The sequence below is a fragment of the Crotalus tigris genome, unplaced genomic scaffold (assembly GCF_016545835.1).
Source record: "Crotalus tigris isolate CLP2741 ecotype Arizona unplaced genomic scaffold, ASM1654583v1 scf7180000017833.3397121, whole genome shotgun sequence".
Taxonomy (NCBI): domain Eukaryota; kingdom Metazoa; phylum Chordata; class Lepidosauria; order Squamata; family Viperidae; genus Crotalus; species Crotalus tigris.
The window spans coordinates 1,220,837-1,292,925 of NW_024096661.1; the positions used below are offsets into that span (position 1 = coordinate 1,220,837).

General features: G+C 38.0%; 1 protein-coding gene across 1 annotated transcript; it reads left to right on the forward strand.

The window, feature by feature from the left end:
* Nucleotides 1-25,469: 25,469 nt before the first annotated feature.
* SPACA1 (sperm acrosome associated 1) lies at nucleotides 25,470-51,665 on the forward strand. Its single transcript, XM_039343054.1, has 7 exons — nucleotides 25,470-26,045; nucleotides 26,589-26,645; nucleotides 32,895-32,996; nucleotides 34,665-34,771; nucleotides 35,979-36,114; nucleotides 49,713-49,833; nucleotides 51,156-51,665. Exons 1-7 carry the CDS (start codon nucleotides 25,889-25,891, stop codon nucleotides 51,364-51,366), a joined length of 891 nt encoding a protein of 296 aa, XP_039198988.1. The 5' UTR covers nucleotides 25,470-25,888; the 3' UTR covers nucleotides 51,367-51,665.
* Nucleotides 51,666-72,089: the final 20,424 nt, after the last annotated feature.

Sequence of the window (72,089 nt, forward strand, 5' to 3'; positions counted from 1 at the left end):
ATGACCAGCATTATTTTGCTTTCTGGTAAAGTGGCTACTTTGTAATAGCTACTCCCACTGTCTTGACAATTTTACACATGCACACATAGAGTTTTCTTTTTGAGTGCCCAGAATATGCCACCCAAATTTCAAGAAGTCCTAGATTTTTTTATTGCACACAAAACTGAGTAGTGCTGAATAACATCTACAACACTAGTAATTCTCAAAACTTTAGAAAGAAACTATGTCTTGTCTACATGGGCCTCCCCATATGTTAATCTAACATTCTAGGCCCAGTGCTCTTCAACATCTTCATCAACGATTTGGACGAGGGGATAGATGGGGAACTCATCAAATTTGCGGATGACACCAAGCTGGCAGGAATAGCCAACATTCCAGAAGACAGGCTTAAGATACAGGAAGACTTGAACACTGGGCGCTATCTAACAAAATGAAATTCAATGATGAAAAAAGTAAGGTTCTACATTTAGGCAAGAAAAACCAAATATACAGGAATAGTATAAGGGGTACCTTGCTCAATAGTAGTAACTGTGAGAGGGATCTCGGAGTCCTAGTGGACAATAAATATGAGCAAGCAGTGTGCTACAGCTGCCAAAAAAAACCAAAACAGTGCTGGGCTACATTAACAGAGGGATAGAATCAAGATCACGTGAAGTAATAATGCCACTTTACAATGTCTTGATAAGGCCACATTTGGAATACTGCATCCAGTTTTGCTCACCACGATGTAAAAAAGATGCTGGGACTCTAGAAAGAGTACAGAGAAGAGCAACAAAGATGATTAGGGGACTGGAGACTAAAACATATAAGGAACAGTTGCTGGAATTGGATATGTCTAGTTTAATGAAGAGAAGGACGAGGGGGACGGGACATGATAGCAGTGTTCCAATATCTCAGGGGCTGCCACAAAGAAGAGGGAGTCAAGCTATTCTCCAAAGCGCCTGAAGGCAGGACAAGAAGCAACGGATGGAAACTAAGCAAGGAGAGAAGCAATCTAGAACTAAGGAGAAACTTCCTGACAGTTAGAACAATTAACCAATGGAACAACCTGCCTCCAGAAGCAGTGAATGCTCCAACACTGGAAGTTTTTAAGAAGAGACTGGACAGCCATCTATCCAAAATGGTGTAGGGTTTCCTGCCTGAGCAGGGCGTTGGACTCGATGACCTCTTCCAACATTATTATTATTATTATTATTATTATTATTATTATTATTATTATTATTATTATTATTACTATTACTATTACTATTATTATTAAAAGGGCATTTGATTTGGTATTATCTGCATGTTTATGAACCTAGTGGTCACAGAGAAATATACCTTAATCCAGTATTGTTCAGATTTGGGCAATATGACTTGGCCAAAAGCTGAGTATACATAATGCTGTACTCACTGTTCCTGTTTCAAGCTGGCTAATCCGCAGACACTATTCTATGCTCCTTGAAATAACATTTCTTCACACACACAAATAGACTTGCATTGCGTACAAGTCTCTATCAAATATGCTGTCCCTTTATGTTTGTCCATTGAAGGTTTGCAAAGCAGTTTTCTCAAAGGGTTGTTTGATAAGTTGTTGCAAGGAAAGATGTATTTTTTAAAACTAGTGCCTCAAAAGGTTTTCTCTTGGCCAGTTCTATATTGTGAAGGTAGCATTCTAACTAACAATACTGCACTGCAGCATGCCTGAAAAGTTGGTCTTGCCATCCCAATCTGATTGGGTAATCTGTTAGGGGCATAATTAAAAATAAGAGCTAAAAATATTTGTTAACACTGATTTCACATAATGACACAGAGATAATTACTGCTCTTTAATCAGGGCAGGATTCTCACCTTAATGTTTAATTAGAATCAATTTAGTTAATGCTACAGCCATGCCAGTCATTAAAACTTAGAGCCAAACTGTGGGGGTTTAGTCCAAAGCACCAAAAATCAATCCGAGCACATTAAGGTGAGAATCTTTATTTTATGGCTTTATTTTTATTTTTCTTGTCTGGCCAACGGGCACTCACTGTCTTATTTTCTGGAACAGGTACCATTTCTCAGGTTTTCTTCATCTTTCAGCTCTTACCTCATATTGATTTTCCAACCAAATTTGCAACTTGGTGATATGGAAGAGCAAACTGCTAGAGAAAATTGCAGGCACCTATGCTCCTTCCTTTATCTCCCGTTTGAGCCTTTCCCCCAAGGGTCAGCAAGCAAAGTTGCCAATAAAGAAGCAAACTTGACACCAGAGTAGCCTGGCCTGGCCTATTTTTGGAGCTCTGCAGCCACCAGTGAATGGAGAAGCCAAAAGAAATAAAATGTTATTTTCCTTCAGAGAAAATGGACAGTCAATAGAAAAAAAAAAAAAAGAAGTATAAAAGCCCAGCAAGGAACAGCACAATTTGAAAAGGTGCAAGAGCCCTACATGCTGGCCATTAAAAAAAAAAAGCAAGAACATAGAAGAATAAATTAGAAGAAATCCCAGAGATAGAAAATAAGACAGAACAGGCTCTGTGAGAAGAAGAAAAATGTAATAGTATAGAAATAAGGGAGTACAGGATAAAGGAAGCCCTCACAGACTTTTAAGTTTTACATATCACAGTTGTAAAATATTTTATTTTACAAAAAAAGTCTCCCCATCCCTTATAGGGTGACATTTGGGTCCAATGCTTTTGTCTCTCAAGTCTGGGTCAGCCTAATTTGGCATGGGTTAAAAAAGAATCTGTGACAGATGGATACTGAAATGAGATTGGCTGTCCTGCTGTCCTATATGGACTAAGATAATAGACTTATTCTTGTAATTTTTTTTTATATGTGAAAAGCTTTATGCTAAATGATACAATGTTGTGAAAAAAATTATGTATATTTTTTAAGCTATTTAAATGTGGTCTTTGCTTATGTCTCATCAAATAATTACACCAAGATAATTATGAGGAAAAGACTTTGTTTATAACGGCATCAACATTGGCATAGAGGTGCAGGCAGTAAACCTCTATAAACATAATAGTTTAGCCAGAAGACATTTGCCTCCCACTTGGAAGGTTGAGAGTTCAATCCTAGGTAGTGGCAGATGTTCTCCTAGAGCACAAAGGAAAAATATCTGCTGTGAACTCTGTGTGGCATCAGGAAGGGCATCTGGCCAGTAAACACTCAGCTCCATCCAGTCCCCCAACTCTACCCCAAATTAAGGGATTACAGGATCATAAAAAAGGAATTTATATCATAAATTAGTGACTAAACTTAACTTTCTAACAAACTTTGGTGAAACTATAAAGGCATGGTCTATTTTCCACTAGTTATGCAATTGTGCAGATCCCTCAGCATTGTGATAATTTGTCAGATGCTTCGGGAGGCCTGTAGTACCATATTCAAAAGCTATCACAAAATTTATCAGATTCTGCATCCTTTATATATTTTTTAATATGACAGCAGAGAAAAAATATTCAATATATAGGTTGAATGGGTAATGCATTAACTGTGTTTAGATCATCAAATTAACATTTAATTGAATGGAAATTAAATGGAAATTAGCTTTTGTTTTGCTCTGCCCCCTTTCTTCCTGGATTACACAATCTTCAGGCTGCAGAGTCAACATACTAAATGAAATTCAAGTGTGGCCTTTAGGTGGAAAAATACCTGGTTTAATCAAGCTTCCTTTAAATGCAACTGAAGCAATCCTAAAAGCAAGCAAACATGGAGTCACCACAGAATACATCGCACAGTAAGGCTTATAAATTATTGATACAGATTAGTGAAACTCCAATTCAAATAATCAACTGATCACCCACCTGACTCAGTGACTTTGGGCCAATCATTGTCTCAACCCAATCTCTCTTTTAAGGTTACTGGAGACTTGAGTTCTCAAAAAATAAGATATAAATGTTTTTAAAAATACACAGGTGGAAAAATGAAATATCTATATCTTCTAACCAAAATCTAGGAAATATACTTAAATATTCAGAATTTCAAGCTTCTAAAACACAGAACTGTTGAAAGGATGGTGGCTTAGTACATTTTGGAAATATCTGAAGAATCTTGTTCAGTATTTATTAGTGTTTAGATTTTCCAGAAATCCATTTTTTAAGTGTTTAATTAAAAGTGTTTGACTTTATAGATGTTTGCTTTCAAAGGATGGAGCTTTGCTAACATGCCTCTTTTAGGATTGTTGGAAGTTGAAGTGTTGTGTGTGTCCATATGAAGGTTCCAAAGAGAAGGAATTTAATCTGAGCAAAGATTAGAACAGCTTCTGTAACAGAAAGGAAATGTATTTACAGGTCATCATGTAAAGCCTAGTACCTAGCTAGCTATGTCATGTCCAGAGAGTTAAGGGATGAGTAATGTTCAGATTTGCAACTTCATAGACAAACAGCAGGCAAAGGGACAATGAAGGAACACCTAGTAAACCCTTAATTTTCTACCTGCATCCTTATGGTCTATATATCCTGTAGATTCTGACATAATGAAGACATAGTGTTACTGAATTTCAGCCTCCAATATGACCAATGTTTTAATGCTGGATTAATACTATTTTATGTGCTTCTAGGAATTATGATTATCCCTTTCACAGGAAGAATCTACAGTATAAATAGATACAATAGATTTGACCTAGGTATGTTTAGCTTCCAGAAGAGAAGATTAAGAAGGGACATGACAACTGTTTTCAAATATTTGAAGGGCTGTCAGAGTTCATTTGCTCCAGACGGTAAGACTAGAACAAAGGGGTGTTCCACTTCCAGGATCTAGAACAATTAATTAGTGCAGTGTTTCCCAAACTTGACAATTTTAAGGCATGAGGACTTCAACTCCCAGAATTCCACATGCCTTAAAACTGTCAAGTTTGGGAAACACTGAATTAGTGGAACAACTTGCCTCCAGAAGTTGTGAATGCTCCAGCACTGCAAGTTTTTAAGAAGAGATCAGACAACCATTTGTCTGAAATGGTATAGGGTTTCCTGCTTGAGCAGAGGGTTGGACTAGAAGACCTCCAAAGTCCCTTCTGACTCTGTTATTCTGTATAGATAGAGATTAGTCATTAGGAAGTACTTCTTTTTTTTACATTACTTGTGGATTTATTTATTTAAGCCTCACAAAATGCACTTGTACAGGCAAACATCTTCACAAGATATCTTCCATAACAGATAGCATTGGCACATACATATTTATCAGATAGCAAACATATTTATCAAAATTAAATCATCCTTTAAATAATAAAACGCATTACCATAATGGCTTGCCACTATGATAAAAACAACTTTGGCAATCAAGATAACTCTGTCAGATCTGAATATCAATCTAAAGCGACAGTTCATAGTTGCTTTATGCCAATATTCACCATTCTATCTTTTTTTTTTACAAATTTTATTTATAATACAGTTAAAAACAAACAAACATTGGATTTAACGTGACATTCCAGTATATACATTCTTATCAGATTAGTCCACTTTTTACAATCAATTCTTCATCTCTACATATACATCTAAGTTTTATATACAATACTTGTTCTAAAATAACATATATTTCTATCTTAACATTCACCTTTAATCCCGACTGTCCTCTTCAAATTCCTCCAGCGGTAAAATTTATCTCAGGTTTCACAATAAACTGATCCACATTTGTCTTTTAATATCATTGTGAGCCTGTCCATTTCCGCACATGCTAATATTTTATGTATTAACTCTTATTAGGAAGTACTTCTTGACTATAAGAACTCTCAATCAATGCAATCCCTTGCTGCAGGGAGAGGTCTTCCTCTTCACTGGAGGTTTTCAAACAGAGCCTGCATGGGAGGTGTAGTAAATCCTACAGTGTGTAGGGGACTGGACTTGATGGCATCTTAAACCCATTCCAATTCTATGTTTCTGGGAATGATCAAATAAAAAGTCTTCAGTATTTACTAGCCAAAAAAAAAAAAGGATTGCATTTTCTTTTGATAGTTCTGAACCAGAAGGATGTTTCTTTTAGTGAAAATATTTAGGTGGTACGTGGGATAATGCATACCAGAAATAATTTTATCATAGTGGTTTTTTTTTAATGGAACTTATACTACAGTATTGGGCAACTCTCTACCTCATTTTTCTGCTGGATTAATTCTATCACTGGGAAAAGAGTTTAGTTCGGATACCATGGACAATGTCTCTCAAAAACAGTTCTCTTTCAAATCTCTATACTGCTGTAAACTACTGTACTCCTTAAAGGGTAGTTAAAATATTGTTAATTCATTTATGTGGCTTGAACTTTAGTGACAAAACTACAGTTCAGTTATTTATATTTCAGAGGAGAAATGATTTATTTTGGTAGGGCATGTGTGCTATTCAATATTACTTTAAAAAACATGAGGATAGAGGATGAGCAAATGTGCAGAAAGGTTTTAACTACTATTACTATCAAAACATTTCTATCAAGAGGCATTCAACATGCAGAGAAAGGTTAATTCCATTTAAAAAGAGGGCAATTCCTTCCATGAGTCACAAAGAAAGTCGGTTTGTGACACTTTTAAAGCATGTCAAATGGTTCATTTAAATATTTTAATCGGAAGAGTAGAGAGTGATTTGAAGATTATGCACTCCAGGCTTTAACATTTCCTTGCCTGAGGAGGCAATGAACCAAAGAGAGAAGCACTGCATTAAAAAAGGGGGTGGGGAGGGGGAAGGCGCTTCATGATAAAAAAAATCTTAGAAGTGCTAGTCATTCTGGACAAGTCCAGTGCTTAGAGACCACCTCCCCTACATGTAGTGGCAGATTTATTTATTTTTAATTGTATAGTTCCCTTGAGCCAGGAATTCAGCTTGAAAATATTAGGCTTCCATTAAAAGTAACAGGAACTGCCTAAAGAATTCTTTTATTTTTGTAATAATCTCTCTGCTGGTAGTAATTACCCCTGCCCAGATGTGCACCCACACCTTACAGTATTTTACCTGCTATTTCACCCATTTCAATGGTACCATTTGTATCTCAAGCCTTAAAAATGGAACAATATAGCTGGATGATGGATGCACTTGGGATGTTGCAAGTTTGATGGCATGATCTCGGAGTGCTGGGGGATTAGACCCGTGGCTGTATCCCTACTACAGGGTGGATAGAACACTGTCTTCAGTGGTTGAGCTGCTAGGATCACACCATATGATGCAGACTCAAAGCCCTGAAGCTGAAACAATCCCCCAAAGGAGTGATGCTTCTTTTTAAAATTAAGAAAAATCTTGTCTCATTTCCTCTTCAGCCCTCTGTCTTCTCTAGAGGCCCTAAGGATGGGAAAAGAGAGAGAGAGAAAAAATCATAAGCAAGAGAACATGTGAAAGAATGCACATGTAACTGGAGGGTGCAGATGGTGCGAGGAACTAGCAGGGAGTTCCACAAAAATGTGTTTCCCTCTGAAAGCCTCTTGGCTGTGCATCCTCAACTCTGGCAGCCCCAAGGGCCACAAGCGCTGGTTGGTAGAATCAAATACAATATCAAATTTGAAAAGCCCTGAAAGAGATCAGTGTGAAAAAAATGCATAAGGATGTGAAAAGACTCATTTGTAGACCTCCCCGTTAAAAAAGGGAGTCCAGTGATTCACTGCATTCCTCCAATTTAAGGAACAAGTAAATAGATCTTGGCAAGAGTTGTAGCATAAAAGGGAGGGAGGGAATGATCTCCTCAGCCTGAGGAGATTCTGAAATGAACGTGTGCTTTGATTTCAAGCACACAATGGGGGAGGGGGGAAGTATACTCATTCCAAGCATCAGAAAGGTGTAGAACATGCTCCCACCAGGACTAAATTTAAAAAGATGTGCTTGGCAGAGAGGAGCATATGCCTAGCATATGGACACAGCTGACAGAAGGGCTTCTGTACTCTGTTCAAGATGAATACTCACATCTCAGCTGAACCATGGCAAATTTCAAAAATCTACGTCACTTCCTTGCCACCGAGCCTGCATTTAGTCATCTGTTGTCAGAACATGGTAGCAAGCTAGCTTTCTGTTGCTGCAGACTGAGACACTTAGATTCAGAGCCATCCATCTTAAACACATCTCACAGCAAGCAGAACTTATCTGCTCTTTTCCACTTCAAAGACATAAGTAAAATGGTAAATAATATGATATCCTTTAAACTCTGCAGATGAAAAGCACTACCTGATAAACTCTTCCCAGCATGTGTCATTTCATTTAGGCTATATTCTCTCTCTCTCTCTCTCTCTCTCTCTCTCTCTCTCTCTGTGTGTGTGTGTGTGTCTGTGTCTGTGTGTGTGCACGCGCATTAAGGAACATACAAGCTTTTGCTCAGCACTTGTTTGTACTGATATAATGCAGCAGCATTTGATACTACTAAATAAAACACTTGCTGGAGAAGGATAAAAATTAAATACAACCATGTGGTAAATACTGTAATGCAGTTAGTTCTGTTCTATAAAGACGAAATAGAATTTTTGTGAATATTCTTTCATTCTGTATCAAAAAACCAGAGTCATCTGCCACATACCTTGTAAGGACTGTAACAACCACCCCATAGGACAGGCAGACAGACAGAAGGAAGTCATCTGAATCCACACTGCTATTCAACATTTCCTTGTGGTAGCCTTCTTATGACATAGAAGCACCAAGAAAAAGATGTGCCATAGGAACTAGACCAATATTTTTGTTAGTATATTTAGAATTTTAACACCATAGAACAAATGTCTTCTAGGGAAAGATTTTCTGATTTATAAAATGGTTGCCACAATGGGCATAGCTAACTATAAGACCTACTTAGGCCCAAGGTATGGGCAGGATTTGAATTCGAGTCAGGGTAGTAATATACATATTGAGATTCAAGGCCCAAGTTCAGGTCTGCTCCTCCTAATGAGAAGGTGCTACCTCTTCAGGGCCAAAAGCCCTTGGAGGTTGGGGAATCACAAAGCACCTGTTAGGAGGAGTTGCCACTGGACCTGCCAGGGTTGAGCATGCACAGGCAAGAAGCTCTCAGGGAAGAATATTTTGGAGTGCCAGCCACCACCCCCAACATGTGCATCCTCTTAAATATGCTCTCACTTGTCCATCTTATAATACAAGATGCTTATAGCAAGCATGATTTTTAGCCCTCTCCTCCTCAGGTGTGCACCCCTGCCGTAGCCTTATGGCCTAAAAAGGTCAAAGTTGGCTTGAGACATGACATTTTTCACAGCAAAAATTTTAGCTAACAATATGTCTATGAAGAATAAGAAGCATTGCATACTACACATACTGTACACACACCTGTTACTTTATCTGACTAATAAAAAGCCTGGCAATAAGAAATTACACTTCCCTTGGAGAGTAGTTTTGCGAGTCACAGTTTTTTGAATTCCGGTGGCTTAGGAAAAAAAAATCCGATATTCTCACCAGTTATGCTAATTCTATAGGAAACACAAGCTTCTGTTCTGTGCTGGGGTGCATCACGGTTTCCTTTTTAGTGGCTGTTTTTGGAGATTTAGCTAATTGGAGGTGCCTGTCTTTGTGATATTTAAACACCTGCTGCATGTTGTAATCCATATAATATTATGCAAAGCAGGGAAGGGGAAAGCAAGAAGTTGGGGATTTAATTACATTTGGTCTTATTTTTTTCTTTTACAGTCTGTTTAAAGATCAGCTGATCTTCAGAAACTAAGAGATATTATGGGAAACTATATAGAAGATACCAATTGTTTCTATATGCAGACAGATCAGGTCACTGATCCTCCCCAGTCTTCTATAGGCAAGGGAGCTCCTTGAAAATTTCACCCGTTTTTCAGAAAACAATGCAGGAATGAGGTTGCTTCTTCCTACCATATTAAGCCTCTTAAGATGTTCCCTGATCACATTCAACTTATCTTTCATTCTGGATAGGTGGGCATAGAACAAAGCACTGGCTTATTGAAGGAAACCAATTTATTTTCTAAAAAAGCTGTTGGGTCTACAAGGTCTAGATTGCACTTTGCTTTACAACAGGTCAGTGACATCCATGGAGGGTGAAAAAGGTTCAGATGGTGGTTGTGACATGTAAGCAAAGCTCAATCACTTCAAACATGTGTCTACAGCTGTGACTTTCATCTTTTTTGTTTTACCCCCTCCAGACACGTCAGGGTTCAGCCACAAAATAATATCTTTCTCTACTACAATCTATCAGAAGACAGCAAGTCCAAGGATACAGATTGAAACTCAGTTCTCACAATGTCAAAAGCACACGGCTTGAAACGACTAGCTGAGTGTTACCAAAACAAGGGACAACCGGAGACTGCTCCTCCCTCCCCAAAGAGAGTTGTTTCAAATCCTTTATATTCTGTGGATGGGAGAAAAAAAATGTGAGAACTTGAACCTGGATTTTGTAGTGAATAGGGCTTACAAATTACAATTCTTTGTTCTTTAGCTTTTCTGCAGCTCTGTCCCTCTGAATTCCTGCTTCTAATTTAGCACTGTTGAAAGAAACTGGATACTGCTCTTTTGATTGCCCGCATTGTGAGAGAACATGGTACAGTACAACTAATATACATGAAAGGTTTTCCTCATCTTCCAATATAGATTTAGACAACCTGGCTGTGCACAACTCTCCAACATCCCTTATTTCAGCCCTTCAAATCTTGATGATGTGCCATTAACATTCAGTAGCAAAATGGCCATATTGCCACAGTACTATTTAACCCATTTGGGAGGTGGACAAATGTTAAATAGCATCCTGCTGCTACTTGGAACATCCTCCAGAAAACAAAACAAGCAGACACAAAATTCAGCCATAACCCTTCTGGTACTACGGTATTATATCACTAGTGCTCTACTAAAAAATTGGAAAACTGAGATGGGTTCCGTACATGTCAAATACAATAATAATAATAAAGTTGGAAGGGACCTTGGAGGTCATCGAGTCCAACCCCCTGCTCAGACAGGAACCCTACACCATTTCAGACAAATGGCTGTCCAGTCTCTTGTTAAAAACTTCCAGTGTTGGAGCATTCACCGCTCCTGGAGGCAGGTTGTTCCATTGGTTAATTGTTCTAACTGTCAGGAAGTTTCTCCTAAGTTGCTTCTCTCCTTGATCAGTTTCCATCCGTTGCTTCTCATCCTACTCTACCATTTCAGAATATTTAGTGCTGAAACTCAGGAAGCAGGAAAATAGGTGATAAAATACTGTTACCAAGAGCTTATCATTTTCCCCAGCAGGCATGACAATTAGCCCTTCTAAAGGGAGATTCAACTCCTAAGAGGCAATTCTACTTCAAAAACCTAACTGTGGTCATGTTTACACTGGGGACTTGACAAAATGTTTCTGGTGAATGAAAGGATGCATCACTGCAAGCAGTCGGATAATACAGTATGATTTAAAAGTATTGTTCCTAAAGAAAAATGTGGAAACTATTGCTGCTTGCCAGTCTAGTGGGCTGCCTAAATCCAGTGGAGAAAAGGGATGGCGAGAGGTTTAGAGTTTTTCATTGGATAGAAGAAAGAATGGCAAATTTCATATGGACTCTCTCCCCTCTTGCCCCCCAAAACCCCACCCAATGAATAAAGCTCTGTGCAACTGTATATTTTTCAGAGAGAATTACTGTTTTCATCCACCCAGCAACAATGGCTGAGGTGATGAGAATTATAATTTAATATGCAGAGGACAGTAGGTTGGGAAAAGCTGTATTCAAGCAGTATGGGAATAATCACTTTATCAGTGATAAATTACCAGTGATAATTTCCAGGCATCTCTGTTAAGTCTGCGAGTCGAATACCCCATCTAAAAACGAGTAGCCATTTCTAATCTGACAAATGAGACAATCCCGCTGCAATTTTCCCAAACTCTGAAAAAAAAAACCATTTTTCTCTTTGATAATGTTACAAAATCGCTGAGAGGTTCTCTTGCATTTCAGCAGACTGTGGAGATGATCTGGGGATTTTCTCTACTTCCTGCCTCTAAGTGTACTTAGCTGAATCATTACGTTTATGTGAAACCAATCTTCTCTTCCTCCTGCCTCTCCCAAGAGATCTAAAGTCTTGTTCAATATGCTTCTAAGGTTTGGGTCTTTGTTTACAACCAATTTTTTTCCTCTGATATCTGCACAGAACAGCTTCTCTTATGCAGGCTGAGCATCATGTCACTAACTTGTAGGCATGTACCATCAGGATGGCTGCAGCTCAAAAAGGCTTCTATATGCAAATTTCTTACTGTTATTGCCATGTCTCTGCAGCACCCAGACATCCATTTATCTGTTGCCAATTAATGATCCTTTTGCCTTTTCTACAGTAGTGTCTCAAAAGAGAGTTTTCTTGCAACCAGGCAAACAAATGTAGATAAAACGTGATGAGTATGAGGAAAATTCACAACTCAGATCCATGGCAGGCTCAAAAGATATTTAACTGTGGAAATTAGGTTTAACAGTGTTCTCTGCAGGAATATAGATTATCTATGATTATAGTGTAATGGGCACTGACATATAGCTGAAAAAAATGAAAGACAGCTTGTAGATATTCCAAGTTTACTTAAAAATGCATTGTACAGGTAGTCTTTGTTTCATGATTGTCTTTGAGAGCAATTGTTTGCAATTACAACAGCGATAAAAAAGTAACTTGTGGCCAATCCTCATATTTATGACCTTTGCAGCTCATATTTATATATAGCAATGGAAAACTGAAGTAAGATCATCAGCAGTCACGCTTTCACTTTGTGACTGTTTTGCTTAATAACTGAGTTGCTGATCCCAATTGTGCTCACTAACTGAGGACTGCCTGCAGAGATTTTGGAAACAGAAGACCTGCTGGTCTCAAACTGTTGGTTATAAATTAAGAGGTACTATATTAACATAAAAATGGAAAGGAGTGTTACAGCTAAAGATATTAAAACTTTGCAGAGAGCCAGATACAGAACACATGTGGATATACATGTTACATGTGAAGAACTACTTCTTGTTCTTTCTATTCCAAAATAACTGTTTAATGCACACAACTAATTAAAAAAAATACAAGGATAGGAGGAGATATCATTTAGTGAAATGACTAGAGTGGTATAGGATGTTCAGTTGCTAAGTACTGAAAATTTAGGAATATATAGAAACAAACAGAAGATATATGAGGAGGCTTCTGCTAAAGCAGTGGTTCTCAACCTGTGGGTCGGGACACCATTTGGGGTCGAACGATCATTTCACGGGGGTCGCCAAACAACACAATCTGCCACTTTTTTCCCCTTTTCCTTAGCTGTGCTACTCCCTTTTATTCTATTGGCTTTTGAAAGCATTAAAAAGGTTGAGAACCAATGTCGCAGCATTAAAAAGATTGAGAACCACCGTGCTAAAGGGTTACATAGATAACTCCACATTAATGCAATGCAAACAGGCTTCTAAAAGATACACTGAAAAAGAAGATTGAGAAATAAAAACAAGATTATTTCGAAAACCAGGGGAAATTATGGTTTTAAGAAGGTAAGAATTTATGAAATCATAACATCTAAAACTTTGGATTAAAATCATCCTATTTTAAAGGCTATCACAATGAAAAATCAGTTTCCAAAATTTCACCTACTACTGAATTTTCACACTGTATTTTGTGGAGTTGATCAGCCTTCATTAAATATTTCACCCTACTTTACTTACTTGTGGAACGGAGCCCTCGTTTTTGCAAGAGAGGATTTCCATAAACAAAAAAATATAAATTGCTTTCAAAACACAAAAAAATACCATCTCCATTTTACTGCCAACAATTCTTTGGATAAAAATAAGACAGCAAGAACTGCAGCTGTTCTTAAATGAGCTGGAGTTAAAGGTGAGCAAGGAGGCAGTCAGTTTTGCTGACAGCATCAGATTACTTAGGATAGATCTAAATCGGGGATAGCAGGTATGCCTTGCATCCTGAAGCAAAAATATCCTAACCATACATATATTGATTGGATCTGAACTAGCAGTGACTGAAAAAGAAAAGGAAACTGGAGTTGAGATCTGGAAGTATATTAATTCAATCTGAGGGTTCCTCTTTCATATTGGAGATCTTAAGGAATCAAAAAATTAAGCCACTGCTATAACAATGCCTTTGTACAAATGTATAGTGTTACCAGCTTGGAATACCAGATGACTAGATGTTAGAATTGTCGCTCAAAGAACAGTAGCATACAATTTCACAGTCTAAATTATGGAGGAAAAGCGGCTGAGTTTTTCAGAGGTATGGCTAGAAGGATAGGTATGGATAAAGCTTGAGTATTATAATCCAAGGAAAAGCTCCACATTTTAGAGTGATAGTATAAGCAATAGATATTGTCTGGAAAGGCAAAGATTAGTAGCCTATAGAGCAGTGTTTCTCAACCTCGACAATTTTAAGGCATGTGGACTTCAACTCCCAGAATTCCACAGCCAGCAATGCTGGCTGTGGAATTCTGGGAGTTGAAGTCCACATGCCTTAAAATTGTCGAGGTTGAGAAATACTGCTATAGAGCTAAAGAGAGACATCTCCTGTGTCAATTATCAGATACTGTACTAGTGCTAGTACAATTAAGAGAATAGTCCCAAAAAGTTAACCTATATTGTACTATATGGGAAACCTATGTACAACTATTTATTGTTTGTTCAAAGAAAGGAAAAAAATGTGAAGAATACCCACCACAGTTAGGGTGCATCACAAGCTTTCATCACATCTTAAAAGGGATACTAGAAAGCTGGAAAAAGGCACGGGAATGGAAAAAATATCCACAAAATTGAACTGGGATGTTTCATTACAAAGACTGAAAATAAGATAAAAGGAGATAAAATATATACAACTGGACAAAAAAAAGTTAGAGATACTTCTTCCTCCTTGTAACCCTTGTCTACTAAAGTGTTTTAATAGTGAAATTTAGGGAAAATACCTTTTCACCCAGCAAATATTTTCATACACATAGACAACAACACTGAATCCTTCTTTACAATGATTTTACAGTATATACTGTACTTCCAATAATCAGATGAGGTGAACAGCAAACTATTTTTGATGTTTCACTCTTCTGAAAGCTCACATTTTTTAAATCTTCATGAAACCAAGTCATTTTGTCTTCTCCTGCTTGTTCTATGGAACAAAGTCATATTTCAACAAATTCTGTATTTGTGGGCATTTTCATTTTTACTAGAGGGGATGCCTGATATAGTCCCTGCTTTCCAACTATTTTTATTCAGCCCAGTCTGGGGAAAAGCTGCTAAATGCAGTATTGATAGCATGATGCTCTCACTAGGTTTGCTGCAATATATAACAAACCCCACATGCTAGACTGATCTAGCACTGTGGAGAAAAGAAGGCATTTTAGGCTTCTCCGTCTGTATGCTAAAAGTTCAAAAATTAGTCTTTACTTACAAATAATCACTCTGAAAAGTTATTTTGTAAATAGAATATATTCCTACAAATACATGGGAGAATGGATCAGGAACTAGGAATTTTTGTAGTTTCTTTGTGAAGAAAAGTGAGGCCATTTGTTAATGAAAATCCTCAGAGAACAGGCAATAAACTCAGTGACTGGTAAGTCTGAAATGAGAACACGAACATTAATTGATGAACATTTATTAGCAACTGATTGGTTTAAATTAACCCATGACTGGCTGAAAATGCCCTCTGCAAGTTTCAGAAGCCAAATACAATGCCAAACGCATTTTTAAAACAAACCTGAAGATGGTAAGAAGAATACATATTTAAAATGCTTTGGTAGTCACTTGCGCACTGAATGGATGGCAATGTGGCAGAACAAAAAATCATGATGTCTGTGTATTATCTCCTGTTGGCATGGAACATAAGCAATGAGAAGTGCCAATTCAAACTTCCAGGCATCCCTAAATGAGAAATCCTGAAATGGAAAAGCCTTGGGCTGGCAAATGGGAAAACATAATTGTGATTTTTAGAAGCTTATGCATCATTGGTTTAATAGCAACTGAATGCAAACACAAAGACACACACACACATATAATTTTTTTCACCAGGGGAGAAAATGTATACAGTTTTCCCCCTAATCATCAATTTTCAAATGTTTTAATTTTCCAACTTTTTAACCATTGTTTCATCATTTTAAAAAACTCTCAAAACATTGAAATTCTTCAATTTCTGTCAGGTTTCTACATCTCCTCGATCATCATAGTTTCAGAATGGAGCCATTCTTACCTGAAAATATTGACTGAAAAAAGCAACCTTATAATACAGTAGAAATAATCAACTGATAATGAGAAACTGTTCACCGTTATCTGTACATTTCATTGACGCAATTTAAGAAAATGGAGGAGTCATTGCTAACCAAAGCTGCACCTAGATCAAACTCTTACAGTACATACTTATGCTTCTGACTTATGACCGGTTGTTTAATAACCATTCAGAATTATAACAGCCTGAGAAAGTGCCCTAATAAAACTCCCAAAGTCACATGACCGCATTTTGAGTGCTTGGCAACCAGCTGATATTTATGACTAATTGCATTTCCCACAATTCGTAGCTGGCTGACCAGCCGTACTCACCGTGTGGTCCTCAATGGAACTTCATCTACATGGAGGGAAGTGTGTAGTGGGGTGCCCCAGGGCTCTGTTCTAGGCCCAGTGCTCTTCAACATCTTCATCAACGATTTGGACGAGGGGATAGATGGGGAACTCATCAAATTTGCAGACCACACAAAGCTGGCAGGAACAGCCAACACTCCAGAAGACAGGCTTAGGATACAGAAGTATCTTGACAGACTTGAACACTGGGCGCTATCTAACAAAATGAAATTCAATGGTGAAAAAAGTAAGGTTCTACATTTAGGCAAGAAAAACCAAATGAACAGGTATAGTATAGTGGGTACCTTACTCAATAGTAGTAACTGTGAGAGGGATCATGGAGTCCTAGTTGACAATCACTTAAATATGAGCAAGCAGTGTGCTGCAGCTGACAAAAAAGCCAACTCAGTACTGGGCTGCATTAACAGAGGGATAGAATCAAGATCACATGAAGTATTAATACCACTTTACAATGCCTTGGTAAGGCCACACTTGGAATACTGCATCTAGTTTTGATCACCACGATGTAAAAAATATACTAAGATAAGATAACCTTTATTGTCATTTTTATACTGTGGACACGATGGCACACATCAAAAATGAAATTTAGTTGTCCGCTCTCAAAGTGAAACACATACATGACATACACCTAAACATACTATGAACAACATATGTATATGTATATGTACTCTAGAAATACAGAGAAGAGCAACAAAGATGATTAGGGGACTAGAGGCTAAAACATATGAGGAACGGTTGCTGGAACTGGGTATGTCTAGTTTAATGAAGAGAAGGACAAGGGGGATATGATAGCAGTGTTCCAATATCTCAGGGGCTGCCACAGAGAAGAGGGAGTCAAGCTATTCTCCAAAGCGCCTGAGGGCAGGACAAGAAGCAACGGATGGAAACTACGCAAGGAGAGAAGCAACCTAGAACTAAGGAGAAACTTCCTGACAGTTAGAACAATTAACCAATGGAACAACCTGCCTCCAGAAGCGGTAAATAAGCCAACACTGGAAGTTTTTAAGAAGAGACTGGACAGCCATCTGTCCAAAATGGTATAGGGTTTCCTGCCTGAGCAGGGGGTTGGACTCGATGACTTCCAAGGTCCCTTCCATCTTTTATTATTATTATTATTATTATTATTATTATTATTATTATTATTATTATTATTATTATTATTATTATTATTATTTTATGTGACCATGATTTGCTATGATTTTTGCCAGTTTCCAGCATTTTTTGCTAGCTTCTGACTAAACTGTTATTCAGAAGAATGGATTCAGACTTACAATCATGTGATTTGTTTAATAACCAACCATAAAAATGGTCTCAAAATTGAATCCAGGTACATCGGTGCCTCTTATGACTGTCACAACTTATGACCAAAATTCTGGTGTCAGTTGCAGTTGTAAGTCAAGGACTACCTGTATGCAGAAGTACGACTTCCATATTTAATCAGGCTTAACAGAATTACACAGGACTTTCTATTAGATAAATGAATATAATATGAAGGGGCTGAAAATGACTGGCCTATTCTTTCCTCTTCTCCTTTAATTCCTCCCCTTTTTCTATTCAAGAATTATAGAGAGCAAATAAATTAGAAACAGTGGAGATAACCAGTGTAAATGAATATTATAATTTTCTCTACTCTTTTAATTTGATATAAAGCACTACTCTGATAATTGCATAAAGTAATAAGGGCAGTATTTCTTTTGATACATCTAAATAGGTATTCCAAGATCTAATTAATTTTAGGAAGCACTTATAATTTAAACAATCAAACTAATTTGCTAGAAAAACAAAAGATTCAATTAAAAACAACCATTAATAGTACATTTAGAGGCCTTATTTCATTTTTAAAAATTCAGCTGATTCTTTCTCCATCTCATCATGCTAACAATTGCATAATGTAAAGCATTATTTATTAGATGTGTGGGTTGAGTACAGATTTTACAAAGAGTTCAGAGAATTCTTAAACATTAATTGCTCTTATCATTTTCTAAACACACAGGCATCTTTGCCTGCATAAATTATCATTTTTTTCTTAATCGCCAGGTAGGCTTTTTTTCCCTGTGTATCTACTAGTTTTGCTACATAAATTGGTAATTATATTTTGTTACATGGAAAACATGTAACCTTTCATAATAAGGTATCTCGGGTATATTTAAATTTTTACAGAAAATTTCCACATAGCTTAAATTACATTTGCATACATACTGAAGTGCAATGTTGTGCATCTACCAATTGGGTAGTTCAACTATTAACTCTGCTGTAAAGTACTTTAACAAGGGTCTCTTATACATTTAATTTTGTGTTACAACAAGAACTATTTGACCCTCAGGGTTGTATGTTCACCTTTCATAACAATTCTTGACAATCCACATATGATATACATACACAGATACATAATATCCAGTACATTCAGAAAATATTCAGACTCCTTTCACTTTTGTCAATTTTGTTATGCTGCAGCCTGATTCTACAGTTGTTGACATTCTTTTTCTCTCTCTCTTTAATCTATACTTGGTACTCCACAATGACAAAGTGAAAACAGAATTTTAGAAATGTCTGTAAATTTATTAAAAAGAAAAAAAATGAAATATCACACTGGCATAAGTATTCAGACCCTTCACTCAGTATTTTGTTGAAGCACCTTTGGCAGCAATTACAGCCTTGAGTCTTTTTGAGTCAAAAAGATAAAAAAACAGATCTGTGAACATCTGGAAACAAATAAAGTTATAACTAGTAGCCAACATGGGTTTGTTAAAAACAGATCATGCCAACCCAATCTTATTTCATTCTTTTGACAAAGTGACTAAATTAGTAGACCAGCAAAATGCTACGGACATACTATAGACTTCAGCAAGGCATTTGACAAAGTAGACCACAATCTACTTCTTGGTAATGTGGGATAGATAACATCACCACCAGATGGATTTGTAACTGGCTGACAAGCCGTACTCAACGAGCAGTCCTCAATGATACTACATCTACTTGGAGGGAATTAAACAGTGGGGTACCACAATGTTCTGTCTTGGGCCCAGTACACTTCAATATCTTCATAAATGACTTAGGTGAGGGAATAGAAGAGGAACTCATCAAATTTGCAGATGACACTAAGTTGGCAGGAATAGCCAACAACCCAGAAGACAAGCTCAGGATCCCAAAAGATCTTGACAGACTTGAACAATGGGCCCTATCCAACAAAATGGAATTTAATGTGGAGAAAAGCAAGGTTTTACATCTAGGCAGGAAAAAACAAAGGTACAAGTACAGATTAGGCAAAACCTGGGTTAAAAACAGTAACTGTGAGAGGGACCTTGGAGTCCTAGTGGATGATCATTTAAACATGAGTCAGCTGTGTGCGGCAGCAGCCAAAAAAGCTAGCACAATCCTTGGTTGAATAAACAGAGGCATAGAATCAAAATCAAGTGAAGTATTAGCACCGCTTTATAAAGCCTTAGTAAAATCACACCTGGAATACTACATCCAGTTTTGGTCACACTACAAAAAAGATGTTGAGACTTTGGAAAAAGTGCAAAGAAGACAACTAAGATGATTAAAGGCCTGGAGACTAAAACACATGAAGAACAGTTGCAGGATTTGGGTTTGTCTAGTCTAGAGAAAAGAAGGACTAGGGGGGACATGATTGCAGTATTCCAGTATTTGAGAGACTGCCACAAAGAAGAGGGGGTCAATTTATTTTCCAAAGCACCAGAGAGCAGGACAAGAAACAATGGATGGAAACTAATCAAGGATAGGAACAACCTGGAATTAGGGAGAAACTTCCCAACAGTGAGAACAATTAACCAGTGGAACAGCTTGCCTTCAGACGTTGTGGGTGTTCCATCATTGGAGGTTTTTAAGAAGAAATTGGACAGTCATGTCTAAAATGGTATAGGATCTCCTGCTTGAACATGGGGCTGGACTAGAAGACCTCCAAGGTCCCTTCCAGCTCTATTCTGATTCTGGGTACCATATGACAAGCTTTGCACACCTGGATTGGGGCATTTTCTGCCATTCTTCCTTGCAAATCCTCTCAAACTCAGGTTGGATGGTGACCATTGATGGACAGCCATTTTCAGGTCCCTCCAGAGATGTTCAATAGGATTCAAGTTAGGGCTCTGCCTGGGCCGCTCTAGGACATTCACAGAGTTGTCCCTAAGCCACTCCTGTGTTGTCCTGGCTGTGTACTTAGGATCATAGTCATGTTGGAAAGTGAACCTTCGGCGCAGTCTGAGGTCCTAAGTACTGTACAGGTTTTCACTGAGGATATCCCTATACTTTGCTCCATTCAGCTTTCTCTCAATCCTGACCAGTCTCCCAGTCCCTGCTGCTGAAAAAAATCTTCACAGCATGATACTGCCACCACCACGCTTCATTGTTAGGATGGTATTGGGCAGGTGATGAATGGTGTTTAGAATTGAGGCCAAACAGTTGAATCTTGTTCCTCACAGTCTGAGAGTCCTTCAGGTGCTTTTTAAAAAAACTCCAAACAGGCTTTAATGTGTTTTACAGTGAGGAGTCCCGGTTGTGCCAAACTTTTTCCATTTGAGAATTATGGAAGCCCCTGTGCTCTTAGGAACCTTCAGTGCAGCAGAAATGTTATTGTAGCCTTCCCCAGATCAGTGCCCTGCAATAATCCTATGAGCTTTGCAGGCAACTCCTTTGACCTCATGGCTTTTGCTCTGCTACAATATGCCTTGCTGTGAGGCCTTCTATAGAGAGATGTGTCCAATCAATTAAATTTAACCACAGGTGGATTCCAATAAAGGTGTAGAAACATGTCAGCAAGAGAAATGGGAGGCACTGGAGCTAAATTTTAAGTGTTGTTGCATGGGGTCTGAATACTTATGCCAATGTAATATTTCAGGTTTTTTCTTTTAAATAAATTTACAGACATTTTTAAAATTCTGTTTTCACTTTGTCATTATGAGGAACTGAGAGTAGATTAATGAAAAAATAATAATTTCATCAACTGTAGAATCAGGCTGCAGCATAACAAAATTGACAAAAGTGAATGGGGTCTGAATACTTTCTGAATGCATTGTATATAGTTGCCTTCATTCCATTAGCTTTAAATTGCCAGAATATGATTTTTTAAATAAAAAAATAGCTTTTAACTGCTGACAATACTTTTACAAATTAATTTTTTTATTACAAATAATTCTTTTACAACAAAACGCCAGTTTGGTCTAGAACAGGGGCGTCAAACTGCCGGCCCGCAGGCTGGATGCATCATAGCTAAACTGCTATGCTGGCAATGGTAAAAAAGTCGTGATGTGTCGCGACACGTTACGTGACGTTGCGAGTTTGACACCCCTGGTTTAAGGGTTAAGGCACCAGGATAGAAAGCAGGAGTACATGAGTTCAAGTCATGCTTTAGCCATGAAAGCCAACCCACTTCACAAGGTTGTTATCTGTAGGGAAAATAGAAGGAGGGAGGTGTGTTGGATATGTACATCACTTTTGAGTATTTTTAAAAATAATAAAGACAGGATACAAATAAAAAAAATTCTTTTAAATACCAATATAAGTTAAAGGGAGCACAGACAAAGCTGAATGTACATGTATGATCATTAGCAATTGTATGCACTGTATAGCATGCAATAAACATCCTATTGCTGCAAAAATTTTCTTTAATGCGAACTTATGAAATAGCACATTTGATGGACTGAAAACACACCAATATGGTTTTCTTTCCTTTTATAAATGGTATAGTCTTTTGATTAAAACATTATACAAAGTTCAGATGTGAGAAGCACTTGGTCCTCCAGATATGACTGAAGTGCAGCCATTAATCACCTCAGACAACATCTCCCAATAACAATTTTGCAACAAGTTAAAGGGCCAAAAGTTGTCCATTATGAATTACAATGATTTAAAACAAGAGAGGTCAGTCTGGTGCCTTCCAGATATTTTGAATGACAACTTCCTCTGACACCTGGAGAATGAACTTGACTTTGCTTACCATCTGGTATTACATCTCACAAGGAAAGAAGAAAGTACTTTAAATTTCTAGGCAGCTTCAATCCTTTCAGGCACAGTTAACCATAATAGAAACTTGTGAATTGGCTCTATCATTGTCTATGGGGTTTTTTCCCCCTTCCCATGATGCTATTTAAATACCATGAATAACCTAACAATATCTGATTTGAACTATCACCTAATGAACAAGACCAACATTTTAGAAATGGAAGCTGATTTTCATCTCTACCAGCCCTAGAAAGTTTTGCCTCAGATATTTCAGTTCAGCTTCATTTTTAACAAATACAGGGAATATTATTTACATTCTATGTACATTTATTGTATATAATCTCATTTAGGTTATGTAAAGTTAAAGACTATTTTTTACCATTCAAGATTTTTAAAAAAGCATCTTAAGTTCAGTCTCACCACATGATGATCTTGAACCAGCTCATTGCATATATTCTATAATAGAATACCACTTTTATTTTATCTAACTACTATAGAAGTGCAGGAAAAGACAGGGTCTCTAGCATCCAGAAGCTACCTTGCTGGTTAGATTAGTTATACCAGAAAAAAATTAAAGCCTTTTAACATAGTATTTGGATTATGTGGCAAAATAGGAAGCTCAGACAGGACTTGCTTTTTCAACAAGATCAGTAACAAACATCCTTATGTTTATCAGTTTTCATCCTGATAATTTTTCACTTAGGAAACAGCTGCCTTCCTACATACACATTTAGGCAAACTATTGATCAAGTACTGACAGATCTCTTCCTCCACTTTTTTTCTGGATGGTAATCTGTTTCCTCATTTCCCTTACCTGGTGAAGGGAAATAAAAGAACTGTGAAACTTAGTGCTTAGGAAAATATTGAGGTTTATTGAGGAGAAAATATTGAGGATAAAAAAATTATCCAATTCAATGCTTTGAAAAGCTGATAGATAATTATAGTTTTGTGGGATCTATTTTGCTTTTTACTAGAATACCAAAGTTAATTAACTAGGCTAGATGGAAATAATGGCTCAAGTGGGCAGACTTATGGTAAGAATTAAAGGGATGCTCTGAGTATATATTCAACTATGATTGGTATCAAACCAAACACCCAAGTTCTTTCATTTTAAAAAAATAGATGTTTCCCCCACAGTACTTTTTCAGCATCCTAACTTAGGAGAAAATGTGTTTTAGTTGTTGCTACAGTATTTTAGGTCAGTTGGGAACTTGAACATCTGCTGGCAATTGTTTATTAATCTATAGATCTAAATCAGACTTGAGGTATTGCAGTTGTAATACAAAACAGCAATCCAAGTTTTACAAATAACACACAATCCAAGCTGAGATTTCAATTTAAAGATTTCAGATTAGCACAGTTCTTAACTACTACTCTCCAATATGTCATCATCAATGCAATAGTGAGTTTTGCTTTCCTTTCTGTGGGAGACATTACTGGCAGGAAATTAAGTTAAATTACTGTTGTTTTCTACATAGGGGTCTGCAACATTTTCCATTTCCCACTAGAGAAAATTCTCTAATTTCAAATCTAGCTTTCTTTCGGTGTTGAAGACTGTATTCTTACAAAAACTGATTGACATTTAACAGTTCCAAAGAAACTTCATTTTGGTTACTATGGAAAGAGATATAAGATGTATGAGCATTAATTTCTGTTAATCTGCAGAGACAACTCTTGCCACGGGACAAGAGTTACACTAATATCGAAGAAATAGTGGAATAGAATCATTAAAAAAAGGATGCCAAAGGAGGGACAAAATGATATATGAATGATAAAATTTAAAATAATTTTAACTGTTTTAAATAATTGAATTGGCTTGTCCCACAGCGAGTTGTCCCATGGCGAGTTGGCTGTGGCGAATTGTCCCATTCCATCTTGTCTGGCATGCCTTTCTGCATTAACAGACATCAAAGATCACTGAATCACAGAACTTCTCAATACATTTAGGTTGTTTAGGTTGTACAAATTGTGGTTTATGCCCTGAATAGCTATATACTCAGTCTTCCTCTAACCAGAATTTGAGATCTGGCCACAAACATGGAACACCCTAATATTTGCCAGCTAGTTATTATAATCTTGCTCTGGTTTCAATCTTAAGGATTCAGAGTAATTAAGAAATTAAGCACAGAACTATTTTTGCCTACCTCCTGCCCTAAGGTTATCTGAATGTATAAGGCTGTCAGAAGATAACATTCAATTTCATTGGGTAAGCTCTTCATTCAAATAGTGGACAGGATAAAATTAATTAATACCTATAACTGTGATGCAGACACCACTCTGGTTGAAGTTTAAAAGTTTAAAGAACCCTCATGAGAGCCATGCCAGAGGTCTAGCTCAAAGTCTGATTATGTATTTAAAGCACAAGAAGTAGCTGAGAGCAAGGTGTGTAACCTCTGTGACATACATTTAATTTATTAAGCTTAAAGCTTCAATACTAAAGAAGTTTGGTAGCAACAGGAATCAAGCAATCTGTAACCGATAGATTGTTCGGTTTTTGATGCAGAGCCTCACTTGGGATCTCTGAACTACATTTAAAACTCAATGATCATGGTAGCTTGTGACTGGGCATGGAGAGTTACTGGGAATAAAATATTCCTCTCCCTCCCAATGGCTCTACTGCAAATCCCCTATAGCCCGTCAACTCTGTTCTACAAATGCATGCCCCAGGACAGAGGCCAATAATACTTGAATAAAAAGCCTGGGGCAAGAGAGCCAATGGAGTATGAATTTACATCTGTCCAGAAAGCAGCTCAGGGACAACCAACCCCTGATAAACAACGGTCGTTTTGGCAGAAATGCTAGACACTGGAAAGTGACAAACATCGCTTGAAATCACACTAGGCCTTTGGGGATTATTCAGAGAATAACCTATCCCAGCATACGGCTATCCATACAAGGGAGGCTAAGAGACCTGCTGCATGAAACCATCTAATACAGGGGTCTTCAAACTTGACCCTTTTATGATTTTGTGGACTTCAACTCCCAGAATTCCTGAGCCAGCACGGCTGGCTCAGGAATTCTGGAAGTTGAAGTCCACAAAATCATAAAAGGGCCAAGTTTGAAGACCCCTGATCTAATAGATTAGGGAACAAATACATTAAACAGAAAGATGCCCGATTCGCCGTTCTGAGAAAACTCCGCGCAAAGAATTAAAATGTTAAGAAACCTACGCCGAGTCGGCCAGCTTCAACGGGGTTTTGCGCAGCGGGGTAATGCGATCCCCCCCCCCTTACAGGGGCTACATATAAGGTCTCTGGCAGAGGAGGGGAAAGACACCTGGGGCAGAAAGAATGGCCCCATCTTACAACAAGGGGGAAGAGGGCCTAAAAAGGGGTGGCCTGCCTGCTATTTTCTTCCCTCCTGCCGGGAGCCTCCCTTCGAATTCTGAGCGGGTCGCATTGTGACGCCTGAATGGTTGCCGCGAGTGTGGCTCCCGCTGGGATCAGCTCCCGCGCGGGCTCGGCGTAGTCCAGGAGCTGCAAAAAAAAAAAAAAAAAAGGAAAAAAAAACATGGGGCTCCGCAAGACGGGAGGCGCGTGCACACTCGCCTTCTTGCTGAACCTGTGGTTGAACCTGCTAGCCGAAGAAGAGCCCGACATCGCCTTTAATGACTCGCTGTCTCTAGAAGCGGCTTTAGCGGAGCCTATCGTGCAGCTTGTGGACTCGGGTGAGGGACTCGGGGCGGCGCAAAACGGAAAGCCCGGCTCACCGACGCCGAGTCTTTCTGAGATTTCCCATAAAGAAAGGGAGGAGCCCGAAAAAGGCGGGCTGCCGAGAAGCACGCTTGCACTTTGGTTTAGGAAGGGGGCAGCTGGATGTTATGGAACACAGAGCGGCTGAAAAAATACTGTGCATATATTAATATCTGTTCCTGGCCTTCATCGTTTAAATTTACACAGCTGTAGGGAAAAAAATACAGAGCTGAATTTTGAAAATTAAAACGGATCCCATAGAAAGATATAAAAGCAGTTTTATGTTTAAGGGGTCAAGTGATAATTTGAAATTTAAACAATATACCTGCAATGTATGCTTGGGTAACTAAATTGAAGCAGAGTCCAGTTTGTTTCACATTATTGGGGGCGGAGGGGGGGGGGAAACTGGAGCAACTATTCGTATTTCAGGTGAACTGCACTAAAGAATTTAGGAAATACACTTCGCTCTAATTAGGTAACTACATCTTACCAGCTTGTGGTAACTCATCCTTTTGCAGGTGAAAATTTGACAGAGCCTAAAGAAGTAGAATTTGGAGAATGCACTGTTACATGTGGTGAGTATATATATATATATAAATAATGCTAAGGGTAGTTTTTTATTGTTTTAAGTTGTATTTTCTTATTTACTTCATGGTGATTTTCAATAATTGTTAGATATAATTTACAAAAACAATCCAGTTGATTGTCATTAGAAATTTAGGTCAGATCTGTTGTTAATTTCACAGCCTGTAAGCTCTTTTTAAAAAGCCAGTTCCTTTTCTTTATTGGCTATGAGCTGCTTTCACCAAGTAACAATTTCCCTCTATTTGTGAACATCTGTGAGATGTTCAGAAGCTGAAAGACCTTCTGATGCATCATCTCACAGATGTCTTCCCACTTACAATATTGCCAGCTCTATTAGCACAAATCACTTCTCAGCCGTAGCCTATTCAGCACTTATACAATTTATTAGTTGTGTTATGGGTAGTTCTGGCCTCAGAAGGAGCAGAGGGTTTTTAGAAGTAGAGCATTCATTGTCGAGTAACAGATGTCTGGCTTCATGCAGAGAAGAGTAAATCGGATAGGTGTTTCTCCCAGTGTACAGTATTCATTTCTCAGGTAGCTGAGATAGAAAACAAACTGGCTTGTTTGTTGTTGGATTTCTGCAGTAAAACAGGAAATATCCTCCAATCATGCAGCATTTGTTGTTAGTAATACTATTTAAATCATATACCCCCCACACAAATTAAAATCCACCAGTTGGTATCTATTTTATAGTCCAATGATCTCTATTCTTTCTGTATCCATATCATTCAACAGTTCTTTATTCTTTTCCACATATTATCCCAGTTCTTTTCATTATACAGTGCTTAAGTTTTCAGCAATTACAATAGAAGGATCACTAGCAGTAACTATCTGTAGCTTTCGATACCATCGACCATAGTATCCTTCTGCGTCGTCTCGGAGAGGTGGGGGTGGGCGGCACCGTATTGCGGTAGTTCTCCTCCTACCTCTCTGACAGGTCGCAGTAGGTGTTGGCGGGCGGACAGAGATCGACCCCTAGGCGCCTTGATTATGGGGTGCCTCAGGGCTCAGTCCTGTCCCCCCTCCTTTTTAACATCTACATGAAACCGCTGGATGAGATCATTCGGCGACACGGGGTGAGGTATCATCAGTACGCGGATGATACCCAATTGTATATCTCCACCCCGTGTCCTTTCAGTGAAGCAGTCGACGTGATGTGCCGGTGCCTGGAAGATGTGAGGGTCTGGATGGGGGTGAACAGGCTTAGACTCAACCCTGACAAGACCGAGTGGCTCTGGGTCTTGCCTCCCAAAGGCCAACTGGACGGTCCATCTTTAGCCCTGGGGGGGGGCAAATTTACCTCCCTCAGTGCAGGCACGCAACTTGGGTGTCCTCCTGGATTCACAGCTAAATTTGGAACAACATCTATCGGCTGTGGCCAGGGGGACCTTTGCACAGGTGCGCCTAGTGCACCAGTTGCGGCCTTATTTGGACCGGGAGGCTTTACTCACAGTCACTCATGCCCTTGTCACCTCAAGACTGGATTACTGTAACGCGCTCTACATGGGTCTACCCTTGAAGGGCGTTCGGAGGCTGCAGTTGGTTCAGAACACAGCCGCGAGAGCGATTGTGGGCGCGCCAAGGTACGCCCACGTGTCACCTATCCGCCGCGAGCTGCACTGGCTTCCTGTGGGTCTCCGGACGCAATTCAAGGTGTTGGTTATCACCTTTAAAGCCCTTCATGGCATAGGGCCAGGTTACCTACAGGACCGCATTCTGCCGCATAGCTCCCAGAGACCGGTGAGGTCCCATAGATTGGGTCTCCTTCGGGTCCCGTCGGCCAGACAATGTCGGCTGGCGGGCCCTCGGGGAAGGGCCTTTTCTGTGGTGGCTCCAACCTGGTGGAATCAACTTCCCGCCGAGGTGCGAACTACTCCCACCCTGCCGGCCTTTAAGAAAGCCGTTAAAACTCTCCTGTTCCGGCAGGCCTGGGGCTGATGTCCCCGGGGGGCCGGGATATGATCGGTCTCGCGGTATGACTGGATTATTTTATTGTTTTACGACTGTTTTTAATTTTGTACGCCGCCCTGAGTCCTTTGGGATTGGGCGGCATATAAATATTTGTAAATAAATAAATAAATAAATAAATAAATATCATTTAGAGCAGGGGTCTTCAAACTTGGCCCTTTTATGACTTGTGGACTTCTACTCCCAGAATTCCTCAGCCAGGCACATTGGCTGGGGAATTCTGGGAGTTGAAGTCCACAATTCATAAAAGGGCCAAGTTTGAAGGCCCCTGAATTAGAGGTTTTTCCATCCTCCAGCTCAATCAATAATCTTTATCTGGGTTGTATTTTATTTCAGAAAGAATTTATTTTTATGGTCCTAGCAATAACTATAGCTATATGTAGCTATATAAATATTGTAATGACATTTTATTTAAGGACTCTTTCTTTTTTGTTCCTTTGAGTCAGTGTTGACTTCTGGTGACTTCCTGAACAATTTTCTTGGCAAGGTTTTGGCATTGCCTCCTTCCTAGGGTTGAGAGAGACCTAGTTGGCTTTGTACTTAAAGTGGAACTAGAATTCACAGTCTCTTGGTTTCTAGGTGCCTTTAATCACTGATACCTTTAATCACTACAGCAAATTGGTTCTCTAGAGACTCTGTAATCGCATTAATATATAACTTTGATGCCAGGATTACCAATTGGATAACCTGGTAGCTTTTTTTCTGTTTCTTGCCATGTTGCAAAAATTTACATATTCCTGCCTAGAAGTGGTCTTTTTTCTATGGAAGAACTTTTCCTGTTCTTTTCAAGTTGGTATTTCATTCTCATCCATTTGAGAACTGGTTTTTTTTCTCTCCTCTCCATGATCTTCAGAAATCAGTTGTGAAATAAATAGGTATGATGCAAAGGATTATATTTAAAATCTATGTAATCATTTGATTATATTTTCTTCAGCTGGGTTCTGAATGCTTCCATTGTACTTAGAAATCATCCAGTCTCTTGGCTAGTTTCCACAGGGCTTGTATTTATTGTGAACAGATAGATACGTTGTATGGAATAGGAGTATAGATGTGGATTGGGAGTATATAAAATTGCATAGTTAGCAAGCACTCCAACAGCCTGATTTTTTAAATATATTGAATTTAGCAGAATGAATGTCAGAATAACCTTGACAGTTATAGACACTGGATTATAATTTGGATGATAATAACATAAGAGCAAGGATGGGATACCAGAGTGAGTTCACTATCTAAAAAGGCCTTAGGAAGCGAATGGGAAACCATTATTTCTCCCATCCCACCTATACTTTCCAAGGACTAGAAGAATTCTTTATTATCTTCCTGGTATGGCTGCTGCTTTCCCTACCTCCCTACTATCTTTGTCATCATCAGTTTTTGTTTCACTCTGGGTCTATGAAAAATATTCCGTAGGTTTGCAAAACAAGAAAAATGTTTTCAATAAAAGTGTCATTTACATTTCTAGCCATTTACATTTCTAGTTATTGTATTTTTGAGTTGAGTCATATTCAGCCATGTTGTAGAATCCTTATTTTGTGACAGTTCCAGTAAATATTGCTGCTTCCCTTTGTCACTTGAAGTAATGTTTTATGACTTACATGTAGTCCAAGAAATATTATAGTATCCATCAAGTTGTGCTCAATAGATTCAAAAGTACAAAACATCGGAAGTTGTTTTTCATATGCCTAAAATATAATTCAGTATTCAAATACATTTTATTCTGTTTATCTCTAGGTCAACAAAACATTTTTTTAAAGCCCTCTTTACTCCTTGTACTGTTCAATAAACAAATGTCTCTATAATGGATGATAATCTCTTTGATAATTTGCTGCGACTAAACATAATATTCTGTCCTCCCTCACATTATTTGTCATTTTAGCAAGCAGGGAATGCAGCATTTAGCATAAGAGAAAGAAGAAAAAAGCAAAGTAACTTAGCATTTGTGTTTAATATCTTTACATTTTTTAAAAAAATGATATGGCATTGCTAAGTGAAATATTGACAATAGAAATTTGGGATTCTATCTGATTTGAATTGCATATATGTGTATCTCTTTTCTGTTGGCTAGAATCCTCTGCATATTCACTAGGAAATATGTGCTCTTAATTTTTTTTTACTTATTCCTGAGTAAAGAAGATAAGTGAAAATAATCTGAAATGATATACAGGAAGTCCTCGACTCACAACAATTCATTTAGTGACCATTTGAAGTTACAATGGCATTGAAAAAAGTGACTTAGGACTGTTTTTCACACGTTTGACCCTTGCAGCATCCCCATGGTCATGTGATCAAAATTCAGATCCTTGGCAACTGACTCATATTTATGATGGTTGCAGTGTTCTGGGGTCATGTGATCACCCTTTGTGAACTGCTGACAAGCAAAGTCAATGGGGAAGCCAGATTCACTTAACAACCGTGTTACCATCTTAACAACTGCAGTGATTCACTTAACTGTGGCAAGAAAGATTGTAAAATAGAGGCAAAACTCACTTAACAGCTGTCTCACTTAGCAACAGAAATTTTGGGCTCAACTGTGGGCTACCTGTAATAGGCAATAGTAGCTTGTGCCTCATGGCATCAGACCCAGTGATGGTTATAGGGTAATTTATTCGTTTTGACTGTTGGACTTTGCATAGCATGTTCGTGGCTACACTTCAAAAGTAGGCTTGGTTTTGGGGGAGACATAGGGATTTTTAAGAGGAAAAAAATGGTCTATTAAAATTCTACAAGTTTTAAGGCACCAGTTTTGCCTCTTGACCATCTCCTCCCATGCCAAACTTAGTCCTGTTTTGTTCAGGTTTTGGAGTATTACTGTGATGAACAGAGTCCCAACTCTCTTCATGTAATTTATTTCCAGAATTCCATTGACGTACATATTGCTGTTGCTCCAATTACCAAAACTGTATTTTGTCAGATAAATAGAGAATGTTTGGATATTTAGACTTTGCCTACTGGCCAGCTTGATTTGCTGAGTGTGCTTGATTGGCCCTTTACTGCTCAAATTTCTTTCCTTTGCTAACTTGGCTGAATGCAGGCAGAGATTAAAAAAAAAAAAAGTTGCTTACTTGCCTATAGTTTTAAGCATTCAATACAAGGAGTTTGTGTCTTTCTGCCTCACCTCTGAACTTTTCAATATAAAATAGGTTAAGTGGTGGAGATCATTATTATTCTGTATTGTGGCCAGCAATACTGAAGTTAGTACCGGGTTGCTAATCATTAAATTTTCTGGAGTTTGGCAGAGCTGAGCTATGATACCCGGCCTGCTATTCAGCTGACAACACAGCAGTGGCAATGGACCATCAGTATTAGTGACGCCTTGAAGTGTTGGGAAAATGGGGTGGGAGTGAGGAGCTGGTTGTTAAATATTCACCTGCACACCACTGACTGTGGCAATGTTACTGTAATATTCAAAATCAAACATCTCTACAAATACTGAATTAAAATTAGTATCTTACTCTGGAGAGTGTAAATTTAAATACTTGATGGAAACAATTTTCCCCATCGAAAACCACCACAAGTACAGGTCATGCGTTCCATTATTGTCACTCTAAAATATAGAAGATGAAATTTATTACAACATCTTAGACATTAATTTTAAAAACCTTATAAAAAATATAATCCACTGAAAGGAACATTTTGAATCTAATAAAAATTCATGCTATTCCTGAGTGCACTATACACAGTCACACACACAAACGCCATTAGTGAATAATTTACAAATAACATTTATCTTACAAGAGTTGCTTAGAGGTTGAGATGAATGTAGTATCTGAAACATCCTTAACTTGTATCTTCTTTTTGGAACTCCTAGATCCCATAACATGTTCACTATTCTGATTTTTCCATTGATATCAATAAGCATTAAGGATGCTCAGTACCTGATTGGAATGAGCTCATCAGAGCAAAAATGCTTCAGGCACCAGATGGTGGATGCTTTGAAAGGCCAGGTTCATGAAGACTGCAAGCTAACATTGATATTTAAATTTTAATTAACTTGTTTGTTTCAGTAGTGTACAAAATGAAAGTGCATATCGAATTCAACTAAAAAGAGAACATTTTTGTATTGTGAGATGATGACTTAAGAGACGGTTTTAAGCAGTATTTTACTTATAAAAAGAAAATGTTTTTCTGAAGTCCTTTAGGTTTTTGGCACTTTTATTTTAAAAGATGGAATTTCCAAAGAGAGGAAATTAAAATATGAGCTGGGGATATATAGATATATAAATAAAAGACACATGTACACACATACTTCTTTTTAATAATTTTGATCAAAGGTATTGGCATTCGAGAAGTTATATTAACCAATGGATGTCCTGGAGGTGAAACAAAGTGTATTGTTCGTGTTGAAGAATGCAGAGGACCAGCAGATTGTGGCTGTAAGTCATGATGCAATGATAAATTCTAGTTGGCCTGTAAGAATTTCATGGCTCTCTTCCATAATAGCATGTGTTCATTGTGAGGTTGGTTATTTATTTACTTAAACTTATAGGTCACATCAATCAAAATCTAAACTCTAGGCAGGTTACTATAATAGTTAAAACTAAAATGGAATTCCTAAAAAGAAAAAGAACAAATGATAATAGAATGTCCACAGTGGGGAGAATAACACAACTAGTTAACAAAAACAATACAGAATGCACAATAGGAAGCCAGATCACAAGCCATCCTCTTCCAGAAACTGCTGAAAAGGGCCACATCTCCAAAAGGATCAAGCTTGTATCGATTTCAGGGGGAATGTTGTTTCTGGAGTGGAGACATAGCTTCAGAAAAGTCCTTTCTCTGAGGTTCCACAACATGACAGGACCTGGACTGAGCCAAAACTGCCAGGTCTGACTGGACAGAAAGAAACAACTAGTGCAAAGCCCTAGAACAGTGATGGCAAATCTTTTGGACTTTACAGGTCAAAAATTTGGAAAATGTCTAACTTGACTCTTCTGATCTCTCTCTCTCTCTCTCTCTCTCTCTCTCTCTCTCTCTCTCTCTCTCTCTCTCTCTCACACACACACACACACACACACACACACACACACACACACGAAACAGTTCTCTATCTACGTCTAGGCCACTCTGAATAACAGCACTAAGCATTAGTGCTGAGGCTGAGCCAAGTAGAGGCCCAGGCCTTAACTTCAGCCCTAGTCCCACCACTGCCACTCAAAAAAGCTGTTTTGTGCCATTCCCCAAGTCATATAAACCTTGGGGATTAGCATGGTTGCCCCCATAGCCCAGTTCTCCCAGGATCTGCCACACGCCATTTACCTTCAGGTGATGTGTTCTCTTTCTGTTGAAAGGCCTACCTGAGGCTGCTCCAGATCTCACAAGGCCTCCATTCTTGAAATGGCTTCGGAGAATGCTCTTCTGCACCTCTGCAGCCATCTCCCAAAACCACCTGAAAGAACACCTCATGGTTGTGCAATTTTTGGAGACTGTACAAGAACACAGCCCTCATTCTGACTTCAAGAAGGTCTGGAGGCCATGCATTCTCATGCAGCCTCCCAAAATTGAGGAAGAATGGGGTGTGTTTTTGAAATTAGTTATTGGGTGTTGATACCATTGACATGCGTATCATAGCTTCACCATCACTGTCTTTATAAATAACAAATAGCAAACTAAATTGCGTTTAGATGTGGTCCTCTAATACTTTAGGTCAGAGGTACTTTTTTTTTAAAGTAAGAATAAACTGAGCTGCATGCTATTTATTATTATTTTAACTTTAATTATTATTTCCAGAGCTTTAGATTGTTGGAATGAAAAAAAAAGCTAACTTCAATTGAGCTCAATTCTTGGCGATTACATGGATGTGTCCATGCAGTTTCCACATGGAAGTGGTTCACCATTGTAATCTTCTAGAAGCTAGAAGGTTTTTTTTAGTTCAGTTCCTCAGTTTAGTTTACAGCTCTGGTGGACTCATATCCAAGTTCTAACCAAGCCCAACCCTACTTAGTTTCCAAAAATCATCAATATAGTATCTAGTATCATATGGTAATATTATTTTATTATTTTAATAATGGCATGAAATGATGATGAAATCTGTTTTCTTGTAGGGGGCAAACCTATTTCTGAGAGTCTTCTTAGTGTGAAGATACCATGTATATTTGTACCTCCAGAAAATCGATTTCAATATATTTGGAAAATGTTGATTCCCGACCAAGTAAGTAATTTGTTTTAGGCTATACTGTATATTTGTATCTTGTAAATTTATCACGTGATTTTGCCAATTATTTCCTATTTCTTACATTTTGTATCTAATTTAACAATCCATTAGGTAGATCTAAAATTAATGCTATTTTTACATCAAAGAATCCCCATTGTAAATCAGAGAAAAAGCTACAACCTGAATGTCAAAATTGAAAGTTCACATGAAAGATATATTCAAAAGTCATTTAAAAATGGTTCATTCTTTATTGCTTTCTGATCTAAATAAGGCACTATCTCTACTCCTTGTATCATCCTTCATTATATTTCCCTGAGAAAAAAATTCTTTTTACTTACAACAAATCTCTCTCTAAACCCATCTCCAAGTTCAACCATATTATTTTCCTCCATGCCAAGTCCAGGTGAATTCTGTCTTTTAAAATATTTTATTCAGGATTAAACTGTTTGAAACAGAGGCAGAAACAGAATATGAGAATAAGCTTAATTGTAGACTATATAGTAGTCATTAATGTTAGCTAGATTTTTATAGAAATTTGTCCCCTCATCTCAACTTTTCCGTATTTAATTAAATAGTAATTTAATTAATAATTTTGATGTTAATCTTTCCCTTAAACATATTTCTCTGGAATATATAGTGTAAAAGCAAATCAGTAAGAGTTATAAAATTATGATTCATTCTACACTTTATCATAATTAACACTCTCTTTACCTTCCAGAAGATATTAAAACCTGGGTTTCTCTCCAAATGTTAGTCCAGAATATCAGGGGAATATATATGTGCATTTGTTTCTATGGGATTGTAATGTAGTCACCATTTCTTGTATTGGGTTATTTTAATTTGTTATCAGGATTTTTTAATATTGATTTGTATAGATTGTTAGCAGCCCAGATTTATGTATTTAAAATAACTAAACAAATAACACATGGGCGACCGATTTTTTACTCCAGATGCTGCCAAATAGTTCCCAGCAATCTCTGTCACTGTGGCAAATTGTGGGGTGCTTAGTGGTGTTGTTCAGCAATGTTTGCAGGAGCAAAGGATCCTTTTTTGTGAATTAAAAAAGATAATGTGACTGGAGTCTTAAAAATATTCTTGTTTTGGATATTATAAGGGAGAAAGGCGCCAAAGTTTTCACAAGATGTTGATGTAAATTCCTAATTATGAGATACATTTTGTCTTTTTCTCACCTTTGAATCACTAGCAATCACTCATTATTCCTAATGATTCAGCTATTTTGGAAGTACACAGAGATACTCATCCCGTTGCATTTGAGTGTGATACAATAGAAAATGATGAATTGATTGCATCTGTAAAATATACAGTGTACACCACAGCTGGTAAGTTCATGAAATTTGTAACTGTTTAGTCAGATAGTACTTCTCTTAAATGAATCTTTATGGGAAGAACAACACACTTGCTAATTTATTTATTTTCAATTAAATATTTAAGGTGCCCAATCCTTTATGACTTCTACTGTGTTTCCCCAAAAATAAGACCCGGTGTTATATTTTTTTATTTCCAAAAGAGGCATTAGGTCTTATTTTCAGGAAATGTCTTTTTTTCCCCCACTGTCTTGCCTCACAGCAGCAGCGCCGACAGCCTTGTCCATGGCTGCCGCCAGCCCACTTCTGTGACTGTTTGTCACTGCTCGCGTGCGTTGCCCTTGGCCTTCATTTTGCCAGCACAGACCTTTAGGAAAGACTTCTGCAGCCCAGAACGGAGTTTTGGGTTGATGTGCGCATTGTCTCCCATTTTGCCCACCCAGCCTCCGTTTCGTGAAATGAGGGCCGGGAGAGGTCATGTGTGTCAACCCGGAGCTTTGTTCTGGGCTGTTGAGGCCTTTCTTGAAGGCGAAATGGAGGCTGGAGGAGATGCAGAAGAAGTGGGCCGGTGGTGGCCACGTGGGCTCCTGCTGGATGAGGCTGTTGGTGCCTCCCCCACGAGGCGAGGCAAGTGTTGAGGCATGACAGGCCTGGCTGTGGCAGTCCTCAGGTAAGCAGGTGTGGAGTGTGTGGGGTAGCTCCACCCCTGCCCTAGCTTGATTTTTACTCATGCACCTCACCCCACCCCATGCAACCAGATGGTGGGATGGAGTGGGCGGGGTCTTAACTAGGGCTTATTTTGGGGATAGGGCTTATATTAGGCACACACGTAAAATCAAGCTAGGTCTTATTTTTGGGATAGGTCTTATTTTCAGGGAAACACACTAGTAGCATAGAAGATTTAATGTAACAATCTATACCATACAATAATACAAAAGAAGTGTATGGAGAAAACAGTCACTAACAAATAGATCTTGTGACCCACAAAATGCTCTCCACTGCTTTAGACAAAGGCCTGGGGAAAGACCCAAGGGATTGTCTAAAAAATAGATCAGGGTGAGGTCCATACTGATTTGTATAGATATCCTCTTCTTGGTTCCTGTCAGGTGGCTTTGCTTAATAGATGGATGAGAAACCTGCTAAATCTCTTGGGTCATCTAGGGCATTTTTGTATACGAAAGACTGAAATTCTGAAATTCCATTAAAATAGGAATTTTTGAACTGGATGGCACAAAAGAGTTGGGATTTTTGTGTGTGTTTCTTTGCTGCTATCTAATCATCATCTGCAGTTCTTCAGTCCAGATGTGGCATTAATTTAATGGAAAAAATGTTTACACCAGTGCTTGATTCATTATTCCCATTGAAATCAATGTTTGTATGACACTAGTGCATGTTTTGCAGTATATTTATATTAAGTTTCAGAAATGCCCATTTTTAATTTGTACTGTATAACACTTAATCTAGCATTTCAGAAGACAAGAACAACAGAAGTAGCTAGTGTCTGCCCAGTTCTCCCCAAGTCCTTTGTAAAGGTCTTGAAATACAGGTTGTCCTTGACTTACAATAGTTCATTTAGTGACCGTTTAAAGTTGCAACGGCACCGAAAAAAGTGACTTGACCGTTTTTTCACAGTTACGACCTTTGCAGCATTCCCATGATCATATGATCAAAATTCAGATGTTTGGCAACTGTTTCATACTTATGACTGTTGAAGCATCCTGGGGTCATGTGATCACTTTTTGCAACCTTCTGACAAGCAAAGTCAGTGGGGTAGTCAGATTGACTTAATAACGAGGTTACTAACTTTTCATCTGCAGTGATCCATTTAACAACTGTGGCAAGAAATGTTGTAAAATGGGGCAAATCTCACTTAGCAAATTCTCACTTAACAACATAAATTTTGGGCTCAATTTTGGTCGTAAGTTGAGGACTACCTGTATTACAGAGGAAAATTTTAGTGATACCGTATCTGCAGCTATCATCTTGCATTTTGCACCCAGAGTAGATAATAATTCCAAGGCTTTAAATGAAACCTCCAATCAACATGAAAAAATGTCCCCTTCTTTCAAAAAATGCTGTTCTTTTTCTATGGTAGTTACAGCGTATTCTTAATGAGGGTAGGTAGTTTTTTTCAGGAAAACTCTTGAAAAAGCTCTTATGTACACTGAGAACTTAGGCACTGGACACAAATTCCTTGTGTGTCTAATCATACTTGGCCAATAAAGAATTCTATTCTATTCTATTCTATTCTATTCTATTCTATTTTCTAGTCCTAGTCCTAATCCTAGTCCATTCCAAGCTGTCATGTGAAAAAAAAAACAGCATGGAAAGAATGTATATTGTCTCTTTGTGAAGAAGACAAATACATGCAAACCACAATGAGAACATATATAGAAGTAGAATAGTGAGTATAAAACAATGCCTCCAATTATTGTGTAGAAGCAGACATTTTAATACTTTAATCTCAATACCTCTGTTAAAGTCTGAGAGATTGATCTTGGTTTGCATTTACCCATCTTCCTCAGAATTGAAATTTGTAAAGTAAGAAACAATCTTGTTAACAGTAAAATAGAATTGCAATGAATGTTCCAACTCTGTTATTCTGTTTCTGAGATATTATTTAATATATATACTGTAAGTATGCTATTGCTTGCTTGATATATTGTGTAGAAGCAGACATTTTAATACTTTAATCTCAATACCTCTGTTAAAGTCTGAGAGATTGATCTTGGTTTGCATTTACCCATCTTCCTCAGAATTGAAATTTGTAAAGTAAGAAACAACCTTGATAACAGTAAAATAGAATTGCAATGAATGTTCCAACTCTGTTATTCTGTTTCTGAGATATTATTTAATATATATACTGTAAGTATGCTATTGCTTGCTTGATATACTGTAAGCTATGTGAGGTTCACTGTGATAATGACAATTGTATTGTTTTTAATATTGGGTAAATTCAATGTTATATCAAATTGACTTCTGCTGCCAGTGGCAGTTTTGCTTCTCCTTCTCCTACATATAACCTAGTTACTGTATATTCTTGAGAAATGAGACATAAAATATAAAATTCATTGAAGAAATGTGCTGAGAATTCTCATGTGTATGTTAATAAAAAGTAGGAGAAAGAAACAAGGAATATTGCTTAAACTGAACATCTCTGTATTTTTATCTGCTTTTTTTAATAAATAACTACTTAAAATGAATTTTTACCTTTTTCTTTAAAAATAATATAGTTTAATTCTTTTTATTCCTTGTGAGATTGATCGGTCTCCCAAAGTAGGAGTACTGATTTGTTGTCAGGAAAGTGGCATTGTAGAATTAATTTAATTTTTATTATCTTTTTCCCCTTTTTACTTACCCCTTTTTATTATCTTTTTCCCCTTTTTACTTACTTTACATGGGCTATGAATGCCCTGTCTCACATATGGGAGTTGTGGGGAGGACATCAAGTAAAAGCATGTCCCTGGAAAATAGGTATGGCAGGAGTGATTATCCAGCTATTAAACTAAAGCAGGAGGCAGAGTGTGGGTGTGTAGAGCCACTGGTTTCTGCCAGAGGAAATTCTTTCTTTTACCCTTACCACTGTCACTACATAGCTACTTGCTCTAATATAGTGTTTCCCAAACTTGACAATTTTAAGGCATGAGGACTTCAACTCTCAGAATTCCACAGCCAGCAACGCTGGCTGTGGAATTCTGGGAGTTGAAGTCCACATGCCTTAAAATTGTCAAGTTTGGGAAACACTGCTCTAATAAGCTGACTCAGTAACTCTGGATGACATTGTAAAGAATGAATTGTAAAGAAAAGTAGAGACTATTACTATTTATCCAAAGGAAGGCACTGAATTTAGGCAGAAGCAATCTTCCTTTTATTGGTAAGGAAGCTCAGCAGTATAAAGATTTTTGTATGTTTATAAACTTTTTTTTTCTTTGATATCTCTTTTTTTAGACATCTTATCTTAAATTCACATTCTAAAAAATAAAGATTAAAAGAAAAGTTTATAAACACATAACAAAAATCTTTATACTACTGACCTTATCAATAAAAAGTCTCAATAAGAATTAGTATAAATTGACTAGCCACAAGAAATACTTTCTAAATTGTAGGGGCGGGGAAAAAAATAATACTAATGATTACTGATTACATTTATATGTAGTTTAAAGCAGCGGTCCCCAACCTTTGCGGCTTGGTGGCCTGGCTGGGGGGGGGGAGAGGGGAACCACGCCATAAGAGTGGTGGGTTGGTGCGTGCATGCATAGCTCCACTCATGCAAGAGAGAAGACTTTGGGCACGGTCTCAGCTCCTTCAGGCTTCTCTACACCAAAAGCTTTTGCAAAGGGATGGAAGGCCTGAAGCAGCACAAGATTGCTCTTCCAAAGCTTTTGTCCATTTGCAAAAGCCTTTGGCACGGAGAAGAGAAGCCTTTGGGGGGGGCAGTCTCATTGCTCCTTCAGACTGACCAAGGCTGCCCAACGCTCCAGTTCAGGCAGCCTCAGTCAGCGAAGCTGAGCAGGGCATGCTCATCCCACTTAGCTTCTGCTCTCACCACTCTTTTGGAGTATTGGGAGCAGGCAGTTTAGTGGCCCAGCTCGGGGAAGAGGGGAAACCGAGTTGCCTGAGCAGCAGGCCATTGCACAAGCATGCATAACTTCACTTACGCAAGAGAAAAGCCTTTGGGGCACCACTCGTGCAAGTGGGGCTGTAAGCACTGTGCCCACCGCTTGTGCAAATGGGGCTGTGGTCCCATTGATCGGCCCTCATGCTGCCCAGTTGCAAATAGGCCGTGGCCCACAGATTGGGGACCCCTGGTTTAAAGCACCTCATTGTAAGATTCTCACCTACACAGTACATACTCAATCTATTCTTTCTTATATAAACCACTCACGTATGTTCAAGCACACAAACACATAGTTATGAAGGAAAAAAAACTGCAGAAATCTGATTTCAGCTTTCAGAAGCTTGCTTGCTTTATTTATTTATTTATTTATTTCCTGTCTTTATTACTTTATAAGTAACTCAAGGCAGGAAATATACCTCATACTCCATCCTCCTATTTTATCCACAATAACCCCATGTAGTGGGTGGGACTGAGAGATTGATTGGCTCAACGTCACTCAACCGGTTTTCATGCGTAAGGTCTCCTAGTTTCTAGGCCAGCATTTCACCATTACACCAACACTTCCACATGTCGATGTCTAGTTCAAAACACATGTGCTTTGTCCATATAGAGATCTAAATCATGTATGTTTGGCTAATGCAAATGAGTCTCAGCAGAGGCATTTTAGGGTGAGGAGTAGGAAAAATTATACCCAGCGGTGAAACCAATGGGAGGTAAGGGAAAGGAAGGCACTGTAAGATTACAGAGAAGAGGTACAAATAGACCAGTTGGGTGTGATATGTTTGAATTCAAGTACAGTGATTAAGGGAAAGCATTGGTAGGATTTGGGATTTTGGTTGGGCTGAACAGTGGCCTATGCAAAATGGTCCATTCAAATATCTGATAAGCCAGAATGTGATCTTCCATGTATAAAACATGTTTTCCATTTCATTTCATGGTTGAAACAAGAAATTTAATCAGTAGATACCTTTGTGCTCAGCTGCAAGTAAGAAGGTCAGTTATGTAAATTCCACTGAATTAGATGGCTCTTACTTCCAGGAAATTAGGACTTTTTGCCCTGTTCACTTTGTGTATTAATCTCATCCTCCTATCATTCCCTCACAAAATGAGTTTCCACCATCAGCCTCTCTGATGATGAGACACCCATCAGTTGAGGATCTTAATTTACGGAGAGCGTTTGCATGAATACTAATGGTCCCCCCCATTGCAAACACTCATCCTGTATTTATAGACAGCAATGAGAAGAGCAAAGCTGGGGCTTTTTTTTTTTCTTTCTTGCCTTCCTTTCCATCATTCTACCCTTCAAACCCTTATGTTTGCATCTTCTATTCTTGGAGATTGATATATACAATTATGTTTTTCCCTCCATCATTCATAGATAATTGTTTGAGACAAAATGGTCTTTTTTTCCAGTAAATAAGGGCATTTTTCCCCCCTGGGCTTATGGCTATTCATGGATACTTGAGGAGGTGAGGCATCTGGTGAGCTTTTGCATGCATACAGTTTCACAATTTTTTATGTATTCTTTTGAGGCTATTATAGTTTTGCAGCACCTCTATCTCATGATATTGAAGTTGATTCATCTCCTACCAGCCAGCCTTATTGTCAAACAGTCGTAAACAAAATACACATAACAAAAAAACCAGTAGCATGATATTTTTAGTTTAAGGTTTTCTCAAAAGATTCTGAGAATGGAATTTTTTTTAAAAAAAGGAGTTGGAGGGGAAAGAAAAAAAAACTTATTAGCCAGCTCTCCCCAATCCTCCTATAGGTTCTGTTTTGCTGCTAATGGTAGTTTTCCTACCATTAATGCCCCAATTTACCATCAACTAGAAACTCAGTATAGACACAATTGCTATTCTGTAAATAGAGTCTTCTCTTAGTTTGAAGAAAGTAGTAGTGCAGTTTGTCTTTTATTTGCACGCATTCAAAACTAGAGATAAAAAGCGATGTCATTCTTCAAATGGTTGGAATAATATAAACAATGTATCCATTTTCTTGTGCATAACGTACAATTCAGACATTTTCATTATGGATGTGGGGGCAATAGGGACTTCAGTGCAGGCAAGTGTAAAAGGTACATCAACTATTACGAGCAATCTTCTTTCAGTTTTGAGGTGGATTTAAGAGTAAGACTGGTATAGCATGAAAGCTACCCAGAGGGAGCATTTTGGACGAAGTTCGTTTTCAGTATACTAATCTTTGATTGTTTGCATTTACAATTAAAATGGCTTAAATTTCTAATCATGTACTGGCTCAGAAACTGACAGATTTAAAACTTGTGAGTTTGTTTTTGTTAAACATGAGTTAGAGCAACTGGATTCTGTTGCAAACACAAACACTTCTAATTATGGGCCAGGAAATTGCTTTTCACATCAGAATATACTGTGGGCATATCCCGCCTTTATAAAAAGTCACTCCTAAATATTCCACTTCCCTCCAAAACTTTAGGATAAATCATTATTTTTGCTAATATACATATGGTTTTTTTTTTTAAAAAAATGCCTGTGCTGATACACCACAAATTGCTGGAGATCTGTCAGTAGATCTTGAGCTACATGTTGCCTGTATTAAAGGTTATACCTAGTAGAAATAAACTAAACATCCTTTATATTTTTAACTGTTTTCCATCATCTCATTAATAAATGAATTTGGTATATGGGCTTGTTCCCGCACTGATGCTCTATTTCATACACTAGCCTATTTTGGTTTGTATCTTGCTTTTGACAAAACCAGTGACATAAGGCAGTTTATTCATGTTTTCTGATAATAGTTCTGCGGAGGAAGCAGTGTGTTGTAAGTGAAAGGGATGATTCTTCTTATCTTGCCATGTGAGGAGAGAGCCAGACGAGAGCCAGAGTGTGCTCCTTGTTCTGCCACCCATGTGAGTGAGTGTGTTGGCAACAACAGGGGAGGAGGTGGAGGCGGCAGCTGGCCAGTTTTCATAAATGGCAGCATCTCCCACATGAACATGGCACAGTTGGCTGTGCTGAGGCAATTCCGCACTCAGTTTTCATTAATTCAGTTCGTTTCCTTTGCAGGCAAAAGCTGTTGCATTGCAACACTTTGCCCTGTAAAACACATGTGGCATATTAACTAGATTTGTCATTATCTGGAATCATCTAAAGAGGTTCAATAATAGTGATAACAACTAAAGAACACAATATTCAGCCGTTTTGCTGTTTCTGCTGAGAAACAAAATATTTCCCTTTGTCTTCCACAGAGGACAGCTGTCCCGGGTCATAATTTCCAAGGAAATCTGTTGTCTCCCCCCCTTTTTTAATTAATATCCAGGATTCCTTTTCCTAGAGATACGAAGTCCTCAAATCCTCAAAAGCTTTTTTTCTCCTACAGAAAAGGAAAAGTGTTGTTCCATATCATCCTGTATAGGGTATGTAAGACCCACATGCTTTGAAACTTGGATTATCAAAACATTGTTGTAGCTAACCACAAAGTTGAGAGTTTGCACCATAGCAACAACGCTCTAAAATGTAAATCTTGGGGTTTTATTTGTCACATTGCATATACTGTTCAAATAAACATTGGATTTAAACAGTTCTTAACTGAAATTCTTAACTATACGTTCTGCAGGGGCATATTTACAAGATTAGGGAACAAATGAGAGTATTCAGATCTTTTCTGCCTTTGTGGTAGCTTCAGACAAATAACAGAGGAGAGTTACATTCTGCTTTTCTTATTCTGAAGATAATATTCTACATATCTTTTTAAGCTATTATATTACTGAAACAGAACAAAGATCAAATGAGAGTGATCCCTCTCTTTATTTGCAGCAAAATCAAAAATAATGATAATTTGCTCATTTGCCTGGCCTAGCAGGAACATTTCACTAACATTGGCTGATGTCAGAAATCTAAGTAGGATTATATTTGGTTAGTATTTTGATGGAGATCACCAGGATGATTTATAGCAGGGGTCCCCAACCCCCGGTCCATGGACCAGTACTGGGCTGCGGCATGCCAGCAACGAGGCTGCACAAACAAGCAGAGCCCCATCCGCAAGATGCAAGCAGCATACAAAACCACGCCCCCTCCGGTCCACAGAAAAACATCTCTCCGCAGAACCGGTCCCTGGTGCCCAAAAGGTTGGGGGACCTCTGATTTATAGGCTATAGGCTAAACTGAGAAAAACCATCCAGGAAGGCACCTCCATATTGTTAAAAAAAATCTATATAGATCACTCCATGGAATCATAAAGTTGAGCACAACTTGAAGAGAACTTTACCTTATATTTTCCTTTTATATATGACCGATACTATTTCCACATCTTCAAATTAGTAGTATGTCTCTCCCTATTACCCCAGTCTTTGATAATTTACCACCATCCCTTCAAGCCTCAGCTTGATTCATTACAGTATGAAACCCCAAAGTTGGTCTCCTAGGCTCTTCTGTATCAGAATAAACTCAAATACTATTTCCACTTGCTTGTTCACTTGTAGAATGCTTGATGAGAATGTTACGTATTTGATGAGTATATATATAAACTATACTTATGTATTTAGTTCCAGAAATATTTTTGTCTGTATGCACATTTACAAATAAAAGCCACTAATCCAATAGATTTCCATATCACTCATAAGAAATTAGAATAGAGTCATACCAGTTATGGTTACACTTACAAAAGTTTATCATATGTGATTCATTTGCCCCAAAGGGATGTTTGGAATGGCCACGATGACATTCACTCTGTGATAGCAAAAATTCATTAAAACGTACCCATTCTGTAACCACCTTATATGAAGCAAATGAAACTTTTGAGTAGATGATGAAACTCTTCCTAATAACTAAATGTATTTTAAATTTTATTTAGTATTTATACTAGATAATGGGGGAAGTACCATTAGTTTTATGAATAAAGTCAAATGGCTTAAATGTCTTACAAACATGTTTGCTGCTAAAAAGAACATTCAGTTGGTTTCTTGATTCTACTCTACCTGCCAAATTGTTTGAAAACCTTTGAATCAGAAGGATCCTGTATTATTTAAAACAAAATGACTATAATGAATACTTTTCCTACAGTGTAGAATCCAACTTGCGATTATTAATATCTGTTTATGTGTATGTTGCAATCTCTGAATACTTTTTAAAGCAAAAAAACGGGAATCAAATTTTCTAGTTGTATTTTGCTTCTGTTAGAAATGTTTACTGTCAAGTCAATGGCACTGATGATTATCTCAAGGGAGAGATTCTGGCTTCTTACTGGTTCCTAAATAGCTACCAGACTATTTGAAACCAGATGATTACACTGTCCTACTGTGCCACCAGAGAATTGTGTGGCTCTAACAAGCATTGTGGCTATGAGTCTAGAGAGTGAATGACCATAGTCTAATAGATACAATTGTTATGATTAAAGAGAAAACATCTATTAGGCAATTACCAGTTGCATTAACATTCTTAAGGGAGTAATATGTAGGTTGAACTCATTGATTCCTGCTGAATGAAAAGGACTATACCTGTTGTTTGAGCCAGTGCAGGCTTCCCTCATCATGTTTCGGGAGAGGACTGTGAATCCAGTCTGGAAAGAAAGAGCTGGTAAATCCCTTTTAGCTGTTTGCTATAGTTGTAATCCAAGTAAGCTTTTGCAGTTATAGTTTACATTTTAAAAGCCATTCACACAACAACTAATAATAAAATATGATTTATCCAGTTGAATCCGAGCTTTCATTCTCATGTTTTACATGAAAAACCTCCTAACCTAATGTCCTCCCTGTAAATTTAGAATGCAACTGCCAGAATTTCCAGCCAGGTGGACATTTTTGTAATTCAAATACATTTTGATGCATTCAGTGAGAGTGCTCCTAATTATATAAACATGCTAGGCTTGCAGCATCTTATGTTGCCAACATTTTTTTTATTAGTGTGTTTGGGGCATCTTTAATAGATGTACTACTGGCCAAAACATGAAGTGTTTTAAATATGCAAATGAGATAATAGGAATATAGTGACTTGCAGAGTTTCTGTTTAATTTAAAATAATGTGGTCCTTCATGTATTTGCAATACATGTAAAATAACGATATTCCATCATCCGTGACTATCCCAAGATATATTCAGTCGAAATTAAGATTAAAAAAATTAGACTTTAACTGGCAAAGAATCTAGGTAGTTTGAGAGCTGCAATTGTTATTCTTTGTTTGATATTAGACTTACATAGAAAAGAATACTGTACAATAGTTTTGCTTCAGGGTTATATGGTGACAAATCTTCAGGAATATGGCTACTGTTGGCTGAAGAGCAAGCAACAAACGGGGAAACCTGACAGAAACATAACTGAGAGACAAGGACAGAAACACCTAAGTTGGGGTGTGTGTGAATTCAAATGATATTAACCCTGAAGAAGCACTGCAGTGCAAACAGAAAGGTATTGGATGTTAAGGAGAAGATAGAAATACAAAAAAGATTGTTTGAAAAAGAGCAATGGAAAAAGTGAGAGGGGGACTCGGGCGGAGGCTAAAAATAAAACAGCAATAGTGGAGAGATTTAGAGATAAAGCCAAATATTATGGCATAAAGATTGCATTAAAAAATCATTGAAAGGGAAGGAAACGTGTTGCTGAACTCCAGTTGCTGAACTCCAGTTTTTCAGCAGGGTTAGGCATCACTATGAAAAGTCAAATGAGAGTGGAAGATATAGTTAATCTGTGCCTTATTGGAAGATTAGAAGCTGTAAGAAAGAGAAGCTTAGAGTGTAGATTGGTTAGTATTTGAGTCTCCAGTTCTCATTACTCACCAACAACAGGAAGACACAGCAAGTGAGCTGATCTTTATTAAAATTTATTTATTTATTTATGAGACTTATATACTACTTTAAGTGCAAGCACTCTCTAAGCGGTGTACACCAGTAAGCAATGTATATATATATTTACATTGCCCCCAACAATCTGGGTCCTCATTTTACCTACCCTGGAAGGATGGAAGGCTGAGTCAACCTTGAGCCGGTGAGATTTGAACCGCTGACCTGCTGAACACAGTCAGCTAAAGTGGCCTGCAGTACTGCACTCTAACTGCTGCGCCACCTCGGCTTAATTAATTAATTAAGGGTAGTGAACTAGTATTGGTCCGAAGACTAAACTTATTCCAGGCAAGCCGGGCAATCTATAGTTGCAAAGAGTTGAGCCGTAACCTGGAGCAAGCAGGGATATCAACTTGAGTCATGTAATGGAGTATGTGGATGACCTTGGGGGATGAGGGGAAAGATGTTGCCCAAGAAACAATCAGACAAGAGAGACAGGAGTCCCCAGTGGCTTAATGGTCAGAGAAAGAAGCATCCGCTCTAATTTATCAAGCAATTAAAAGTGGTAGCGGAAAGTTTGTATCTTTGGATTTGCAAGATTACACTTAATGTAGCCTTGCAATAGAGTAGGATAACCTCATCTAATGGTGTTTCCTGTCGGGTTTACCTGGAAGGTATAACTACTTCTCATGTGCTTTCCCAGCAAACCTATACATACACACTAAATTCATAAAACCTAATGATACACCATTCTCTTCCTTACACATTTGTTCTATTCATATTCATATGTCTAATTAACAGTCTACCTCATGTATACATGTAAAAAGATGGGGAAGATAATTGTTCAAAATGGGTTGTAGTGACTTCTGAAAATGAATCATTGTAGAATGTTTTAACCTTAATCATTACAACAGGCAGAGGAAGCTGTGATCTGTAACTCGTTGCTAATCAGGAAAAAAAGGACTTTTAACAGAGAGACATGACCTGGTTTTAAACCTAGTGGGTCACTTAGTGAGCCCCCACAATGTTTATTTGATTCGGAATAGCTTCTGTATACCTGAACTAAATTCATATTTTAAATGTGAACAAACAAATCTGAATGAACACACTCAGACAAGTTCTCTTCAGACATAAGAGTAGAAAGCAAAAATAAAGATTTTATATCCAGTCTGGACCCGATTACATTGGTCCAGCATGCTAGACCAGTACCGGTATAGTATACTACTATAATTTCTCATTTTGAGTTTCAGGCATGATCTTTGAGATGTTTAAATAGAATCATTAAAATGTAGTTAAATCTGGTTAGAAGACAGAGGAGTATTTCTTTTAGAATTTTTTGAATGTCATCTAGTAAATCAGTCATGTGACAAATGTGTATTTCTAAGCTGTCATTGTGTACCACTATCTTAAAATAACATTTCAAGAATGCTATAAATAGAGATGTTCAGATACAGATACCCAGCAAAGTATACTTTTAAAATAATAGATAATGACACGTGAAAATTTCCTTTTTGTTGTTTAGTTCTGTACTAAATCATGAACTTGGGAGTACACCACAGCTTTTCTTACTTTAGTTTTTTCTCTGTTAGAATCATTCTCTGAGTTATATAAAGAATAACTCCAATAGTCATGACTATGACTTCAACTTTACTTCAAATATTGTGTATTGTTTTGAACTATTTATTTACTTAGCACACCTGAACCTCACACTTGTCAAAATTTTTTATAACACTTCAAAAGGCTATTGCACTTTAAATCAGTTTTTAATGGAAATCTTACTGCAAGCAATTGTATCTATTTATTTTTCTAGTTTCCCACATGTTCTTTTAAATTATTTCTGCTGTTATACTCTTAATCTTATCAGAGTGATGCAGCTTTTTTCCAACTATTTGAAGGTCAGTTTTGCCTGAGAGTGTGGTAAAGCTCTGTCTTGTTATTGATCTTACTATTAAAAGATATTCCTTTATATGTCTTGTTGTATCATAGAAACTGCACAATTTTAATTGAATGTCTTTGTTATACAACATTTAGAACTGTTCTGTCAATTTAAAGCAATCTATGATAGTGCAGTGGTACAAAATCCTTTCTTTGAGTATTTTTTACTTTTTATAAAATACTGTCTAGCCCTTAAAATGCGTGGAAAATTAAGACCCTCTTTTCTCATTTTCATCTAGTTTAATTTTCATGCCATTTATTTTCACATTTTCATAACAGGCGTCATAGCAATGAGAATTTTCTTTTTCTTTAGAGCTGGAAACAAGGCGTTTGAGGAAGCCAAGTACAGATATCGTATTGGTGTTTGTCCTGATAACCGGAGTTATAGTTTGTGTTGGAGTTATCTTTGCAATAACTTTCATCATTCTTAATTGGTAGGTGGAGCATACCTAAATTTTAATTGCATTAAGATTTGCACTTACTCAAGTTAGCATTCCCACTACCACTCCTCTCCTCCGAAAGCAGTGCTGTGCTCAGGAGAGAGGTAGGATGATGTGTGAACTCCAGAAGGTATCTGCAGTATGTTCAAGTACAAAACAAAAACACTAGCACAGACTTGCTTCTCTGGCAGTTAAGAGAGAGAACAAGATTTCTAACACTGCCAGATGCTTTTAATTGAGATGAAAAGCCTTGCACATGCGCACCTATGTACATAGTCACATACACACAGTTCAACGTGCAAAAAAACACAATTGTTCCTTCCTTAATGATACGCCGTACTTACAGTCCTTCTCCAGAATTTCAGAGCAGGTATTTCAAATAACTTCATGGTAAGGCCAACCTTCCTCTGAATGCGGATAGAGATTTGTAACCTATAATAGAGATTTCTCAAGAGAGATCCAGGTGAGGCATGACACTATAATGACCATTAAGGAGTCTGTTGAAAAAGAAGAGGAAGTAACTTGACTTGAGTTGGGAAGAGGGTGTACTCACCACTGAAAATTCCCTGGCAGAAAGCATACAGAAATGGAAGAAAATTAAAAGGCAAATTAGCAAAGATGGAAAGGAGGGAGAGAGAGAGAGAATGTAAGAAAATTAAAGAAGAGAGAATTAGATCAGAAATTCAAACGTTAGAATTACACGGTATAACATGAAACATAGCTGAGAAGTCCTTTCATGTAACAAAGTAAGTAATATACTTACTGTATAGAAACGGCTACAAAAATGGTTGGATTGAGAAGTTGGATTTCTCTTAGTTAAATAGGAAAATCCTTGGCTCAGTAGCTGAGCACGCTTTTGAATGGCATATGCCTCAGATTAACTCCCTATCATCTCCAGTTAGAATTGAGAGAGGTTATGTAAAATGCTTTCTTTTGCCAAAGGCTATGCTTAACATTTGGGCGGGGGGGGGGGACTGAAGATTATAAAATAAATTAGGTAACATATACATGACCATGATTGGGTCACCTCCACCCCTCTGCCAAATTTTAGAACATACATTTTCATTGTTCTCAATCTCAAAATAGCAGAAACTGCTGTCAGTTTTTAACAATCGTGGCTAGATGATTTCTGAAGAGTGGAAAAATAAGATTTGGCTATTCAGTATGATAGTAGTAAGCTAAAAGAATTATAAGAAATCTACCTACAATATAGGGAGGGATCCCTTTCGCTAATTTTGTTAATAACAGCTTATCTAAAGTATCTAATCTCTGGTGAGATTTGCTCTATTATTATTTGGGTGTCATTTTTATTACAGGGCTGCTGTGAAAAGCTTCTGGCAGACAAAAGTTTGGAAAAATAAGGATGACTTAGGTTCAGTGAGAACATCAGTTGGGCCAGCAACCACAGTAGAAGCATCTCAGATGTCACAAGCAGAAACCTCTGCACAGGAACAAGGTTCCTATCAGGAATGGAATGCAGCAGGGGGAGAAGAAGCAGAAGGGGAAGGAGACAAAGGAAATTATTAAAAGGAAGAGGGGAAAATATTTTATATCGAAGAGATTATATTAAAAGATGCACAAAATATTAAAGAGTACCACTTCTAAAAAAAAGTGACTTTTGCTGCTTTGATGAACATTGCTTTGAAACGTTGAAATAATGTGGTGTGAAACTGTAGGAACCAGATTTAAAGGTGGATTTCTGCCGTGACGATTACTATGATTCACCGGAGGCTTTTGCCTTTCAGGGTTCTTGAAAACCAAAAAATGAAATATTTTAATAAGGAGTTACCAAACTTGCAACAAATAAATGGCACTCTGATTCTAAATATTTGTTTTGTTGTATCTTTCTATGAGGCGTTCATTTTTACAAAATTGTTATAGCAGATTTACTGATATATGTGATATTTTAAGGAATTTAGGACGTGTATGTGCATTTGGCTGTACGACAGGACAGACCTTTGTTCCTGAATACCATTGAATTCATTGCACTATTCTGCAGCTATATTTAGCAATCTGTGAAAGACTTTTTCATGATATGATATATTAATATTTTCATAGAGATGACATGATGTAAGCTCATACTAAGCATATGTGTTGCCCAGTAATAAATGATATAGTAAACATGGAAGAATTCACATACAATGTTAAACAACAATAAACATTAAGCATAGATTGTTGAGTAAGCCATTGTACCATGGGTCAAACACAGTTAAAATAACCCCAACCATTCATTATGCAACATTTCCCAAACACATGTTAACAATTAAATGTAACAGAATATTGTGGTTAGCATTCAATCATGTTCAAATCCACGGTCAGTTATGAAAACTTACTGAATGATTTTGGACTGCTCACCATCTCTCCATTCAGCCTACCTCAAGAGTTGTAGGGATAAAAATAGAGGAAAGAGTACTGTATTTACTGTGCTGAGTTCCTAGAAGAAAGACAGGACCTAAATATAAATAAACATATAAATTGTATAATTCAGATAACTTATTTTTGGTTGTCCAAATAATAGCTAAATTTTTTATGTTTCTGGTGTCAGAGTTTGATAAAGGGATTAGAGTATGAAAGTGAGGGTATTTTTAGATCAATCTGAGATCTTTATGGCTCCAGAAAAAAAATAAAACTCTGTAAACTTAATTATGAATAAGGTAGGATATCGTAAATATGCTATAATAAGTAGACATTGCTGAATTTCAAAAGGCTTAGAATAAATAATTATGATAAGAGAGTTATCCTAAAAATCTGGAAGCATATATAGAATTGGTTATGATGTACATAGAGGTCTTTAAACAATCAGTAAATAAAAAATGGACAAAATGTGAGAGCTTTCTGAAGAAAGCCTTACTTAATTTCTCTTCAATTCAGATAGTGATGGAAGTCATCTAAATGCATCTCCTGTAACTCTTTAAAGCACTTATCAACTGTTTCTGTACATACATTTTTAAGAAACAAAATTAACATTATTGGATATAAAAGTCTACATTTAAAAAATGGCATGTTGTTTTCCCTAAGCAGACTTTAGCAACCAATAAAAAGACATTTGTATTCTGAAATGGGCATGGGTTTTTTTGTGTGTCATTTAATGAACGAATTAGAGCATCCTAAAATCTGAGAGCCAGTTTGGCATAATAGTTAAAACTGCAGGACCAGAAGTTGGGGGACCTTGGGTCTGTCCTCAGCTAAGAACCATTCTCAGCAACTGTTCGAACTTGCAGACAAGTGGTGCTTACAACGGGTCCTCAGAGTTCTGCTGTCACAGTGTCTTTGTGATCACATGATGGTGATCCAGACGCTCCTTCCCCAAATGATATCCCAGCCAAGGGGGACAACAGTTCTGTGACTGGAAAGTGGGGGAGTCCATGTTGCATCCCATCTGGAGATCTGTGGGTTACAAAAGGCTCTTGCAGGCAAGTGTGCATATTACATGAATTCACCTACACAGTGGGAGTTTTCAACTAGACTTGATTTCTTTTCTACAAATGAGGTGATACCTGCTTTCTGTTTTGCTCTTTTGCTTTGGAGATTTTGTAATAATCCCTAGTTCATTGGAGGGGGAATGGTTCGGGTTAAAAATGCTGACCTTGTCAACCGGAGAGCTGACAGCCCAAGTTCGAGACCTAAGTGCTACACAATGGGGTGAGCTCCCATTCCTGCCCAGCTCCTGCCCAACTAGTAGTTCAAAAGCTTGCAAATGCAAGTACATTAATAGGTACTACTTTGGTGTGAAGGTAGCAGCGTTCTATGTGTCTTTGATATACAGCCAAGCTGGCCACATGATCACGGAAAGTGTCTTTGGACATTGCTGGCTCCCTCGGGAAAGAAACGGAGAAAAGGACCACACTCTAGAACCTGACATGATTGGACAGGAAATCTTTACCTTCAGTTCATCGGGGAGACCCAGTTTGGTTCTAGTCCTGCCTTAAGCACAAAGCCAGCTGGGTGACTTTGGGCTAGTCCCTCTCTCTCAGCCCTAGGAAGGAGGCAGTGGCCCACCATGTCTGAAAAACCTTTCCAAGAGAACTACAGGGACTTGTCCAGGCAGTCTCCGAGAATTGGACACAAATAAATGGAAGAAAAATAAAAGCTCATCTGTGTATATCTACTGTGCATTTCTCAAGAAACTGAAGGTATGTTAATTTTTAAAAGATCTTCATATATGAACTAGTTTCACTTGAGGTGGGATCTAATAGTGTGCAACAGATATTTTTTTACAGTTTTACAAATTCCTAACTCAAAATGAAGGTAATGAATCTGAAAGATTTTCATTATATTTTATTATTTAATTTAGTCATAGACTTTTAATAAAAAACAGGAAAGCAACAGGGATTTCGTGGCACTGACATCTTACCAATGTTTTAAAGATTTCATGCTTCATAGGACAAATAAAAAATAATCATGGAAAGAGATTATTTAGTATGATCAGTGAAGACATTTTCTCCAGGGTGCTTAAGATTCAAGAGAGTATAATTTGAATTGTGAATCAAACACTAGTTTCAGCTGATAAGTAAAATTTCCAAAAGTTTGCATTACAGGCAGTCCTTGACTTAGCCATTCATTTAGTGACCGTTTGAAGTTACAATGGCACTGAAGAAAGCAACTGATCGTTTTTCACACTTACGACCATTGCATTATCCTCAAGGCCAGGGGTAGGCAACCTTGGCTCTTTTATGACTTGTGAACTTCAACTCCCAGAATTCCTGAGCCAGCATAGCTGGCTCAGGAATTCTAGGAGTTGAAATCCACGATAATAAAAGAGCCAAGGTTGCCTATCCCTGCTCAAGGCCCTATGATCAAAATGTGAACATTTGGCAACTGGCTTGTATTTATGAGGGTTGCTGTGTCCCAGGGTCATGTGATCCCCTTTTATAACCTTCTAATAAGCAAAGTCAATGGGGAAGCCAGATTCACTTAACAACCATGTTACTAGCTTAACAACTCAGTGATTCACTTAACAACTGTGGCAAGAAAGGTCATAAAAGGGGGCAAAACTCAATTGTCTTGTTTAGCAATGGAAATTTTGGCTTCAAGTGTAGTCATATGTTGAGGATTACCTGTAATTACGGTAATGAATAATATAAATTCAGAGTGGAATTCCATTTCTTTATCACACACGTCAGTCTGGTATTTCCAGACAATAAAAAAACACTTGGACCATATGGTTTTATCCATGTTTATTTAGAAGCAAGTATCATGAAGTTCAGTGGGCCTGACTCCAGAATACATACATAGAAGATCGTTTTTAAGTTTGCATTCTTGTGCCCATTTATCTGTACCAAGATCCCAAATGATCACAGCGTTACTTCTGGATTGACTGATATGTTTTCTTAATATAAATTTAAACAATATGGCATTTGTATCTGTATTTGAATCCGCCAATTCATATAGAAAATGACATGGTTCCTTTTTCCTTTTAATAGTTAGTAGATAAAAAAGCTGTCAGAAATGTTAGGTAAGAAAAAAGCAAATATTTTGATTCACGTGGTCTAGCACAGTAGTTCTCAACAGGTGTTGTGTATACAACAGACCTCACAAGTAATATAGGTGGGAAACACAGTACGCAATTTAAACTTTAAATATGAAAGCTTACCGTAAATTATAATTATTAAATTTATCAATTCATAATGTCTTTCTTGAGGAAGAAATTCCATTCATGATGGAAACCAAGTAGTTTGGTAAGATATTATAGATGCAAAATTAAGAACCACTAATGTATTCAGTACATATATGTGTACAGAATATATTTTGATTAATTGATTAATCATGCACTATCAAGTCAATGTTAATGTAACCTCATAGATCTTTTCCAAGATGACCTGCCTCCAGCCTCCAGTCCCTTCAAGTCTTTCAACAATATATCCATCATCACTGTAACTAAGTCCATCCAACTTGCTGCTAGTTCCCTTCTCTTTCCTTCCACTTTTCTCAGCATTATGGCTTTTCCAAAGGAGCTGGGTCTTCACATAATAACCCAAATGTCTACATGACGGCTTTGCAGCAGTGAGCTATGTGGTTTCAAAACCTTGGATAATGAAATGATGTATCCATGCATCTATGCATGTATATTTTTCCAGGATCGGTCCATGGAGGCCGACTGATCCATAATTCTGCTTATTCCAATATGAAAATGAGCCACCTACTATTTTGCAGGTTGCTGGAATGGCAATGTCGACCTGAGTATCTTTTGGTTTTGTATCAAAAGTTGTATTTTTCCCTCTCAGGTGACACAAGCAAGGCAATCAGATCCCTCTCCTGCACTTCATTCTGTTCTACACAAATGCCTCTCTTCCAATTGGCTGGGGAGGATTCTGGAAGGCATTCTCACCCAATCCCCATCTCTGTCTTCAGTGGCTATTTTGAAGACGACTACTGGCCATGAATAACTAAGGTTTTTGTTGTTGTTCTGTTTTATTAATGGGATGATGATATGGAGGCCCTCCCTCCCTCCCTCTCTCCCTTCCAAGCTTCCCCCTAACCCAAGTGACAGGAAAAACTATAAAACTATTATATTTTTTTCCACTAGTCCTCAAAAGATGTGCCCACCGAAGGGAAAGCAACTGATGCTTGCTTTGGGGGCCTGAAAAGAGGAGAATCCACAAATCAGGGACTTGTTGACCATGGTTGGGACAGAACACCAACACTGTGGCCAAAGTGGAGGAAGAGCCTGGAATCCAGAATGCCATCTTTTTTAAAAAACTATTTTATTAATTTTCTATCATTGCAATTTATTTGTGCATAATGAACAACGTGTTGTCTGGGTTAATTTTTGCTTAGGTATAAAAATTAAGCTTTTACTCTCTATCTCGTTTTTCCAACCATTGATAAAATAGGTTCCACGTTGGAAAGTACTCTGTGTCTTCTTTTGCTTTCATTCTCAATATAAGTCTATCCATTTCCATACAGTCCAATATTTTCTTAATTGTTGCTTCTTCTGATGGTGCTTTCTCAGTTTTTCAATGTTGTGCAAATACAGTCCTCGCTGCTGTTAGTACATGTCATGTTAAATATACATGTACATATCTACACATGTAGATTTTAAACTTGAACTTTTTTTTATTAGGCATAATGCCAGAAAAATTTGATAAACAGAAAGTCACCTTTTAAAAGCTGGCTTCTTTTCCAGCCATTTTATGTACAGGAGACAGTGCAGTTCAAAGCCATTGTGTAGAAAAGCACATTGTCTGTCTTTGTGACCCTAGTCCAGTAATATCTTAAGGAAGCATAAAGTGAACTTAATTATTCAACTCTTATTTCTTTAATCCCTTTATATCACTAATCCTAATGAGGACAGGAAACCTGAAACTTGCTAATTAAGTAATTATTTCCTTTGCTTTATATCACAAAAACACCATCTAATTATTCCTAGGTTGTTGTTGGGTTCCCCCCTTTCCTTTCTTTTTCCTTATTTTGACACTACCATATAGAAAGTTCTTTGCACTCCCTTTCTCATTATCTCCTATTCATCCTGCACTCCCATCTCCTTGCTGGTGTTTTTACAACCAAAACCCTGCTCCCCTCATCAATTTTTCCTGCCTTTCAGTTTGAGAATCTTTACTTCCCACAGATATGATCAATTTGCTGTAGTTTAAGGGGGGGAATTGAAAAGCCAGAGCAAAGGGCACTTAGAGATTTTCCTTTTCTTTATTCTTTAATTCATTATCCTTTGCAGTACTCTCTCAAAATTATTGCTTCTCAGAAAAAAGCAGCACATTTTTTTAATTGCTAGTTGCTGCTATGTGGCCTTGGTTGCCTAGCTCAAAAGAACCACCTTTGTTTAGAGAGCAAGGGCCCTAAGAAGCAAAACAGAACTTCTCTTATGGTCAGTTCTGCCAATGAAGACCTGAGATGGTGATGAAGACTTTTCCTGTTGAAAGAAAAGTCTTCATCAGGGTGCAGTCCAAGCTGGGAATAAACAACATGGTGACTGCTTTAGAAAGAAGGTTGCTGTTGTGTCCTGAGCCTGCAAAAGCAGGCTCGGGATGTTGCATTGGTCCCGGGCATTCCAAAAGCTGCCCAGGACCAGATTGAGCGGTGCTGGCCTTGGGCGCATGCGCAAGGCACGAAAACGCTCTGTTACTTTGTTTGGCATTATCCGGGTCTCCGGACACATAAAGAGGCCTGTGTGCCTGTTGCCGGTTGTTCGGGTGTCGCTTTAAGAGAATAAAGAACTGTTGAACTTCGCCATGTTTATTCATCATTCACAAGCGAAAGGAGTATTTACAGTTGCAAAATCCTGGGGTCATATGATTGCCATTTGCGACTTTCCCAGCTAGCTTCCAACAATCAAAGTCAATGAGGGAATCTGGATTCACTTATTGATCATAGGGCTCACAGCAATTAAAACTCTATTCAAATTTAAAAATATATATTAAAACATAAGTATAAAAATGCTTCTTGTGCTCTATCAGCTGGCACTCCCTACCAGTCAGGACCAAGAACATCTTTCTCCTGATGGATCCAGTGAGATGTGTAGATGCAGTCCCCCAAATAATTATTTCATCTCCCATACTGCATCTACAAAACTGATTAGATTCATCAGGAGAAAGATGCTCTGGGTCCCAACTGATAGGTCCTGACTGGTAGGGAATGCCATCTGGTAAAGCCCAAGAAGATCACCTTTTCTCTCATGTCTCCTACAGATCAGAGAAGAGTTAACTGAAATTCTATACACATCTCTAGGGATGTCAATGTACAGGATACTTTAGAAGATATTCAGATGCCATTATGTTTCTATGCCTACGAAGGACAGAATCATGCAGTCAATGATTCCCAGTGACACTCTATGAAAGCAAACATTGGACTTTGAAGAACCAGGACAGCAAGACTACTGATGTTGGAAAAGACTTCAGAGAATATAAAAATAAGTCATAGAATAAATTGGTCTCGAGGATAACCAGTAGCAAAGACTTGATTACAGAGCTAATGGGTGCATCATTGGAATATGTGAAAGGTCAGGTTGGGGACAACTCATCTGGAGGTCTATCTATATGGTCACTAAGAGTCAACAACTAGTTGAAACATAACTTGGGACATAGAGTAATTTATGCAGTCAAGGCAAGCTGCTTTGCACAGATAGCTCTATTCTTTGTCCTCTAATATCTTGCTGATTTATCCATCCCAAGGAGGCAGCTGCCATATTTTGCCTAATAGAAAGGCTGGTCCAGCTACACATAAACATAGCACAAGATATGTCAGCATAATAGGGATTCTTGTTTTTTACTATAAACAATATAAATAGAGGGTTGAAAGTATCACTTCGTGGCACTACAAATCCATTTCTATGCAACTTCCGAATTACTGTGGATTAATTCTTTATTTTGTACAATTTGTAGTATATAGATAAGTGCTAAATAAATGGTAATCAGCAGTCATAACTGTAGTAGTAATTCTCAATTACTGGCAGAGTTTCTTGTAAGGAATTGAATTTGTTTCAGTTCTGGCTATGGGGATACCAAGTGATTTCTGAATATAGAAAATCATGTTCATTCTCTGATCAAGCAACAAGGGCAAGGCAAAGAGGATTAAAAATGTCTTTGTACCAATGAACTAATTTATTTTTTATTATTTTCATGCATGTAATTCCAAAGAACAGTTAATACCCAAATGAAACCTTTCTCTGGAATAATTTTCTCTGAAAATGTCTGATTGGTTAGCATATGCAAGGTAACCAAATTCTCTCTTTTTCAAATATATTCATTTAAAGGAGTCCAGACACAAAATTAACAGTTCCTCTTTTGTTTAGAGAATAAAGGCTGGTAGCCTACAGATGGCCATCTTATGTTTTTGAATGCTTCTTTTTCAGAAGGTTGTGATGAATCAGAGCTATTTCTAAACAGAGTATTTAGAACGTGAGCAGATCTATATCCCAAACTTAAAAATCCTTAAACATGAGCCAGGTTTACACAAAATATCAACCCAACTAAACCACAAAGGGTCAAGCTAACCCAGCATGTTATTTGTTTGACCTTTACCAAAGTTGGCACGTTGTGTGAGGGACATACACAGTAAGGGGCAGCAACAAAATCTGGAATTTTCCATAAACACAGATCTTTTGTGGGAAATTATTATCAATATCTGGATCATGACTTTAATTGAACTATAATGGCAGCCAATATGGGAAGAAAAGAGACAGAGTGAGAGAGGGGAGGGGAGAAAGGGAGGGAGGAATGGACTGGTAAAAGATAGATTTTGTATTTACAGTTTCTTACATATACAGCATACTTGTTCATTTATAAAGTAAAAAAAAATGTAGCATGATGGGATGACACTTTAATCAACTGTAAATTTATTAGATTTGGAATTCTGCATTACTCTCATTAATCACTGCATTTTGTACAAAAAAAGGTAATAAAAAGGCATTCATCCAGAGAAGTAAATGTATTAATAAAGCCCAGATTAAATAACATATTTTATATTCATATCCTCACACAAAATCACTAAATATTGATTTTGTAACGGAAAGCACACATTAATTTCCCATATCATTTTATAGTAGATATAAAGTACATTTTTAATGAAAGTGGCAATTTATAAATAAAAATGAAAGTAATGTAAGGATGGGAGAACATTGTCTGTCTCTGTGTCTGTATGTGTACGCACATACTGTACACATTCTACGCATACACTTGTTTTAAAGAAAGCAACTTTGTTTAAATTATTTAAGGCTAAAGTTGCTTTTTTGGCAAGAAATTTCAGCAGAAAAGCTTAACAATAAGCAAAGAGAATTTTTTAAAAAAATGTTTTTCCTATATTGTGATCACAGGAGACATTTATGTGATAAATGTGGTCCAAAGACAGAAGGCAATACTGGCGATTCAGCATTTTGAAAAGCATTCTGCTGATTTAGGCCGCAGCCAGGCACTCAGGATTCTAATTTTAGGTATCCACCTTCTAAAATCTAGGTCTGTTTGGGCATTAGCTTATCACAAGGGAATTTCCCTTGTCCAATTTCAAGCCTGTTTCGTAACAGATCTGCAGACATAGCATTTGTCGTACAGAATGCTAGAAATCTGAGAGATATCTTTTTTTAAAAAATAAATAAATAAAGCAGGAGCTGGGCTTATTTCAGATGCTAGAGACCAAAGCTACAGCTTTGTACAAGTTTCCCATAAAATGTTGCTTAATAGCACCGCAATTATACTCATTGTTCATGAACCAGAGATGCATTTGCGGCCAAATCCACTCTTCTTCATCCGTACAGAAAATATTTTTGATGTGATTCATGAAAATATAAATAATTAATTCCGCCTTGGATTCTATTCAGCTTCAGCTTCTTCCTTTCTTATACCGAAAGAGAGGTCATTGTGTTTCCCAAAAAGCTACAAGGATGGCTACCATGTCAAAATGGTTCCATTCTGCAATAGCCTTTTCTGTGAATAATTTAGAATGATCTTTTCCACATAGGCTCAGTACTAGATAGGAGGATCTTCAGACAGTTAAAGAGAGCTTCAGCTTCTAGTACCAGGCAATTGCAGTTTATTACCTTTGTTACCTTTTTTATTACCTTTTTTTATTTACCTTTTGTTACCTTTTTATTACCTTTGTTAGACAGCATCACCACCAGATGGATTCGTAGCTGGCTGACCGGCCTTACTCAGCGTGTGGGCCTCAATGGAACTGCATCTACATGGAGGGAAGTGTGTAGTGGGGTGCCCCAAGGCTCTGTTCTGGGCCCAGTGCTCTTCAACATCTTCATCAACGATCTGGACGAGGGGATAGATGGGGAACTCATCAAATTTGCAGACGACACCAAGCTGGCAGGAATAGCCAACACTCCAGAAGACAGGCTTAAGATATAAGAGGATCTTGATAGACTTGAACATTGGGCACTATCTAACAAAATGAAATTCAATGGTGAAAAAAGTAAGGTTCTACATTTAGGCAAGAAAAACCAAACATACAGGTATAGTATAGGGGGTACCTTGCTCAATAGTAGTAACTGTGAGAGGGATCTCGGAGTCCTAATGGACAATCATTTAAATATGAGCCAGCTGTGTGCTGCAGCTGCCAAAAAAGCCAACACAGTGTTAGGCTGCATTAACAGAGGGGTAGAATCAAGATCATGTGAAGTATTAATACCACTTTACAATGCCTTGGTAAGGCCACGCTTGGAATACTGCATCCAGTTTTGGTCATCACAATGTAAAAAAGAGACTCTAGAAAGAGTACAGAGAAGAGCAACAAAGATGATTAGGGGACTGGAGGCTAAAACATATAAGGAATGGTTGCTGGAATTGGGTATGTCTAGTTTAATGAAGAGAAGGACGAGGGGGGACATGATAACAGTGTTCCAATATCTCAGGGGCTGCCACAAAGAAGAGGGAGTCAAGCTATTCTCCAAAGAGCTTGAAGGCAGGACAAGAAGCAACGGGTGGAAACTAACCAAAGAGAGAAGCAACCTAGAACTAAGGAGAAACTTCCAGACAGTTAGAACAATTAACCAGTGGAACAACCTGCCTCCAGAAGCGGTGAATGCTCCAACACTGGAACTTTGTAAGAAGAAACTGGACAGCCATTTGTCTGAAATGGTATAGGGTTTCCTGCCTGAGCAGGGGGTTGGACTAGATGACCTCCAAGGTCCCTTCCAACTTTATTATTATTATTACTACTACTACTACTACTACTACTACTACTACTACTACTACTACTACTATTATCCATACCCCAACAGAAATCCAGCTTTCCCTTCTGAATGAACTTATTGTGCAACAATTTCATTTACCTAGATAATAGCTGGAAAAGCCTGTGCAAGTTGAGACAATCAACCCTAACCCTAACTGTTGAGTCTTTGGCGAAAAGCAGACGCGAGAAGCAGTTGTAGTTCTCAGGTTTTCTTTTATTCTGTGTTCAGCTTACAAGTGAAGGCTTCAGCAACGCCCAAAACCTCCCAGCCTCTTATATAGGCAATTCCCGGGTCAATGTGTTACTTTTCCCGCGCCAGCACCCGCGCATGCGCACAGGCGCTGGCGACAGCCTGTCTGGTCCCGGGCAGCTTGCACCTGCCCGGGACTGCCTGTAAACGCCCCGAGCCCGTTTGCAAGGCTCGGGACATAACACTAACCCTCTGAGGTCAACCCCTCTTCTGCAATACGTCACTCCTCTCCAGCTGAGGATATGGGACTGCATAATATTTTAGGGAAAAAAGTAGTATCTATTGCTACCTTGTCTCCTCACTAAATGTGGGAATGTACCATCAACTCAATATGTCTACTTCTGATCCTAGTTAAATGACACTATCCCGTGTCTATTACGAAGTCAGCATCTCTAGATAACAATCTAAACAAAGAATTCATTTGCTATTTCTCTCCTGCATCTACTTTTTATTTTTTTTATAAACAACAAAGATAATTCTTTTCTGAAATCTTTCTATGATTATATGCTTCTAAATTGTATGATCATTAGGATCCACTATTCAAGAGCCTCTTATTTCAGATATAATAGACTATCACACACATTTTCACTAAATTGGACTTGAAAGGAGCTTACAGCTTGATTGAGTTGAAAATGGGACAGGAATATTTAACAGCCTCTGACATGTGATATGGCAAATATGAATACACGGAATTGCCCTATGTTTTAGATAACAGCCATATCAAGTTCTCCCGATTAATGAATGAAATATTGCCAGATATTTTGGGCAAATATTTAATACTTTATTTGGATGTCATTTTGATTTTTTCCAGAATATCCTTGTTTACCTTCTACTCGTGTCAGGAATGTATCACAGCTCCATGCTGAGTTAGAAAATGGGTATTTGATCTTCGTCCATGTGGGATATTGGATTTCTACCGAAGGAGTGCAGATGGATTCTGCAAAAAATTATGTATTGGATTTGTTTAAAATATTTATATGATTACCCACCTTATATAATATAACACTATGTGATTAACAACAACATAAACAATAAAATGAACTCCACAGAATTGAAACCAAACAATTAAGGTGCCGTAGTACTTCTATGCCTACTAATCATATTCTGGGCTCCACTCCTGTCCTGGCCTAATGTCTTCATCTTCAAGGCCAAACAGAAAGGGGACAAGTTGTTTCATAGGGCAGGCACCGCTATGGAGAAGATCCAGCTCCTAGGTCTTGCTTCCTAGGATGAACCAGAAGATATCATTTAATGGCAGATGCTTTCAGGGTATCCATGCAATTTCAATTCATGTGTATATGGCAGATGCCCCAAAGTTTTCAAGTATTCTTTTGCTCACTTTTTAAGAAGATTCATCTCTGGTATTATAAAATCTATAAGACCATTAGCTCAGCTTCTTAAAGACCTAAGTTTAGATGATCTCCTCAAGAGCAACTTGCATTTTATCCCAGCCAACGCTCAGACATTCAAATCTCAGCTACTCCTTTGTTGAGCAAACAAATGCCTTTAACTCTGCTTTGGGGAACTGTCCTTGGAAGAACTGCTCTTTCAACAGTTCAACTCTTCTCTCAGTGGAAGTGTGGAATGGACTTCTAAACTTGCAAATTATGACTTGGGAATTCACCTGGCTAAATAGCACTAAATGGAGAAGACCTCCAAGATCCCGTCCAGCTCTATTCTGATTGATTGATTGAACTGTTATGTCTCCAATAGAGAGTTGGCTGCAAAAGCGGCATTTCATTAATCGAGACAATTCTTAAAAGGAAGATCCCATCTAGTATAGGTGCAAACAGAATATAGGTATTTGGAGCACCAATGGAAAGCACAGACCCTCAGACCACATCAATTCAGGTGGATGCCATTTTTCTTATATTTCAATTGACATAACTACATCATCTACATTCTTCACAAAGTAAACTACTGAATGTCCTATCACACAAATCTAAATTTGACATTCTCTGGTCATCCCGTCTCTCCCTGATCTTGGCAGTTTTGACTCTGGCCTCTCCCCAGAAGAAGAGACATTAGGCAAAGGTGGGCAGGGAGACAGACGGTAGATCAGTAATGGCCATATATCAAGGCTCAAATTGCTTCCAGGAAGCCCCACAAACTGATTCTCCTTTCTCTGCAACTGAAGAGAAACTGTTTCACAATGTTTATTTATATCTTTCGCTTCCTCTCAGGAAAGATGTTCAGCAACTTTGCCATGACATTAATTTTGGACCAGCGTTGAATATGTTCTGGTGGCCAAGCGGGTGAGGAGACAGTAAAAATAAATAAATAACTGCTACAATTTTAAGCTGAACAGAAGAAGCAGAATATCAGACACTGACTGGATCAAGAGAGTTAAGCAGGGATGCCTTACTTCTGTATTTCTGACGTATTTCAATACTATAGTATAAAACAAATCTCTTGGTTGTTTCTAAAACCTAATAAAAAAGGACTAATAGTTAACTGGGAGTTTTCCTGTCAGCAGAAAAAAAAACAACAACGCCTGACAATCACTCTCCCTAATGTAGGATGGGACTAGGGAAGAACTGAATTTTGACAGAGGTTGGAATAGTGGATTGCAGTCTGCCAGAACTTATTCCAAAAAGCACTTGGAGATTTTTGGTTCCTGCTTTGCCAGAAAACCCTCAGCTGCTAGGAGACTTACAATAAAGAAGGGGAGGTGTTCTTGTCCTGCTGTATAGAGAAGCCCTATCATCCCCTGGCAGCCACCCGACTCTTGTGGATTTGGTGATGCATAGGGTGAGAAAAGTTCCCACAGACATTGATCAGTGGGGTGCAATTTCTGCTGACAGCTCACACAGTGCACAAAATGCCCCACAGATCAAGCTGTCAATCAGTCAAGGCTGGCTTGTATAGAGAGAGAAAAAAATGTCCTGCCTCAGGGCAGTTCAAGTTGCCTGCGCTTTGCCTGCTGTGCACCATGACCAAAGTGGCCACAGATTGCTGGGCAGATCCCAGTCCCTCCTGGATCACTGGCACAGTTGCTGCCCAAGATAGGTTTGTAGCAGTAAAAGAGAGAAGATGCCCCTTTCAAAATGGAAAAGAAAACTCCAGTTGGGTGGCTTCAGCCATGGGCTGAGGAGGAAAAGCAGATTGCATCATGGTGGTGTGACCTTAAACAATGGTTTGGGAAACGATCTCAACCTTAGTTAAAAGGAAATATGGCTGTATCATAAACTGAGAAGACAGAGGCCAGAATGTTCCTGGGTGCAACATCATAGTTGGAGATACAAGTGACATAACAGAGGTCAGCAATACTGTTGTTAATCTTTGTTATTTTTATCATCATCCTCACTACCTCCACAACTACTACTATCATGTTTGCTTTAGTTAAATCCTGATTCCCACTTAGCAACAAAACATTTTGCGACAACTTAAACCAGTGTCCTGGTACCACGTTTAATAAGGTATCATGCTATGGATAATGCACCAGGAAGGTCACTTCAAGGCTACAAATTTCATCATTTGTGGTCATGTAGGCTGACAACAGGACTGATCTTTTTGTTCATTTCTGACAGCCTAGCTGCAGCAGCAGCCAGTGAATACCCATTAAAAACAAGAAAGGAGGCCAGAGGATTGCAGCAGAGACACAACCCATCCAGGGAACCGTGAAAGGTTAAGACAAATGGATGGAGAATTTTTAGCAAGAGAGTAGGAGGTGACTGAAGATAAAATGGGCAGAAAAAAGAAGAAAAAGGAAAACAACCAATCGTCTTTTGCATGTATGTGTCTGGGTGTAATCGACAAAGACTTAAAACATCTTCACCTATCGAAGCATCAGTAATTGGTATAATAATCTCTTGAATTACTTTCCTTGTCAAGTTTCTCTTCCTGCCTCCCAAACATTCCATTCTATTACCATTACATTTATTATCATCCATCAAAAGATTCCCGCTGGGGATCTCCTTCCTTCTAGATTTATTTGTTAATAGACTCATGACAGCCGATGATGGCTCTCTATTTTTATGAGATTATTAATTACTAATGCAGTTTTATCACTGCAATCACAGAGTTGCCAAACATGTATTCACTTCTTTCGAAAAGCTCCAGGCTAAATTACAGCTTCATCATCCAAGTTTCCATGGGAATAGGGAATACCAATATAATCGATAGAAAATAAGAGAAGGCCATAAATTTAAACGTTGTGTTTCATCAATTTGGATGAGTCTGATCTCCTCATTTGGACAAACTCTCCATTTTCTTTGGACATTTGCACACTCGTTGCTCCTCTCCTTAGATTTAAGGAAAATAAGGCTGTGCTTTTGGATTGAATTCTGTCTTACCGTTTTTAAAACTATTAACTTTTTTTTTTAAAAAAAAGGTCCCTTATTACTTTACTCAAGAAAAGCTGAACAGTGCAAATTTCAAACTTCTTGGGCCAAACATACCTCTATTATAGTTCGGCCCAAATGTACCTCTACTGTTTGTCTCAATGAATTTTAATCCACCACCAATATTATGGGACAGGATTTGTGAGGGTTGTTGCATTAAGATTGTTGTGTCTTTCCCTACTTTTTTCTTCTTCTGTGTTTGTATCCTGAATGCCATTTGTATTTCGGTGGCAACTGGGGAAAGTGTGAGTAACTGCTTTAAGCCTAGAGATGTATGTGTAAAGAAATCAGGATATTTCTATCAATGGAGCTATTCTTCCCTCTCCTCAACAGTATACACAGGAGCACTGAGCTCAGTCAGTTTCTCCATAATTATACGTTGTATTTTAACATCTTGAGGCATACATACTGTGGATTTCATTAGAGTTTAATAGTTTTAGAGTAACACTTTATTTAATTGGTTAATTGACCACATGCTTAGCTTTAAATACATAAGTTGCTCTACAGGGAACACTGAGAATGATCTTAATGGCTCACTCTTCATATCGTTCACATACTGTACATATTAAACTTCTTGGTTTTCTCTTGCTCTTGGTTCTATCCTAGTTCCTCTTCTTTCCTTCTCTCCCAATGCAGAGACCTTCATCCCTAATGCCAATAAGGCCAAACAATGCTTATGATAGTAGTAAAATGACAACAACTCTTCAGTTCTCATTAGAAATACGGTTGATACACCCAAGAACCTTTATCGTCAGTACAACTTCTGCAGGCAGTCATTTTCCGGTTGTCCCAATCTAGCTGTTAAATTCTGTTGAATGCCTCTTACTCCTCTGGAATGCACACCCTATCTCCCAGGGATCTACCTCCTTACTACGTTCCATCACATAAGCAAAGCAATGTGTTTCCAGTAAATGTGCAACATCCTAGTAAAATATATTGGTTAGATCAGCCTCAAGATCAATCAATGAAAATATTTTTCCCCTTCTTACCCTTTACCTTGGGGAAAAAACATCATTTTCCAGAAATTTTTACTTCCTAGTAGGGTTGTGCCCTGACTCAGCCAAAATCCCAATTCTGATGTCAAAGAGGGTGATGTTGTTATTGGTTCCCTCATGCTATGGGATGGAGATTCCCCATTTGCTCTTTCTTTGCTTCATAATCCATTTTGATCTCTGTTTTGGACATGCACTTCAGAAAATTAACATGCCAGAAGCATGTAGTGCATTGTAAGACATCACATTTTGTGTGTTGGTGGGGGGCGCGGGGGTAGTATTTGGATGGGAGACTACCAAGAAGATTGTACTAAACTGGACACTCAAAACAACAAAGAGACAGACAGACAGACCAACCACACTCCAAGAAGACACTTGCAAACCTCTTCCATTTTATTGCCCCCAAAACTATGTTGATATGTTCATGGAATCAACAGAAACTCAGTTTGATTGAAAGGAGAATAGTTGGGTTCACATATGATACTGAGTCAAACTGAAACAAGCCCTATTATAGCTCAGTAAAGTGCATGAGATAAATGGGGTATGCAGATTAAATCTTTCTTTTTCAACAAGTAATTGAAAAGTATATGAATGTGTGGAAGAAAAGTATGCATGTTTGTTGATAAATTGAATAAACTTAAATGATGGACTGTTTTACACAAATGTGGATATGTGAATTGGTTGCTGAATGTGATAAGAGCAGTATGTGAAGGAAGTAAAGTACATACAGGAATGAATGGAATGCTTAGTGAATAGCTCATAACTCACCAGGCAATAAAACAAAGACATATAATGTTTCCTTTATTGTTTAATATATTAATGAATAAACCTTTAAGATATGCTTGTGTTACATGTGCAGTATATTGGTTGTGGACAAGAAGATACATGTACTTCTATATGCACAGGTTGCCATCTCTAGCAAAGCAACAATGTCAGCAAAATGATGTCATTCCTGCAATGACATTATAAACATAACGCTTTCATGGCACTCTTGCATCTCCACATCGCACAAAAGGACGCAAGTCATGGCTTTTGCATGATGTCATTCATGACGTCCACGTGCAAATTGCAGGACAATGGGACAATTTCCCATGGCCATTTCTCTGTAGCCAATTTGCTGTAGCCATCTTGCCCCGACCAATTTGTTGCAGGACAACTTTCCACAGACAATTTCATGTGGGATATCTCAATGCGATACATATTATCCGCCACTGTTTCTTTGATGTTATTTCCATTTTTATCAATGAAAATAATGTCAAAGAAACAGTGGCAGATAGCATTTATTGTGTTGAGTTATCCCATGTAGAATTGTCTGCAATGAGTTGTCCCATAGTGAGATGGCTGTAGCACAGGGGTCTTCAAACTTGGCCCTTTTATAACTTGTAGACTTCAACTCCCAGAATTCCTCAGCCAGCATGCCTGGCTGAGGAATTCTGGGAGTTGAAGTCCACAAGTCATAAAAGAGCCAAGTTTGAAGACCCCTGCTGTAGCAAGATGACCATAGGGAGTTGGCTGTGGTGATTTCTCCCAGACAAACACCCATGATCCACAGATACATCATTCCTGGCATAAGTGGAAGGTTGTTTTTTTAATCAGGGAAAAAGACAATTCACTTATCAGATTTAGTTTTTGTTAAATTTTCTGCAGATTCAAAGAAACAAAACAAAACAAAACCCACCCCTCTAATAATGCAGGCATCTAGGGGATAAACACTGAACAAATTTAACCGAAGTAAATATATGGAAAGCATGTCTACAGCCTCCTCCATAAACACATGTTGGGAAAAGTCACCCTACTTCTGAAGTGCGTCACTCAAAACTATGATTGATTATCTGCTAAACTGGTTTTAAGCCAAAACCCATCACCATGTGCCATTTGCATTTTCTTCTGATAACAGGGAAGCTGTATCATTTCCAAGTTGTATTTATGTACAAGAAGGGTCTTTCATTGTGGCTATCTCAGAAGTTTAAATGTGACATCTACTAACAAAGTTAAGAGTGCCCAGAATGGAATCACATAGCTAATTTCTCACACCATATGGTGATTTACCCACCCCCCCCAGTCACCCCATGCTGATTGACTGTACATTGCCCAGTTAACACATGAAACCAAAGGCAGCTGCAATATGAAACAAAATTACTTGGAACTAAATTCCACGGAAATAATGAGATTTGCTTCCCAGGTAAATATGAACAGCAAAAGGGTAAAAGTCTCCTATTTCTTCACAGATGACATAGGACTAAATTCTTTGTTTGGCTTTTACTTTTGGTGTTGCTCCCATTATTTTGTTATTGTTGTTAGTTCTGCTACTGTTGTTGGTTGCTTCATGGTATTTTTAATGATGGATTTAATCCAAGCATATATGTCAACTTCATGTCTTTTTCTCATTGCTAAGGAATTTTCTAAAGTGAAAGAGAATAATCCCAGAAAGCTGTCTCAGAGACACTTCCAATGTGGGAGGCTGGCCTGGGACAATGAAGGCTTATTCATGACATACAGAGATGATGGTTTAGAATGAAGAGCCACAACACCAAAACTAGTCTATACCCTAAACAATATGCTGGTTTGAAGATGCTTCTTAGACAGTATAGATGTTTCTGAACCTTATGATGCTTCAAGGCATCCAAAACAAGACAACACAATACTCAAAGGACTGCTTCTTATGATGATCAGAAGCTGTCCACTTGTGGAAGCCATCAGAAGACATTAGATGGCATAACTGGATAGAGAAAAAGGCCTTTCCTCCTCCAACTACTCTTTTCTAGGAGAGCTATTTAGCTCTATCCAAGGCAGTGAAAGATTTTTGTTTGTTTGGTTCAACACAAACTTGACCTGCACTTCTTGGAATATGGTCATGACCTTGTTTTTTTTAAATCTTCAACAAAAAGAGATGCTCTTCTTAACCTCACGATGGCTTTTGATACTGTTGATCATGGGCTAACCCTTTTGGGCAAACTTAGGGAGTTAGGGATGGGTGGCATAGTTCTGTGCTGGTTCATCTCCTCCCTCTGAGGTTGCTCCCAATTAGTATTGATAGGAGTAAGAGGTCCAGTTCTTGACCCCTGATTTGAGGCTGCCACAGGGATGGGTGGTCCTTTTTAACATTTACTTGAAACCCTTGGATGAGATCATCCAATGCACTGATGATACCCAGTTATATAGTATATCTCCATTCCAAGTGAAGTGAGTGATGCAGTGGATGTCCTTTTGTGGTGCCTGGAGGCTGTAGAGGTCTGAATGGGGAATAACAGACTTCACCTGAAACTGATGATACCGTTTTATATTTTAACAATTTACTGCATACTGGCCAGGATCCCTCTTTGAAGACGATGGGTGGTAGAAAAATGTGAAAAATATAATAAATAAATAACTCTCGTTGTAAGGACCAGATGGTTTTCTAGGATGTTGTCCATTTGTTCTAAAACTAAGTGGAGATTGCATATCCTTATTATTATCATGTAAAGTACTCTGCAGGACTTTGTAGGGTGTAGAATGCTGTGTAGTCTTGATACTGTTTATCTGATTCTGAGCATTGAGGAATTTGAGCAATCTGTGGCTTCATACTGAGAATGTTTTGCTGCAAGCTCAGCCATTATAGCTTTGGGCAGATGGAGTACTTCCTCTTGTTTCCTAGCCTAAATTCCTAAGTCCTCCTACTCTACAAGGTATCAGTAATTCTCTTCAATAATATGAAGATGAATAATTAATCTCCAAAAATAATTTGTAGTCAGAGGTTGCAAGCTCAGTATAGACAATATGTTTAGCCAAGGAATAGGTCATATTCTACATTGCCACACGTGTTAGTGGCAGGTTACTTTCCAATAATGCACTTTGTTGAGAGAGAAAAATGTAAACAGGAAAGCAGACGGAGATGGAAGAGGAAGAGGAGGAGGAGGAGGAAGAAATGGAAAGGAGCAGCATAAAACTGGTCTCTCAGAGTGGGAAATAAAATGCTGTTTGTAGAAATTGGTAGCCAGTTTGTTTACTTTCTGCAGAGATTGTTGTAATATGCAAAAACCCAAGGAACTCATTTCACTTCTG

What these genes read in the sequence shown, in the direction of transcription:
- SPACA1 (XM_039343054.1), top strand. Translation starts at nt 25,889, where the DNA reads ATGGGGCTCCGCAAGACGGGAGGCGCGTGCACACTCGCCTTCTTGCTG. An exon ending in AAATGTTGATTCCCGACCAA is followed by an intron (nt 34,772 to 35,978) that starts GTAAGTAATTTG and finishes TTGAATCACTAG; the next exon opens with CAATCACTCATTATTCCTAA. An exon ending in TACAGTGTACACCACAGCTG is followed by an intron (nt 36,115 to 49,712) that starts GTAAGTTCATGA and finishes CTTTTTCTTTAG; the next exon opens with AGCTGGAAACAAGGCGTTTG.